This window comes from Protopterus annectens, chromosome 8.part0, assembly GCF_019279795.1.
Source record: "Protopterus annectens isolate FY-2018-M chromosome 8.part0, PAN1.0, whole genome shotgun sequence".
NCBI lineage: Eukaryota > Metazoa > Chordata > Ceratodontiformes > Protopteridae > Protopterus > Protopterus annectens.
The window spans coordinates 1613231770-1613303858 of record NC_056741.1 but is presented as its reverse complement, the minus strand read 5'-3'; positions in this window follow the sequence as shown (position 1 = coordinate 1613303858).

Here is a 72089-nt window from a genome sequence, read left to right as displayed (position 1 = left end):
GAAATAACATATGAAGAACATCAAGTCACAGAGAGAAGTGCTAATGAGTGAAAAGTTATTTTGAGAAGCAGAATAAATAAAGTGATTGCATGCCAGTTAATGGTTAGAAGAACTTGACCAATAAATGTGAGTGTACAACCAACTACACTCTGATCTGAGATGATTAATGATTTTTTTTATGGAAGTGAATTCTTTCTTGCTATAATAAGAGATTACATATTACCTAATAGTGAGATCCGGTTCCAGAACTTCAATGAATGCATTGCTGCCTACCTTGGATAATGTTTTTTTTTAATGTCTGATGATCCTGCAGTACAAAGAAAAGGAAATAGATCTAAGTTTAATAGACAACACATTAATAGCTTCACAAAATATACAAAAAAATTGAATATAGACATTTTTCCACTGTGGTCACAATCTAGTGGAGATGCAGAGGCATTTATGAAGACAAAGAGTCAATGATGCTAACTGTATACCCTGGAAACAACACCTTTCATTTTCCTAGGGAAACACAGAGCTCCATGAAATACTTGAATCTGACTTTCACCTGCTGAACAAATGCTGTGCTGTATATTCAACACTAAGATGAAAGTACTCCTAGTGAGGGGGAAAAACATGGTTTACTGACAGTATGGTTAAGTCTAAGATGAAGAGGTATACAAATAGTCACAGACAGCCATACACAATATAGTGACATTAGTTAAGTATACTACTAGTCACAGACAGGCATATGCTTTATAACAACATTAAAACGAAAACATTCAACACTAAGATGCAAGCACTCCTACTGAGGGAGGAAAACATGGTTTAGTGACACTGGTTAAGTCTAAGATGAAGAGGTATACAAATATTGATAGAGAGGCATCTTCCATATAGTAACATTAGTTAAACATACTAATAATCACAGACGGGCATATGCCACATAGCGACAGTAGTTAAACATATTAATACTCACAGACAGGCATACGCCACATAGCAACATTAATTAAACATACTAATACTTACAGACATGCATATGGCACATAACAACATTAGTTAAACATACTAATACTCACAAACACAAACCATAACATACTCCAATGTATAATGTATAATGTATAAAAAAAAACTCAGCAGAAACTAGGATTACTATACCGAAACAAAAAATTCCTAAACCCCAATGCCAGACTATCATTGGCACAAGCTCTTCTCTTCCCTCCCTTCTATACACTGCCCCAGTTCTAACTAACATTCAATCCACAACCATGCTCAAACTTCAACAAACATATCACAAAATAGCTAGATTCATCACAAACTCTCCCTACAACTCACACCACTGCCTATCACTAAACACTCACCAATGCCTTGAACTTTCCCAACAACTCCTTTTATCACAATTTCAGATACTACACAATATTCTATACAAACCATCTTCCCGCCCTGCTCTATCCTCTCCTATATCTACCTACTCCCCATCTCGGATCCTATGCACCTCTAACCAGCAATTTCTGGAAATATACCATCCAAAATAAAAATGTGGGAAAATGTCTGTATAAATGCTCCCTAACCAAAGCTTGGAAAAAACTTCCTGTCCACATTCGCTCCATTACCCACCTTCTACAGTTCAAAAAAGAACTTAAACTGCACCTTCTCAGCTCCAAGACCTGCCCCTGCCATGGCCCCACCTACCCTTTTCTTCTCCCTTGTTTCATATCCCCAACAAATGCAAATATATAATATTCTCTACCTATCTCTTAACTAGTAACCTATGGGGTGTTAACCTTGTCAGCTCATCCTCTCAAAAGTGAACACTTGAATATGGCAATGTATTTTCTTTTTATATCTCTTCTCATAAATGCTACATGCTGATGTACTATGTTTTTTTTCAAACTGTTTACTCTATCACTGTTGTACTTCTAATTTTTGTACTAACTTGAAGTGTGAATTTGTTATAAATACTGTAAATTGCTGAGTGGGAATTTTAATCTGTAATGTCTTTGCAATCTAAAATGTGTTTGTAATCTGGAGCTTTTCTCCTCGGGTCTCCACTGAAAATGGGCTTCAGGCAGAGTTGGACCAACCCAGTTAACAAATGGTCAATAAATAATAAAATAAATAAATAAATAAAACAGGCATACACCACAAAGCAACATTAGTTAAACATACTAATACTCGCACACATGTATATGACACATAATGTCATTAATTAAACAGTTGAGGCATAGAAAATGCTCTTCCTTATATGAGCCAATACCTTACCAAATGCCAAATAAGAAAGGGACATTGAAAACTGTCATAAAGGGTGAACACAGTTTTGCAAACAATGTATCAAATAAATAAAAGATCCCTAATACTTACTTAATTGAGAATTAATTTGATTATGATGTTGTCAATGTCATATGTTGTCTTCAGACTGACTGTTCCTCAGACATCTCAGTAGCCTCCTACCTTTATGGGACTTGCAATAATTTTATATTGACAGTTTTGGATGGGATGGGAGAATCTTGCAGGGTTACTTACTCCTCCCAGTGCCTGTAACTGTTAACTGCACAATCCATTGAAATCATTTGCATCTCAGCTGTAACCTGATTCTGACGCTTTCCTTTTCCTTTACAAGCATGTTGTAGAGGACTGGTAAAGCTCATGAATCAGGCCTGCATTTCTCCTAGTAAGTCTTGGACTGCCTGAAGAGACTACTACACCGCCCACATTCCATTACTACCAGGGGGGGCTTGGTACACACCTCAAGATGCCACTGCTGTTTTCTTGCAGCCTTTCCTTGAAAGACAACTCTGTAGAGAAGTCTGGAATATTCTGATAGTCACCTTTCAACTTTTCTGTCAAAGAAGCTGACTAATACTTAATAACCAATCTTTAAATGAATAAGGGTGCAGTTTTCCCATGACTTGGCTCGGGAACTGAATATTTTGGTTCCCTCCTTCTTTTCTGAGTCTTCTCTGTGTCATATTCATAGAATATAAGGGACTTCATAGCAAGAAGCAACTTATTCTAAAGAAAACTCCTCTGGTGCCCCTCCAGGCTTGGATAGCCAGAATCAAGGAATTATTCACTCAAGACGACCATCGTATTTCATATGAGGAACATCAAGTCACAGAGAGAAGTATACATACTTAGAATACAGAAGTTTGGTGAGGATGGTAAATGATCAAATTCATTTGCCACTGGTAGCGTACATTAAAAATGTAAATTTTTGAAAATGCCTGAAGCTGATGGTTGGGCACTATGATACAGTGGGGAGTGTGATTTTGCACTTTTCTCAATGTAGTGTGATTTTTGAGTAAATATAAATGGATTTCTTCAGGGGCTATAATAGTGCAGGGGGCTTGGCCCTCTACAATTTTTTATTTTTTATTTTGACATTTTGAGTTTCAATCTAATAAAAGTTTGATTATTTGAGGGTGATGCTTTTTGTGCTTTCAACCAGAATGTCATAATTCGAAACATGCATACATATATTTGTAAATATATTTAGGTCATAGACAGGCATTGATATCTATACTTGTAGGTATACATGTGTGTGCATGCATATATACTCATACACAGACATACAGAGGGCGAAAGGAAGAGAGAAAAGAAAGATAATTCTATAAAACTTTCTGGTTCAACCATCTGGAACTGTGTGTAGAAATAGTTAATTATTATGAAACTATTCATAAATCATCAGTACTCTATAAAATATCAGTACAATATCTTTCACCACCGTGTAATAAAATTGTGCTCCTGAATGATTAATTAATTAATTTATGTATTTAACATTTGTTTGCCAGGATAGTCCGACTGAACAACAAGTGTCCGTTTTCAGCGGAGTCCTGGGGAGAAAAACTCCATAAGTTTACAGAGAGAAGAAAAATTTACAAAAGAGACATTACAGGGTAGTAGCATACAGATTGTAGACCTTACAGCAGTTAGTATACAATACAAGGATATTACCCCTTTTGGTTGAAAATACAAATATACAAAATATGCAATGAGAGTATATAAGAACCTGGTAGAGCATTGCAAGATATTTCGCAGCTGAATAAGAGTATATAAATGTTTAAGTTTCCATATATACATTCAAGGAAATATACATGAAAGAGCATATATATATATATATATATATATATATATATATATATATATATATACACACACACAAACACACACACACACACACACACACACACACACACACACACACACACACACACACACACACACATGTACATACTCTCATATATAGGTTATTGCTCACACATGGATAGGTATAGTTAGAGCGTGTTGTTTGTGTTGTCCAGGACAGATGGGGTGAAGAAATAATGAGTGGATGAGGCTTCAGGGGGTCAATTACAGTTGCATAGATGGTTGGTGAAGAGGTATGTTTTAAGTAGGCTTTTGAAGGAGGGTGTGAAGTTTTGCAGTCTGAGGTCAGGGGGAAGGTTGTTCCATATTTTTGCTATTTCATGGGTAAATATTGATTCTCCAGAGTTTGCATGTGATGGTTTCAATTAAGGCTTTGTCGGAGGACTGAAGTTGTCTATTTGAATTGTAGAAGTTCAGTATGCCAGTCAGGTTGGGGGTTTTCTCAGGATAGTACAGAATTAGATGAGCTAGGTTGAGTTGATGGTAGCTTAATAGGTTTGGAAATTCAAGCCTTTGCAAGGCTTGTAGGGAAAGGCAAAGGTGGAATCATGATTTGGCATTGGTACAAATCTAGCAATTTTGTTGTAACAGATGGAAAATTTATTAAGGTCAAGTTTTATAAAGATTATTTAGAATTGGGGATGCATAAAGTAGAGTAGATAGGAAGTGGGTCCTGGCTATTGCAATTCGAGATTCTGCGGTTAGATAACTTTTCCATCATAGAGGGAACCTAGCTTTTTGTGGACTTTAGTGATGGTTGTTGATGTGTGCTTTGTGAATTTGAGTTGCTGGTCAATGGTAACTCCTAGGAGTTTAGCCTCAGTGACGGGGGTGATTTGGGTTTTGTTGGCGGAGAGTATAGAGAAGGTAAGGTTGCTCATTTTAGTAGAGTGGAATAGCATTAGCTGTGTTTTCTTGGGATTTAGTATGAGTTGTGACTTGTTAAGCCAGTTCTCTATTTCAGAGATGGCTTCTTGGGATTTTTGTTGGAGAAGTTGGATGCTGTGTGCAGAGCATTTGAGAGTTGTGTCATCAGCGTATTGGACTATGTCGGCTTTAGAGGTAGTTGAGTGGAGTTTGTTTGTGAAGATATTAAAAAGAAGGGGTCCTAGGACTGATCCTTGCGGCATGCCTAAGGAGGTTGGGAGTGGGGGGATAGAGAGTTATGCCATTTGACCGATTGTTGGTGATTATCTAAATAGCTTTTAAACAAGAGTAGGGTGAGGTTGTTAAGGTTGATTTCAGAGAGACAAGACAACAGTTTATTATGGGAGACTGTGTCAGATGCTTGGATAAATATAGGAAGGTAGCTGAGACTAATTTACCTAGATTCCTGTGGGAGTTTATAGTATTTGTGAATTTGAGTAGGGCAGTGGTGGTGCTGTGAGATGGGCAAAATCCATGTTGGGTTGAGGAGAGAAGGTTGTTAGTGAGGAGATAGGAGAGGAGCTGGTGATGAATACATCTTTCTAGGATCTTAGAGAGGGGTGAGAGAATTGCAACTGGTCGATAGTTTGAAACGTCTAGGCAGGGGCCACCTTTATGCAGTGGTATGATATATGAGGTTTTCCACAGGGATGGAACAGTGTGTTTGGTGATGGATCTATTTATTAGAAGTGAAATGGGATAGGCTATAGCTGTGGATGCAATTTGGAGGTATTCGGCAGGAAGGTTATCAGCTGCAAGGGTGGTTGGTTTGAGTTTGGCTAGGAGTTTTTGGATAGTAGAGGTTGGAACAGACTTAAGTGTGAAAGGTATGGTATTGATTTGGGCCTAAGGTGGTTGTGGGGTGTTGGAGGAAGTGATTTTTTTTTTTTATGTAATTAAATTTTATAAATGAAGAGAGGTACTGAAGATTAAACAAGCACTTAAACAGTCCTTTTTCCATAAACACTCTAAACTTAGGTTTACTGCTATTACTAAACATTCACTGTTGCATTTATCTTCTCTATAATATGTTGAGCTGTTAATCTATTGCACTGACTCTAGTATATAATTTGCTGGTATCATTGCAGTTTTGTATTTATATACCTCTGTATGTAAAGTTCTGCACCTTTTGTAAGTTTATTTTTTCTTTTTTTTCCAGCCAGTGGCTAAAACTGTTCCTTTGAGGATTAGATCATTGCCTATCTAAATAAGCAAAAAATATAAGGAACGATGTAATTAATTAATGCAAGTAAAATAAAATAATTTTATTGGGTTCCCATAAACTGTTAAGAGGAGGATTACTAAGCCATTACCTAAGTGGTACAATAAGCAGACACTGACAAGGTAAACAGAATTTGTGCAAGATATGGAGAACACAAAGTGGGTTGTAAAAGAAGTCAAAACGGTTGATCCAGACATGCAATCATACACTTCTTCTGAAAAAAGTAAAGGGATTATTTTGCAAGAAAGTTAGAACAAAACGTTAAAAAGTTTGAAGAATTGCTTGTCCTCATATTACAAGATTGCTCCTCACTCTTGTATTAAAGGATAGATTATTAATCTGTGCGAGCAGTCATGGTTCATGGACATGTCCATGCTGGGGCAGCACACCACTTGAAGATACTCACAGTGTGGAAGGGTGAAATGATCTCTATAAAAATACAGAGAGAGAAAATTTCCTGGTTGAGCTAATTAAACATGTGGATTCAAAATGAAAGTAAAGAAAGTATGAGAGACTAAACCTGCAGAATATGGACTGTGCTGAGAACTGGACAGAAGCAATGTTTTAGATCTAGTCAGTTTGCTAAATTACTTGAAGGCAAGTGAACATCTAACCCATGGATTTCTGTAAGAATACAGACAAATTGCAGACAGTGAAAGAGTTGCAACAGGAGCAAACAAATCAGTACAGGAAATACAAGGAAACTTGCAAAAATCAGACTAAAAGATCCCATGAATTAATTAACAAGGGAAGATTCCTAACTAGCTATCTGAATCTGAAGTACTGGAATGCTGTGGATGGCATGAAGTTTCATTTATTTATCATGTGTTAACCAGGTTAGCCCCAGAAGGCCTGTGGCATCATTTTCAAGGGAGACAGATAGTGATATTTCCACTACTAACTAAAATTTGGCAAAGGAATCAAGGAACGTCCCCTACTCTTCTTAGTTGTGGGATGTCTTTGTGTGTTACCCATCCTGACTTCCCATTTCCTGCCCAGGTGTGGAAACAGTCAGGAGAAACAGGGAGAAAACATGTCTGATTCAGCTTTTGCTGAAACTGGAGTGAAAGTTGCTGAAAATGTAGTTGAAATGGTAGAATTGCTACCAGATTTTTTTTCTGATGATGTGGGTGTAAAAAAAACAGTGACACTGGAGGAAAAAAAGATTGTATCTATAAGAGAGATGGATCCAAAAGAAATCTTTCAGAGGAGATTGTTTGAAGGAGAGACAGTTATCTCTAAAAAAATGTATAATTACAACCCTCCAATCAGGGGGAGTTGCAGGATGATTATTTGGAAAAAATGGTAAACCAAAGTGAGCCAGAAAGTGGAGCAGCAATTTCATGGAATGACATCATGGAAAAAATATAGAAGAACAAAAAGGAGAAAAAGAGACTGCACCAGAAAAAGTTCCAGAGACAAAACTAGTTGTACAAACTGTTAGAGAAGGAAGAAAGAAGAAAGAAGAAATAAAAGAAACAAAAAAGAATCATACAGTACATGTGAGGAGTAAAAACAAAGAAAGTCTGGACAGGTATGATGTTTGGGACTCTGTCATAGTGCCTCTGGGTGTCAAAACAAAAGAGATAAGAGCATTTATTTTAATTAATAAAGAGACTTTTTGTGAGTTGATATTTGAGACTGGGCAGGCCATGGAAATTTTTTTGGGTGAATGGTGCAGTAGTTTGGAACATGGGGATACTTGGGCATATGTATATTATAAATAAAATATTAGATGCAACCATAGTAGAACTAGGACGAATTATGGTAATAGATGTCAGATAGAAAAATTATGTATATAGAATTATAGCTTTATATGCATATGTTAAAAAAGAGAGAGAAATGATGTTTAAAAATATTCTTGAATATGTTTGTGTATATATAGACATTATAGTGGTGGGTGATTTTAATTGTAATTTAAGGAAAAATAAGAGAAATTGTGATGGTAATGGTTAAAGAAATTATGAGAAGTGGAAAGTTATGGGAGAATAACCACTGGACCTATAAAAAGGAATGACATTAGGACAGGAATTGATTATTTTTTTAATATCTGATCGTTTAAAAGTTATAAAAAAGGAATTAAGTATGCTGGATTTTCAGATCATGTGGCTATATGGGTTAAATTACAGGAAAATGAAGAAATTAAAGGAATAGGAAAAAGAATAAAGAGAATTAATGAAAATGAATTAGATTTAGAAGAGAAAAAGAACTTATGGAATTGTGGAAAAAAGCATATGAATATGAGAGAGTTTTATGAGACCTGGACTGTTTGGTGGCATAATTTTAAAACGAAATATAAAAAGTGTTTTTACAATGTAAAAGGAAGAAAAGAAGAAAAGAAAAAGTGAGATATAAGATATTAAGTCAAGAAAAAGTATTTAGAGATTAATTAGAGAAGAAAAAATCCTTTTATGAAAAAGAAAGAGAAATATATAAAATGAATTAACAACTTCTTATATAAGCAAAGATATTGCTTACAATGAAAGAAAGAAGAGGTAGCACCATATTTGAGTAAAATAATAAAAGAAGGAAAAATAAAAAGATAATTAAAAAAACAAGGAAGGTAAGCAAATAAGACAGCAAGAAGGAATGTATGAAATAATTAAAGAATATGTATTGGAATTATTTGTTAAAAAATAAGAAAACATTGAACAAATGTGTAAAGGTAAATAATTAAATAAGGAAGATAGTGAGTATTAAGAACAAAATATAGCTACGAAAGAACTGAATGAAATTCTAAAAGATCTAACATGAATATATATAGAGAAATGAAAGGGTGGCAAAAATAATTTTATAGAAGTTATGAAAGAATGGTTAAAACTGGAATTAAACAGTAAATATGTACAGGAGTTATAAAATGTATATTTAAAAAAGGAAATAAAGAAGAGATAAAAAATGGAGATCTGTAGCATTGCATAATACTGATTATATTTTTTTAAGAGACTAATAACAAGAAGGTTAAAAAAATTGGATAGAATATATGACCAAAATGTATTCGGAAAAAAGGAAAAGGAAGTCAAGAGTTATTATGGATAATCAGAGAAATAACTGATGATGTCATAAATAAAAATGTAGAAGCAAAGGTTATGATAGGGGATATAAGTAAAGAAAAACAAATATAAGGTATCCAGACAACCACTCAGCAGGTACTTGTGATGACAAATTGTTGGGTTCTCAATAAAACCACACTCAAAACATGATTGTCCACAGATTAAGTGCTTTCGTCGGAATAACCAACTTCTTCAGAATACACATAATACAACTCAGAAAATTTAAATACCTTCCCAAAAGGCTTTAAAGCTATAATCTTTCTTGTAGACAATCACTGGTTTATCCCCTATGATTTTAGAGACCTCCTGGTCCAGTAACATCCTTGGCCAAAAATTAACCGATGAGTTTTTGATTTCATAAATATTCAATGTGAAGGTTAGGGTGCACAATCTTGAAAAAATATTGTTGTTGGAATGTAATCTATCTCTAACCTTTCCATCATCAATACCACAACCACTGAATAAATTTTTTACTATTAACTCATTCCGTCTTTTGACAGTAACCCCATTTTCAATTTCTTTTAAAAAAGTCAAAGGGTAACCCCTTCTTCTAAACATATCAATAAGTTTATCACATTCAGTTTGGAAGTCCCCTTCATCTGACACCATTATAGCGATTCTGATAAATTGTCCCTTAACTAGGGATTTTTTCTAATGAATCGGGTGCTAGCTCTCAAAATGTAAAAATATATTAGAATACGTAGGTTTCCTGTTCAGCTTAGATATAAAAGACTTACTCATATAATCCTTCAGAATAGGGAAATCTAAAAAATTCAAGCTCTCAATGTCAGAGTTCAGGGTAAATTCTAAAAAATCAGTTGTACTATTAAGGTATTCAAAAAACTCACCTAATTTGTCCTCACCCCGTTTCCATAAAAGGACTATGTCATCCAAATAATGACCATATAGGACCCAATGGTCTTTGTAACATGAATTCATAATGTATTCCTCCTCCCATTGTGTCAAAATCACATTGGCAAAAACAGGGGCACAGCATGCTCCCATGGCCACACCTAAAGTTTGCTTAAAGAGGTGGCCATCAAAGCTTAAAAAGTTATTTTCCAAAACAAGTTCCATACAGGTCCTAATGGTATGTTTGGTGTCAAAACTTAAATCAGAATGCCCACATAGATATTCATAAAACCAGTCAAGCCCCTCCTCATGTGGGATTACTGAAAATAGATCCTTGATGTCTAATGTGGCCATAATAAGGCCATCATCATACATATCTGGATGTATTCTATCTAAAAAAATCCCAAGAATATTTAATAATCCAAGGCATCTTTTCCACTAGACCTTTCAATTGATGGTCCACAAATTTGGCCAACCCATATGTTTTCAAAGCCTTGGCATCCATAATCGGACGTAGAGGGTGTTTCTAGATGGATTTATGCATCTTCAGGATGCCAAAGATGGTAGGTGTTCTGGGGGTTTTGCACTCTAAGAAAGTATGTGTGTCAATACTTATCTGTCGATTAAGTAACAATTCCTCACTGCTCAAATCGATGTTCCTATAGGCTAGATTCAACTCATCGACTGACACTTCTCGATAAGTGTCAGTATACAATAGATCAAACATTTTACTATTGTAATCCAAATAATTCATAATGACCAGCCCTCCACCTTATCAGGTTTCATAAGTCTGATGTTATTGTTACTAATGATGTCTTGAAGTAACATCCATTCTTTTTTGTCCAAATTGTTAACATAACCCCTGTGGTTATTATTCAAAATGATTTTCCTAAGTTCATTTTCACAAAGTGTCTCATAAATCACAAGAAGAGGGTGGGTAGGTGGAATAAAGGTGCTGGGTCAATGCAACTGGTGGGCATTTTGAGTAATAATAGTATTACCAAAATGCACCCCTAAATTTACTTTCCTCATGTACATTTTAAGGTTTAAAATACTGTCAACAACATTTGCTGATCTCCCTGGGACAAAATTCAACCCTTTTGTGAACAAATTAGCCCAATCAACATCAACACAAACTTGATTAAAATTATAAATAGTAAAATCAGCATCATCATTTTGAATGACCTGAATAACTTGTTCACAGGGTTCAACTATCTCCGGTAGGCCCCCCTGCCTTCCCTCCATGATGGATAATGGTTGAAGTTGTTGTTCTGATAATACATTTGTCCCTTCCTCTGCCCCTCTCTGCTCCCTGATCCTTTCGGATCTTCTCAGGGGAGGGGGGTCCATGGGGACATCCCCGTTTAAATACTCCTTGTCAGCAGGGTTATCATTGACCACATCATTCACATCATTGTTTTGTTCATTAAAATAAACAGAGTCCTTCCCTCCAGGGGGGGGGGTCAGGTTAAGCTTTACCAGTTTTATAATCAATCTTTTCCCTATTTAGTTTACGTTGTTTCCTAGCCCTAAGTTCAACCAACCCATTGTCCACATCTTTAAGTACATTTAAAAAAACATTCTTTTTACTAGCAAACAATAAATCATTCTTAATACTCAGTTCTACTTTTTCAATGTCTCTAATAAGTAAGGACATTTTCCTGTTGTTATTGCTGAAGAGAATTCTTAAAAACTCACATCCCTGTATGTTGATAAATGCAATTAAGTCTTGATACAACTGGGAGTTCTTAGTCAGCCTAGAGGGATATTTCCACAGTCTCAGTCCTTTTGTAATTTGCTCTCATTCTATGCATTGTCGCAGGTACAAGTTTTCAGACTGTAGTTTCTTATACTTAAAAGTTAGTTCCTGAAAATGACCCAATTATTGCTCCATACCCATATAAGATTCATTGAGCCGTTCCTGATTGTCCTCCAGTATCGTCTCACTTCTGAGCCAATCTTCCGTAGAAAAAGATGCTGTACTCACGTCAGCAACTCCAGAAGCTGAACGCAAAACACAAGTAACAGAACCAGATAAAATGCTTGATCCAACAGCACCATCAAGTGTACAACCGGGGTTATTGCATGGTCATTGTGCTGGAGTGATAAAAGACTCACACAATGCAGTATTCTGTGAAACAGGAACCCCATTTACATTACTATTAATTTCAGTTGTCTGCCGATGAAATAAGATGTCAACTTTGCTATTGAGTTCCTTAACTGAAGCGGCTAATGCAGCTAACGCCTCAGCAACAGAAGATACATCCATATCGCTGGGAGTGTTGTCACCTGTACCTTCCTCCATAAACCAACTGTTCTGTCCAAAGGAAACACAAACCAAGAAAACAAATATAAGGTATCCAGACAACCACTCAATAGGTACTCATAATGACAGTTTATTGGGTTATCAATAAAACCACACTTAAAACACGATAGTCCACAGATTAAGCGCTTTCGTCGAAATAACCAACTTCATCAGAATACACATGATACAACTCAAAGAATTTAAATACCTTCCCAAAAGGCAAAAGCTCTGACATCACATCCTACTATTAGATCACTTCCTGTCAACTAATGCACATATTTAAAGGAAATAATACCTGACTTAAATTGCCAAGACATATAAAAAAGTATACTCCCATATTGCAAATAAATATAAAAATTTAAACACACATACATATCACCAATGAATATAAATGTATATAAATATATATAAATATATAACAAACAACTGTAAATACTGTGATACAAAATATGGGGTAATACACCCATGAAGTAACAATAAAAAACTTTTAAATATTTTTAAATACTTTTTAAGTATTTTTTAAATATAAAACAAAGCTCTTAGATTCAACAAGGGCATAATACTTATACACTCGTTGATGCCAGGATATGAGCCTGCATTCAACTTAATTTGCCATTTTAACTCTAATAATTCTAAATAATCATCCACTGGGCCACCCCGGGGTCCCAGGTCTGCATGATGAATGACAAAACACCTAAAAAAATGCTTTGGATATTTGTCCACATGACGGAAAAGTGCATTGTTTTTATTTTTGCATTTAATATCATAGCAGTGCTCATATACTCTCTGCTTAAAGGCCCTTTTTGTTTTGCTCACATAAAATATGTTGCATAACACGCACTTAGCAATGTATACCACCCTTTTCTGAAAACAAAAAAGTTTTTTACTGGGGTAGAATTGTCTAAAATTCTTGATAAATATATATTCACCCACCATAACATATGGGCACTGCCCACACCTATCACATTTAAGGCATCCATTAGTTTTGTTCCCTTTCTTCTGTCTTTCCAAGAGTGCTTTAAAGCTATAATCTTTTTTGTAGACAATCACTGGTTTATCCTCTGCAATTTTAGAGACATCTTGGTCCAGTAACATCACTGGCCAAAAATTAACCAATGTGTTTTTGATTTCATAAATACCCAAGGTGAAGGTTAGGGTGCACAATCTTGAAAAAATATTGTTGTTGGAATGTAATCTATCTCTAACCTTTCCATCATCAATACCACAACCACTGAATACAATTTTTACTATTAACCCATTCCGTCTTTAGACAGTAACCTCATTTTCAATTTCTTTTAAAAAATTCAAAGGGTGACCCCTTCTTCTAAACATATCAATAAGTTTATCACATTCTGTTTGGAAGTCCCCTTCAACTAACACCATTCTAGCGATTCTGATAAATTGTCCCTTAACTAAGGACTTTTTCTGATGAATCGGGTGCCAGCTCTCAAAATGTAAAAATGTATTTGAATATGTAGGCTTCCTGTACAGCTTAGATATAAAAGATTTACTCATATAATCCTTCACAATAGTGACATCTAAAAAATTCAAGCTCTCTATGTCAGAGTTCAGGGTAAATTCTAAAAAATCAGTGGTACTATTAAGGTATTCAAAAAACTTACCTAATTTGTCCTCACCCCTTTCCATAAAAGGACTATGTCATCCAAATAATGACCATATAGGACCCAATGGCCTTTGTAGCATGAATTCATAATGTATTCCTCCTCCAATTGTGCCAAAACCATGTTGGCAAACACAGGGGCACAGCATGCTCCCATGGCCACTCCTAAAGTTTGGTTAAAGAGGTGGCCATCAAAGCTTAACAATTTATTTTCCAAAACAAGTCCCATACAGGTCCTAATGGCATGTTTGGTGTCAAAACTTAAATCAGAATGCCTACATAGATATTCATAAAAACAGTCAAGCCCCTCCTTATGTGGGATTTCTGAAAATAGATCCCTGATGTCCAGGGTGGCCATATTAAGGCCATCATCATACATATCTGGATGTATTCTACCTAAAAAAAATCCCATGAATCTTTAATAATCCAAGGCGTCTTTTCCACTAGACCTTTCAATTGATGGTCCACACATTTGGCCAACCCATATGTTTTTGAAGCATTGGTGTCCACAAATGGATGTAGAGGGGGATTCTGGATTGATTTATGTATCTTCGGGATGCTGAAGATGGTAGGTGTTCTGTGGGTTTTACATTCTAAGAACGTATGTGTGTCAATACTTATCTGTCGATTAAGTAACAATTCCTCAATGGTCAAATCAATGTTCCTATTGGCTAGATTCATCTCATTGACTGACACTTCTCGATAAGTTTAAGTATACAATAGATCAAACATTTTACTATTGTAATCCAAATAATTCATAATGACCAGCCCTCCCCCGTTATCAGGTTTCATAAGCCTGATGTTATTGTTACTAATGATGTCTTGAAGGAACATCCATTCTTTTTCATACAAATTGTTAACATAACCCCTGTGGTTATTATTCAAAATGATTTTCCTAAGTTCATTTTCACAAAGTGTCTCATAAATCACAAGAGGAGGGTGGGTAGGTGGAATAAAGGTACTGGGTCTATGCAACTGGTGGGCATTTTGAGCAATAATAGTATTACTAAAATGTACCCCTAAATTTAATTTCCTCACGTACATTTTAAGGTTTATTATTACTCAAAATGCCCACCAGTTGCATAGACCCAGCACCTTTATTCCACCTACCCACCCTCTTCTTGTGATTTATGAGACACTTTGTGAAAATGAACTTAGGAAAATCATTTTGAATAATAACCACAGGGGTTATGTTAACAATTTGGACGAAAAATAATGGATGTTAGTTCAAGACATCATTAGTGACAATAACATCAGTCTTATGAAACCTGATAATGGGGGAGGGTTGGTCATTATGAATTATTTGGATTACAATAGTAAAATGTTTGATCTGTTGTTTACTGACACTTAACGAGAAGGGTCAGTCAATGAGATGAATCTAGCCTTTAGGAACATTGAGTTGACCATTGAGGAATTGTTACTTAATCGACAGATAAATATTGACACACATACGTTCTTAGAGTGTAAAACCCTGAGAACACATACCTTCTTCGGCATCCCGAAGATACATAAATCCATCCAGAACCCCCCTCTACTTCCAATTGTGGATGCCAAGGCTTAAAAAACATATGTGTTGGCCAAATTTGTGGACAATTAATTGAAAGGTCTAGTGGAAAAGACGCCTTGGATTATTAAAGAGTCATGGGATTTTTTAGGTAGAATACATCCAGATATGTATGATGATGGCCTTATTATGGCCACCTTGGACATCAAGGATCTATTTTCAGTAATCCCACAGGAGGAGGGGCTTGACTGGTTTTATGAATATCTATGTAGGCATTCTGATTTAAGTTTTGACACCACACATGCCATTAGGCCTGTATGGAACTTATTTTGGAAAATAACTTTTTAAGCTTTGATGGCCACCTCTTTAAGCAAACTTTAGGATTGGCCATGGGAGCATGCTGTGCCCCTGTGTTTGCCAACGTGGTTTTGGCATACTTGGAGGAGGAATACATTATGAATTCATGCTACAAAGATCATTGGGTCCTATATGGTTGTTATTTGGATGACATAGTCCTTTTATGGAAAGGGGGTGAGGACAAATTAGGTAAGGTTTTTGAATACCTTAATAGTACCACTGATTTTTTAGAATTTACCCTGTACTCTGACATAGAGAGCTTGAATTTTTTAGATGCCACTATTGTGAAGGATTATATGAGTAAATATTTTATATCTATGCTGTACAGGAAACCTATGTATTCAAATACATTTTTACATTTTGAGAGCTGGCACCCAATTCATCAGAAAAAGTCCATAGCTAAGGGACAATTTATCAGAATTGCTAGACTGGTGTGAGATGAAAGGGACTTCCAAACAGAATGTGATAAACTTATTGATATGTTTAGAAGAAGGGGTTACCCTTTGAATTTTTTAAAAGAAATTAAAAATGAGGTTACTGTCAAAAGACGGAATGGGTTAATAGTAAAAAATGTATTCAGTGGTTGTGGTATTGATGATGGAAGGGTTAGAGATAGATTACATTCCAACAACAATATTTTTTCAAGATCGTGCACCCTAATCTTCTCCTTGGAATTTTATGAAATCAAAAACACATTGGTTAATTTTGGCCAGTGATGTTATGGACAAGGATGTCTCTAAAATTGTAGGGGATAAACCAGTGATTGTCTACAAAAAAGATTATAGCTTTAAAGCACTCTTGGAAAGACAGAAGAAAGAGAACAAAACTAGTGGATGCCTTAAATGTGGTAGGTGTGGGCAGTGCCCATATGTTATGGAGGGTGAATATATATTTATCAAGAATTTTGGACGAATCTACCCCAATAAAAAATTTTTTGTTTTTCGAAAAGGGTGGTATATATTGCTAAGTGCAGGTTATGCAATGTATTTTATGTGGGCAAAACAAAAAGTGCCTTTAAGCAGCGAGTATATGAGCACAGCTATGATATTAAATGCAAAAATAAAAACAATGCACTTTTCAATGACGTGGACAAATATCCGACACATTTTTTTAGTTTTTTTGGCATTGATCATGTGGACCTGGGACTCTGGGGTGGCCCAGTGGATGATTATTTAGAATTATTAGAGTTAAAATGGCAAATTAAGTTGAATGCAGGCTCATATCCTGGCATCAATGAGCGTATACGTATTATGCCCTTGTTGAAGTTAAGAGCTTTGTTTTATATATAAAAAATATTTTAAAAGTATTTAAAAAATATTTTAAAGTTTTTTATTGTTACGTCATGGGTTTATTACCCATTTTTTTGTATCACAGTATTTACAGTTGTTTGTCATATATTTATATATTATTATATACATTTATATTCATTGGTGATATGTATGTGTGTTTAAATTTTTATATTTATTTGCAATATGGGAGTATACTTTTTCATATGTCTTAGCAATTTATGGCAGGTATTATTTCCTTTAAATATGTGCATTAGTTGACAGGAAGTGATGTAATAGTAGGATGTGATGTCAGGGCTTTTGCCTTTTGGGAGGGTATTTAAATTCTTTTAGTTGTATTATGTTTATTCTGATGAAGTTGGTTATTCCGACAAAAGCGTTTAATCTGTGGACTATTGTGTTTTGAGTGTGGTTTTATTGAGAACCCAATAAACTGTCATTACGAGTACCTGCTGAGTGGTTGTCTGGATACCTTATATTTGTTTTTCTTGGTTTGTGTTTCCTTTGGACAGAACAGTTGGTTTATGGAGGAAGGTACAGGTGACAACACTCCTAGCGGTATGGATGTATCTTCTGTTGCTGAGGCATTAGCTGCATTAGCCGCTTCAGTTAAGGAACTCAATAGCAAAGTTGACATCTTATTACATCGGCAGACAACTGAAATTAACAGTATTGACAATGGGGGTTCCTGTTTCACAGAATACTGCATTGTGTGAGTCTTTCATCTCTCCAGCACAAAGACCATGCAATAACCCTAGTTGCACACTTGATGGTGTTGTTGGATCGAGTATTTTATCTGGTTCTGTTACTGGTGTTTTGCGTTCAGCTTCTGAAGTTGCTGACTTGAGTACAGCGTCTTTTTCTACGGAAGATTGGCTCAGAAGTGAGATAATACTGGAGGACAATCAGGAACGGCTCAATGAATCTTATTTGAGTATGGAGCAACAACTGGGTCATTTTCAGGAACTAACTTTTAAGTATAAGAAACTACAGTTGGAAAACTCGTACCTGCAACAATGCATAGAATGAGAGCAAATTCCAAAAGGACTGAGACTGTGGAAATATCCCTCTGGGCTGACTAAGAACTCCCAGTTGTATCAAGACTTAATTGCATTTTTCAACAGACAGGGATGTGAGTTTTTAAGAATTATCATCAGCAACAACAAAAGGAAAATGTCCTTACGTATTAGAGACATTGAAAAAGTAGAACTGAGTATTAAGAATGATTTATTGTTTGCTAGGAAAATAATGATTTTTTAAATGTATTTAAACATGTGGACAATGGGTTGGTAGAACTTAGGGCTAGGAAACAACGTAAACTAAATAGGGAAAAGATTGATTATGAAACTGGTAAAGCTTAACCTGACCCCCCCTAGAGGGCAGGACTGTTTATTTTAATGAACAAAACAATGATGTGAATGATGTGGTCAATGATAATCCTGTTGACAATGAGTATTTAAACGGGGATGTTCCCATTGACCCCCCTCCCCTGAAAAGATCTGAGAGGATCAGGGAGCAGAGGGGGCAGAGGAAGGGACAAATGTATTATCAGAACAGCAATTACAGCCATTATCCATCATGGAGGGGAGGGAGGGGGGCCTACCGGAGATAGCTGAACCCTGTGAACCCTGTGAACAAGTTATTCAGGTCATTCAAAATGACAATGCTGATTTTACTATTTATAATTTTAATCAAGTTTGTGTTGATGTTGATTGGGCTAATTTGTTCACAAAAGGGTTGAATTTTGTCCCGGGGAGATCAGCAAATGTTGTTGACAATATTTTAAACCTTAAAATCTACGTGAGGAAATTAAATTTAGGGGTACATTTTGGTAATACTAGTATTACTCAAAATGCCCACCAGTTGCATAGACCCAGCACTTTTATTCCACCTACCCACCCTCTTCTTGTGATTTATGAGACACTTTGTGAAAATGAACTTAGGAAAATCATTTTGAATAATAACCACAGGGGTTATGTTAACAATTTGGACGAAAAAGAATGGATGTTACTTCAAGACATCATTAGTAACAATAACATCAGACTTATGAAGCCTGATAAGGGGGGAGGGCTGGTCATTATGAATTATATGGATTACAATAGTAAAATGTTTGACCTATTGTATACTGACACTTATCAAGAAGTGTCAGTCAATGAGATGAATCTAGCCTATAGGAACATTGATTTGACCATTCAGGAATTGTTTCTTAATCGAAAGATAAGTATTGACACACATACGTTCTTAGAGTGTAAATCCCCAAGAACACCTACCATCTTTGGCATCCCGAAGATACATAAATCCATCCAGAACCCCCCTCTATGTCCGATTATGGATGCCAAGGCTTCAAAAACATATGGGTTGCCAAATTTGTGGACCATCAATTGAAAGGTCTAGTGGAAAAGACGCCTTGGATTATTAAAGATTCATCGGATTTTCTAGGTAGAATACATCCAGATATGTATGATGATGGCCTTATTATGGCCACCTTGGACATCAAGGATCTATTTTCAGTAATTCCACATGAGGAGGGGCTTGACTGGTTTTATAAATATCTATGTAGGCATTCTGATTTAAGTTTTGACACCAAACATGCCATTAGGACCTGTATGGAACTTGTTTTGGAAAATAACTTTTTAAGCTTTGATGGCCACCTCTTTAAGCAAACTTTAGGAGTGGCCATGGGAGCATGCTGTGCCTGTGTGTTTGCCAACGTTGTTTTGTCACACTGGGAGGAGGAATACATTATGAATTCATGCTACAAAGACCATTGGGTCCTATATGGTCGTTATTTAGATGACATAGTCCTTTTATGGAAAGGGGGTGAGGACAAATTAGGTGAGTTTTTTGAATACCTTAATAGCACCACTGATTTTTTAGAATTTACCCAGAACTCTGACATAGAAAGCTTGAATTTTTTAGATGTCCCTGTTGTGAAGGATTATATGAGTAAATATTTTACATCTAAGCTGTACAGGAAACCTACGTATTCAAATACATTTTTACATTTTGAGAGCTGGCACCCGATTCATCAGAAAAAGTCCCTAGTTAAGGGACAATTTATCAGAATTGCTAGAATGGTGTCAGATGAAGGGGTCTTCCAAACATAATGTGATAAACTTATTGATATGTTTAGAAGAAGGGATTACCCTTTGAAGTTTTTAAAAGAAATCAAAAATAAGGTTTCTGTCAAAAGACGGAATGGGTTAATAGTAAAAAATGTATTCATTGGTTGTGGTATTGATGATGGAAAGGTTAGAGATAGATTACATTCCAACAACAATATTTTTTCAAGATCGTGCTCCCTAACGTTCACCTTGGATTTTTATGAAATCAAAAACACATTGGTTAATTTTTGGCCAGTGATGTTACTGAACCAGGATGCCTCTAAAATCGTAGGGGATAAACCAGTGATTGTCTACAAAAAAGATTATAGCTTTAAAGCACTCTTGGGAAGACAGAAGAAAGAGAACAAAACTAGTGGATGCCTTAAATGTGGTAGGTGTGGGCAGTGCCCATATGTTATGGAGGGTGAATATATATTTATCAAGAATTTTGGATGAATCTACCCCAGTAAAAAACGTTTTTGTTTTTTGAAAAGGGTGGTATATATTGCTAAGTGCAGGTTATGCAACATATTTTATGTTGGCAAAACAAAAAGGGCCTTTAAGCAGAGAGTATATGAGCACTGCTATGATATTAAATGCAAAAATAAAAACAATGCACTTTTCAATCATGTGGACAAATATCCAACACATTTTTTTAGGTTTTTCCCATTGGTCATGCAGGCCTGGGACCCCGGAGTGGCCCAGTGGATGATTATTTAGAATTAATAGAGGTGAAATGACAAATTAAGTGGAATGCAGGCTCATATCCTGGCATCAATGAGCGCATAAGTATTATGCCCTTGTTGAAGCTAACAGCTTTGTTTTATAGTTAAAAAATATTTAAAAGTGTTTTATTGTTACTTCATGGGTTTATTACCCCATTTTTTGTGTCACAGTATTTACAGTTGTTTGTTATATATTTATATATATTTATATACATTTATATTCATTGGTGATAAGTATGTGTGTTTAAATTTTTATATTTATTTGCAATATGGGAGTATACTTTTTCATATGTCTTGGCAATTTAAGTCAGGTATTATTTCCTTTAAATATGTGCATTAGTTGACAGGAAGTGATCTAATAGTAGGATGGGATGTCAGGGTTTTTGCCTTTTGGGAGGGTATTTAAATTATTTGAGTTGTATTATGTGCATTCTGATGAAGTTGGTTATTCCGACGAAAGCACTTATTCTATGGACTATCATGTTTTGACTGTGGTTTTATTGACAACCTAATAGACTGTCATTACGAGTACCTGCTGAGTGGTTGCCTGGATATCTTATATTTGTTTTTCTTGGTTTGTGTTTCCTTTGTACAGAACAGTTGATATAAGTAAAGTCCATGATACTATTCAATATAAATCATTATGGGGAATTTTGCAGGCATATAATGTAATCAAAAAATATTAGAAGTAATAAAATCTATTTATGAAAGGAACTATCTGAAACTAAATGTAAATGGCTGGATTGGGGGAAGAAATAAAAATAGAATGTGGAATAAAGCATGACTGCTTAGCTAGTAGTGTGATTTTCTCATTAGTTATGAATGTAATAGTGAAGGAAATTAATAAAATGTCATGTAGAGGTGGATACAAAATGATGAAGGAAGTACCATTGCAAATAATGTATAATTATGTGTAAGCAGGAGGAGCAGCAGACATGAAAAGGGTGTGTGTCATTCATGGTGTAAGCACATTGGAGATTCCATGGCCCCCAGATAAGCTTAGCTAACCAGAGATAAGCAAGGGTGTGTGTCTAAGGCTGTATTGACTTATTCCATGAAATGAAGAGCATGTTGCCATCCAGGGAGGCCCATTACTCAATGTTTACATTAGCTAAATGGGTTTGCGTGGCAAGCACTGGGACCAAAACAAACAAACAAACAAACAAAAAAAACAGAAATAGCGGGATTGTATACATTTGGGCACCGGGTTTGAACGGCGTGCCTCGGGCCTTAAAAGGGGAGGAAATAGGAATGGGAAAAAGGTAGAAAAAAGAGAAATAGTAGAATAAAGACAATCAAGTACAAATTATATAGCTAGCAGGTGGAATGCATCATAGTCAGCCAATCATACAGGCAGCATCTGCAGCACAATAGTATAAACTATGGAAACACTTTACAGTCTGTTTCTTCCCACAAACTCTGCACCATTGGTGTACATGTGTGGGGGAATTTTAACCAGAAATAATGTTAGGGGCTACCATTGCTTTGATCCTTCAGTATGTGCTACAGGCTGAGGGCGGTGAGGAAGATAATGCTGACAACCGACACAGACTGAGGAGGAGGAGAAGAGTGTTTAGACCCAGAGTAAGTTACAAGGGGCTACATGATCTGGAGATAGTAAAGCACTACAGGGTGGACAGAGACATACTGCAGCAAATCATCGAACTGTGCAGGCCTCAACTCATTCCCAGAGCCAACAGAGAGGAACCCATCCCAGTGGATACCCAGGTATGTTTAGCCTTAAGAGTACTAGCTACATGTACTTTCCAAAGACCTACTGGGGACATCATGGGAGTCTCACATGCATTGGCATCCAGGGTACTCTACCAGTTCCTAGATGCCATGCTACTACATGCCGGTGAGCACATTTACTTCCCCAACACCCGTGAGGAGAGGACCAGCAATATTTATTTATTTATTTATTTATTTATTTATTTATTTTTATTATTTTATTTTATTTTATTTTACATTTGTTGACCAGGAGAATCCGACTGGATAAATGTCCATTTTCAGCAGTGGACCGGGGAGAAAAGCTCCAGACTTTGTAAATATACAAAGGCAAGTAAACATATAAAAAGTCATTTCACAGATACAGAGACCAAGTACAAAACATAACATTTTAAAAGTACATAGAGAAAAAATATTTTAGCTGCAAATTGTAGTAGCAGGACAGGTTAGTTGTATGTCCAGTAATTTCTACTTGAATTAATGAGAGCATGTCTAATTTGCCCATAGGTATGTGTTAATTTGCTATATTGTGTTTGAGTATGATGGTGTAAGAAAGAGGTGGGAAGTACAGTGAGTAGTATAGAGCTTTCAGGAGCATAGTAGAACTCCTGGCAGATGAGGTTTGTGTATTGAGAATACTAGTACGAGACTTCCAGATGTTGGTGTAATGGTTAAGATGCTTACCTTTGAAACACAAGATTCATGGTTTGATTCTGACATGGGGTAACTGGCTAGGCTTAAAAGTGCCCATAAGGGCTGTAAGCCTAGTACTAACCTATGAACTTATTTGATTTTTTAGGTTGGGAGGATAGCCTAATGGTTAAGGTGTTTGCGTTGCAAGCACAAGGTGCAGGGTTTGAGTCTCACAAGGGATAATTGGCTAGGCTTAAAATGGCTCACAAGGGCAGTTAGCTTAGTACTCATCTATGAACCTATGCGCCTAAAGTAAGTTAGTGTGCAGCGGTAGAATGAGAAAGACCTGAGGGAAAAACAGGTGCAGAGGGTCAGCCTGGGGGAAGGCATGGGCATTGTTTATTGATAAATAGGTGTTCCTTTAGTATTTGTTTAAACTTAGTGAATATAATTTGCTGAGGTAATATCAGGGGCAGTGAGTTACAAATTTTCCTATGTAGTTAGTCCTGCTGAGTTGCTGGTTCTGGTGATCTTGATTAAGGTCCTGTCACTAGAATGTAGTTGCCTTGGGTTTTCCTGTATTTTAAGTAAATTTGATAGCGTTGGTATTTTGTCTGGATATAGTAGGAGTTTTTTAGCAAAAACTAGTTGGTGCAAGATAACGAGATTTTGAAGTTCAAGCCACTTTAGTTGGTATAGTGAGTGGCAATGATGTGAATGGTAGAGAGCATTTGTTGCAAATCTAGCAATTTGATTGTAACATGTTTCTAGTTTTGTAATTTCTGTTTTGGATAGGTTGGTGAAGACGGGGGCAGCATATAGAAGTGTGGATAGTGGCAGAGTTTGAGCCATAGTCATTTTAGTCTGTTGATTTAGGTATGTTTTGTTTTTGTACAGACTGCCTAGTCTTCTGTGTATGTTTTTGATGGTTTGATTTATGTGTAGGTCAAACTTCAGTTTGTTTTCAATTGTAACAGCCAGTAGTTTTGTGTGGAAGTCTGAGGAGATAATGGTACCATCATTAGCTATAATACTGAGAGAATCAGCATCTAAGTTGGATTTATTTGGTTTGAAAATTAGTAATTTTGTCTTTTTGGAGTTCAGTAACAGTTTTTTTGCTGAGAAACCAAGCTTCAGTGGTTTTGAAGACTTCTTGGGTAGTGGAAAGGAGTTTGAGGGGGTTAGTGGCTGAGGAAACTAGTGTTGAGTCGTCAGCATATTGTATGTCAGTTGCATCTTGGGTGATCTTGTTGAGATTGTTAATGAATATGGAAAATAATAGAGGGCCTAATATTGATCCTTGTGGGACTCCAGTTGCAATAGGGAGCAGTGTGGATAGTTTGTTATCCCACCTGACTGCTTGCTGTCTACCTATTAGGTAGTTTTGAAACCAGGCTAGTGAGTCAGTGGCTAGTCCAAGGTCAGTGAGGGAGTCAAGACGTTTGGGATGGTTGACCATGTCAAAAGCTTTTGATAGGTCTAAAAATATGGCTGATGTTAGTTTGCCTAGATTCCGGTTCTGGTTGATAGAGTTGGTGAAGGAGAGGATGGCAGTTGTTGTACTATGGGCTGGTCTAAACCCATGTTGGGTAGGAATGAGAAGTTGGTTTTTCAGTAGGTATTACATAAATTGCTGGTGAATAAATTTTTCTAATATTTTAGCAAGTGGGGATAATATGGGAATGGGGCGATAGTTGGTAAGGTCTGTACAGGTCCCACCTTTGTGTAGTGGGGTGACATATGCTATTTTCCAGATTGCTGGAATGTTTATTTCTGTTACTGATCAGTTAAGGAGAATTGATATTGGATATGCTTTCTCATTAGCAGCTATTTGAAGGTATTTGGCTGGAATGTTGTCGGCAGCTAGGCTAGTTGGTTTGAATTTACTTAATAGTCTTTTTATATAATCTGTGGGAATAGGTTTGAATTGGAAGGTGGTATTGATATTGGTAGCAAGCTTGGGGTTGTTAGTAGTAGATGTTGTGGGTTGTTGAACTAATTTTGAAATGGTTTCTATGAAAAGTCTATTAAAGGCTTCTGGAATGTCAGTGCTAAAATTTACAGTGGCTGGTGTTGGAGTACTTGGTTTGCCAGGGTGGAGTAATGTATTTAGTCCTGCCCAGAGTTTTTGGGGGTTATTTTGGTGTCTATTTTGCAAATTGAGATAATAGTTCTTTTTCTCTAGTAGAATTTTTTTTTTGTTTCGTTCCTAAGTTTTTTGAAGTCTTGTTTGGTTGCTATGGTTTTAATGGCTCTCCACTGATGCCAGGCTCTATTTCTTTGGGCTATCACAATTTTAGTTGTGCTTATGATCCAGGGGGCTATTTTAATTTTTTGTTTGCTTGTACGAGGAGAGGCATGGGTGTTTAAGATGTTTAGTAAGGTAATGTTAAATAGCTCATCTGCTTTGTCTAGTGGGAGGGTCTTTAGAAGATTCCAATTTTGGTATTGCAGTTCAAGTTTGAATTTTGTTAAAGTTTCTTTTGTTTCTAATAGTCCGAATTGGTGGTTTGGAGTTGGTGTGGGATTGGAGTTTTAGTAGGAAGTTGGGCTGGTGGTCACTGAGGTTGTCTGGTAGGACACCTGCTTGATAGAATGTATTGAAATTGCTTATTAGGGTCCAGTCTAGGAGGCCTTATTTGCTTTTATTATTACCTAGCCTTGTACTAGAGTTAATGATTTGGGAGCAATTATATAGATTTATAAAGTTGGAGGAGTTTGAACTGGAGCATGTATGCCAGTCTATATTAAAGTCACCTAGGATGATGGTTTCTTGGGGTAGGTATTCATTGGTCCAATGTAAAAGGGCTTCTAGGGTGGGGATGTTATTACCTGGTGGTATGTACTCTGTTATAATATTCATAGATTTCTTGTCAGTTAGTTCAAGTTTGGCTAGTAGTAGTTCTGAGGTTGTTAGGGGGAGTATAGGAGGGTCAATAATGGTAACTTTTAGGTTGTTTTTATAAAGTAATGCTACACCACCCCCTTTTCTGAAAAGTCTATTAGTACATATTACATTATACCCTGCTCTCTTCCACTGTGTAGCAGAATACATAGAGGTACTGGGTGCAATAGACTGCACACACATCCATATTAAAGCACCACCTGGTGAACAGGGTATGGTCTACATAAACTCCAAGGACTTCCCCTCTATCAACTGCCAGGTCGTGTGCAATACCCAGGGTGTTATCATGAATGTGTGTGCTGGCAGCCCTGGAAGCTATCACAACTCCCACATCTGGCATTCATCACAACTGTACCAGGCATTTACCACTGGGGGCATAATGTATGGCCATCTGTTGGGGGATGCTGGCTATGCACTGGAGCTGTGGTTGATGACACCCATCAGAATTGCACCCACACCCACACAAGACTGCCGTAATGAGGCACACACACAAAACAGGATCACTATAGAGCATGTTTTTGGGATGTTCAAGTCATGGTTCCACTGCCTTAACATATCTGGTGGAGCCTTGCAGTACTCTCCAGCCACATGTGCATACATGTTCATAGTATGTGCCATGCTACACAATATGATACTGCGGAAATAGCTGCAGCAGGAACAGCATGGGGAAGAGCCACACAGCCCACCACCATTGCCAAGATCCTCACATGCACAGAGGGACTCAGAGGAGGAAGCCCCAGAGCCTGCTCCTGTAGGCAGATGGAGGCGTGCCCTGTATGCTCAGGCCTTTGCAAAGAGGCAATGCATAACACACACACTGACACTGTAGGGACCCCAGGGACTGACAACTCTCTCTGACTAGCATACACAGTAAAATGGATGACACATACATCACATTACCTGTAACTTACTATGTATAGGTAGTGTACTGTGTGCATCCAACATAGGCAGCACTCAAGCACCGTCTTCACAACTGCTGCAGGCACAAGGTAAATCAGTCTTCTTAACAATAAATGAATGGATTGGTATGTTTTGGTAGCATATCTATGGTAAGGCTGCATACATGCAAGAGAATGGGGAGGCCTACTGGGATAGCAGCAGACAACTAACAGCTATGTGGGACACCAGGAAATGCCTGTCCAATACTGGTCTTTCCAGACTATGCAATAGTACCAAAGGTGGCAAATCCCACTGCAGTTTATGTGTGGGGCCAACTCACTGGGGGGATCATAGGTCACAGGCATGGATGCCTGTGTGGGGGACCCATACCCACCCCTCAGACCCACACAGCAAGTCAGCTGTAGAAAACCAGAGAGAAATGTCTGGCAAAGGCCCAGAAATGGCAGCAATGTTGAATTACCCCCCTACAGACTCACACAATGATAGCACAGCAGGTCTTGCAGTTACAGTGAGGCTAAGAAGTCTGAAACTCAAATGTATGCCATTACAATCTGACATGTGGTCTTTACTGATATGCCTCTAGTCCCCAGGACAGGGCACAATAGTATGGTAAATGGAACCAAAATGTAAAGCAAATATCACCACAGTCTGTGCAAATGTGTACAGTTGACAAGTGCGGCCCCCCATATACCCACAGAAATGCAGTAACATGTATGTTTGCAGGGAAATAGCAGCATAGCATACATTGTCAGGGCTGTCCCAATACAAGTGAAAACATGTTGCATGTCCACAATATGCAGGGGTCAATGAGCTATGTGTATGTGTTGTTAATACTGTCAGGATCTGGCCAGCATGTTCTCCTGGCAGTCTTGAAGTGCCCTAGGTAGAGTGCTGTCTTTGACAGGGCCATGTGCAGATAACTGCAGTGCCAACTAGTATGCATGTCAGTGACACCTACTGCTCTGCCATTGACATACCTGGAAATCACAGTGCTATGTGGAATGTACTACACATATAATGGACCTCTTGAAGACTGTGTAGCCAAGCTGCTAAGGCTTTTGTGAATATAAGTACTTTTTGGTAATGTTGCCGGTGGTTATTTTCAATACTTCTTTCTTTTATGTTTGCCTTTACACATGGTAGACAGGCCTGCACAGTTGAATGCACTCTGTACCCACACCCATAACTACCAACCTCTGACAGCAAGATGTTTGGACAAGGGCAGAAATATAAGTAGAACGAAGGCACAATGATAGGCATGTGTTGTAATTATCTCGCTTACATACTGAGAAACTTTCCACCACAAACCAAGAAAGTGAAATACGCCACAAATACTCAAAGTTGCTGCTGCAGAGCCAGAATAAAGCTCTATAAAGGTAGACAAAACTATTTATTATAAAGCACTTTTTGTCTCACTTAATAGTGGGATTTCTTGAAGAAGTCCCACTATTAAGTGAGACAAAAAGCGCTTTATAATAAATAGTTTTGTCTACCTTTATCGAGTTTGATTTTGGCTCTGCAGCAGCAACTTTGAGTATTTATACTGAGAAAGTTGGCAGGGTGAGGGGTTTGCAGTAGTGTCTGAAGGTTATGTAGTCTGAAACAGTAATGTCTGTCATTATTTTGTAATATCACTCTTCAATTATACATAACAAACTTGCCATAAAAAACACAAATTTATGTAGACTGTGGCTGAAACCTCTAGCCAAACATCTGGATAATCTGCCAAAAACTGCACAGGTGAGAGGTATGGCCACACAAGGATATGGCATCTCAAGTTAGAAAGATACCACACAAGCAGGAGATCCACAGCTAGTATATCACCAAATTGCTGGACTGTTTAGACAGCATGTAATCACTCAACTGGCTGTACCCACACCTCACAACTGGCCTTGTTGAGCAAGAATGTACATAGCTGCCCTCATAATATTTGCCCATGCATCATACAACTTGGATTCCTCTGGTAAATGACTGTGATGACCTGAGGATGTCTGCCACTAGGTAATGACATAATATATTGCAGTGTCAGACTGCAGATATGTCAGAAAAAAATGTCTGCTAAACAAACCCAGTACCCCGAGGAAAGTCCTGAGTACTCCTGTAAGTTATGGCTGTTGCACACAAAACCCTGGACCAGAGTACATGTATCTCTGGAATGGAGTCCCACTCTAACTATAGAAGGTCACACTGGGCATGCTCCTACACTTAGAGAATCACATGGCATGTTGGAAACCACATTGGACTATATGACTGCATTGTGTATATATGTCTGTGCATACAGACAGCTATGTACACCTTAACTCTCCATACACACACACACACACACACACACACACACACACACACACACACACACACACACACACACACACACACACACACACACACACATACACACACACACACCAGACAGGATTACCCCCAGCTAGCTGTAGGTGGCACATATGTGCTATATCTGCATCTGCTGCATGTGATACACAGACATATATATGGGCAACAGATAACATATGTCAAGCATACACACACATAGATGTGGGGAAGTGAGAGACAAACAGTGATAGAGAGAGAGGCACAGGGGGACAAAGACAGAGTGAGTCACACACACAAATACCCTGAATGGCATACAATAATGTCCTGCTGTGGACAGTGGCATACCAGTTGTAAACAGTTGCACATGCCAGCATAAAAGGTGAGCCCCATTGTGTAATAGTACTGAGGTTGGATTTATAATATCACATCACTTGCCAGTGTGTGTGTGTCTGTAGGTCTAAGTATTAGTAGACTGTTCCCACTCAGTACATTTCACATTGCCCTACTTCATAAGTTCTGCTGCTGCCACTCATCTTAGAAGTACCATTGGACACCTATCATCCTTATAAGCCCTGTAGTGCATGCAATAACTGTGTAACAATACAGTACAAATAACTAGATAGGTAGGGGTTCTAATCTCAATACTGGCAAGTGTGTGTGTGTGTGTGTGTGTGTGTGTGTGTGTGTGTGTGTGTGTGTGTGTGTGTGTGTGTGTGTGTGTGTGTGTGTGTGTGTTTGGGTTGAGAATCATATCCTGTGTGGGTTATACCATTTTGAGGTGTGTACCAACCTGTACACTTCCCACCACCCTACTTTATAAGGCCTGCTGATGTAATTCACCTTAGAAGCACCTTGGGACAAGATGAATTCATATCAGCTATGTGGCATGTGTAATAACTGCATAACACTATAGTAGAAATAACTAGGTAGGAGTTCTAATCTCAATACTGGCAAGATTGTGTGTGTGGATGTGTGTGTGTGTGTGTGTGTGTGTGTGTGCGTGTGTGTGTGTGTGTGTGTGTGTGTGTGTGTGTGTGTGTGTGTGTGTGTGTGTGCATGTGTGTGTGTGTGTGTGTGTTTCTGTGTGTGTGTGTGTGTGTGTGTGTGTATGTGTGTGTGTGTGTGTGTGTGTGTGTGTGTGTGTGTGTGTGTGTGTGTGTGTGTGTGTGTGTGTGTGTATGAGTGTGTGTGTGTTAAGGTAAGAAACATATCCTGTGTGGGTTATACCACTTTGATGTGTGTACCATCCATACCTGTTTACCACCTTCTGATGGCATTACTTTATATAGCATGTTAATGGCATCTGCCTCACATGCAGCATGTTAAACCATTTTACAGGCCATACCAGTCATCAGTACAGATGTCTATGGAATATCCAGATGTTTGCAACCTATATGTGGTCTGTGTCCCCTAACAATGGCCATGTATGTGATACTGTTGCCAAATAGGTCATAGTTAATGTAGTGACACACATGGCAGCATCAGATATCATACCTGACTGAAACATCATGCTGATACAATGTCTGTTGCCCTATCACTTGTCCAGGCTTGTAGGAACAATAGATGACTCCAGTTGCTATTTCTGTTGGGTTATCTTACCATCCATGAAGGCATTCACAACATTATATGTTGTAAGAGGTAGTCGGTTATGTCCCACGCATATAATCTATGTGGGGCATGTCATGTGTATGCAGCACTATACCACATTAAAGTGGATATGTATGTTTACTAATCTGCCTATTGCCAACTGTGTTTGTGTGACTGTATGCACATCCCCTGTTTCAGTATTTACTGTGTGTATTGCAAAGGATATACCATTTTGTCTCCCTGTTCCACCCTGTGAACTCAGGAATACATACCAAAACCCTGTCATACACAGTACCATGCATGCCCTCACCAACTGCATCAGGGTTGAGTGTATGGAAAGGAATACCAGGAGCATCAGCTGCTGACAGGTGAATCTGTTGCAGTAAATCTAAAGGCTGAGCTCATGATGAACCTACTGACAGTACTCTAGTAACATGTGCTGTATGTATGAGCCTGTGGTACAATACAACACTGAGGTGACATCTCTGAATGCTACCTGTCTGTAACATGGGATATGTATACAAAGTCACATTGTCTGACAACAGTTTCCCTCACACACTGTTGCATGCTTACACACCTGGTAAACATACATATAAAGCTGTACCTTGGCTATGAAATGGTCAGTGTATTTTCACTCTGTTATACTCCATGTTGGTAATGTCTGCAATGCCATAGCCTGCAGACACACAGACACCTAGAACACAAACAGAATACAGCATGTCAGACTATATTAAGTCAGTGGTACTAACAGCAATAATGCATTGTGACTAATAAGGTACATACACCCTTATGTTTACCCATAACAAATGCAAGTAGAAAGCAACTTAGATAGTATTACATAGCTAGTCTGTACTATATTCACCCTGTGCATCAGACCCATATTAGCATGTCCCTGCATCGATGGTGTGGATGATAGGGAAGTGGCACAGGTATCATCATATGCACAGGGTGTGGTTTGGATTTGCCAGAGGCCTAGGCTGGGCCATACAGTTGACATTGTGTGTGTGTGTGTGTGTGTGTGTGTGTGTGTGTGTGTGTGTGTGTGTGTGTGTGTGTGTGTTTGGAGTGGTATTCTATAGATGTGCTGTGAAGAGGTGCTGTGTGTGTCTGGAGGTGACCTACCTGTGATACAGATGTGTGAGTGTGTATGTATGCACACAGTCATGCCATGTGGCTGCCCTACAAAGGGGTATGTTGGACAGCTATGGACTGTACATGGCAGGGTGTCCAGTTCACCATCTCCAGCCATGGAAATGGAAGCTGGTCTTGCAAATGGTCTCACTGGCACCACCAGGCCCAAGGCCAGATGCAGTGCACCTTCCTGATGGTGACTGCTGTCTGCTAGATCCATGTTCCTGATGGGACCATCCAGGACAATATACCCATGGCCTGCTCCATTGTGATGTGGACAGCAACCCCCCCCCTTCGGTAGTGCTGGTGTCACTGCCACTACGGGAGTGTGAAGGTGAACGGCCCCGTAGACTCTCATCTGATGTTGGTGCTGGCTTATGTCCTCACAGCTGATGCCCATCTCCCACCAGATGCTGTAGCACAGACATGCCATGGTTGAGGATTGAAAAGGTCTTAACCCATTGTCTATACATGACCTCAGTATTTTGGCATGTGGCCTCAATAAGGTCATGTATGTTGCTACATAAATCTGAAAGAGTTGCATCCAACACCCTGAGTATTTGTCTGGTGTTGCATTCACTATGTGTCTATGCATCCATGACAGCCAGAAACATGCATCTGGTGACACCTGCTGTGGCACTTGTGACAGAGGCTTGATGAGCAGCAGTCCTCCTGTAAGCACCCCTGTCCATCTGCCTGTGTGGGACTGACCTGCACTCTGGCTATGGCCATTGTGTACACTCACTCCTACCATAGTCACCACACTAGCCTGTTCCATGCCACCACCTGCCAACTGTCCATCATCTGTGGCTGCTGGGGATGGGGCATGTGTGGGCATTGTGACTGTGTGTGGGGACATTGTGGATGACTGTGGGATGCCAACAGATGGCACAGATTCAGCCTCTGATGACCTCACCCATGCCTGACTATGACCATCATCACTGTCAGAGTCTGCAGAGACACTGACATCAGATTCTGAGTGGGAGGGACTACAACCACCATGTTCACCTGTGGGGGGATGACAACATATGTAAATTAATACCTCCACTATAACATTTGCTGCTACACACACACACACACACACACACACACACACACACACACACACACACACACACACACACACACACAAACACATACAGGTTACGTGGCAGACAGGCATTACAAAGACCTCACAATAGCCAACTGGTGACATTCACAACACAAAACTTCCAAAAGGTCGCCAAAAAGTCCAAAGTGCACTATTAAATGAATAAATGGACCCTCAAGGTGCACAATTAAGCTCTTGGACAGCAGAGGTTTCTGCTGTCTGAGAGCGAGCTTAATTGTGTGCCGTGAGGGTTCATTTATTCGTTTAACATTCACAACACAGTCAAACCACTACATACACACCCTGGACAGGCCCTCAACATCATGCAGTGCAGCCCTTTCCATCTAATGTTACTACTTATATACACCTATGTAATATCTGAGTATTGTTAGTAGGTAATGGGTCTTCAAGTAGCACACATTGCACCCATGTACACACAATTGCTGTTGACCTATATAGCACAGTGGGATCTCCTACAGAACATATCTCTCAACTGTGCCGAGTGTCACTTAATGTCTACATGTGTGTCTCATATCTCTGGTTTGTTCATTATAAATCCTGTGTTTGACACATTACTAGGATAATTGGAGGACTAGTGTCACTAATTAATTACATATTTTGAGTTTCACACTTCAAAACCTGTAGTACATGTATGTTACAACAGAACCGGTCAAACTAACAACCTTCTAAGCTTTCAGTGGACATTATAAGTGCAGACACCCCTGTTAACATGCCAGGTTTGTCTGACATATAACATGAGACCACAGAAATCATGTGATAACATTTCCCACCTTTAATGACCTATAACCTGTGCAGTCCAATTGAAGAACAAACACATCGGTTAGAGGTAACATGTAGAAGTTGAAATATGTACAATAGGCTGGTTGCATGACTGCGCATACCCTTAAACTAATACTTTGTTAAAGCACCTATTGATTTCATAACAGCAGTCAGTCCTCTTAGGAAGATGTGTATCAGCATGGCACATCTCGACTTAGCAATATTTGTACACTCTCCCTTGCAGAAGCCCTCCAACTCTATCAAATTGCAAGGGCATCTCCTGCACAACCCTCTTCAGGGTACCCCACAGATTGTCTATTGGATGTAGGTGTGGACAGTGGCTGAGCCATTCTAAAACATTGATTGTCTTCTGGTGAAGACATTCTTTTTGGGATTTTGATGTATGGTTTGGGTCATTGTTGTGTGAAAATGTGTAATTCCTCTCCATCCACAACTTTCTAGCAGACACATGAAGACTTTGGGCCAAAAGGGACTGGTATTTGGCACTGTTACTAATCCCATCCACCTTGCCACCTTGGCTTAAGGTCAACATCCAGCTTATAAACAGCAACCCCAAAGCAGGTCACTGACATCACCATGTTTCACCATGGGGATGGTGTTCTTTTGGTGATGCACAGTGTTGTTATTGTGCCAAACAAACCCTTTGGTATTGTGGCCAGAAATTGCAACCTTGGTCTCATTACTCCATAACACATTTCCCCACATGCTTTTGGGAGACCTGATGTATTTTTCTTGAGAAATTCACCAGACCTGGATGTTGTTCTCTGTGAGAAAAGTCTTTCATCTTCCAACCTTACCCCATAGGCCAGACATGTGGAGAATACGCAAAAATGTTGTCACGTGGTACACAACCAGTACTTGCCAGAGATTCCTACAACTCCTATAATGTTGCTGTAGGTCTTCTGGCAGCCTCCGTGACCAGTTTGAATCTTGTATTTTCCACTCATTTGGAGGAATGTCCAGTTCTTTTTAATGTCACTGTTGCCTCATATTTCACCACCATTTGATGACTGTCTTCACTGTGTTCCATGGTATATGTAGTGCTGTGGAAATGTGTGTGTACCCTTCATTGGGCTGATACCTTTCACAAATGAAATCCCTTTACTGCTTCATAAGCTGTCTGTGAACTATGGCTGTTGCTGTAACAGGCAACTGAGTAAATGTTAGGATAATCCTGGTAGGATAGCTGACCATTATCTACTGTTAATCAAAGAGTCTCCATACTTGATGGCATGTGTGTACCCAAGAAGATTTAATGCTGCAATTATATCGAAAGCTGCTTCAACACAGTATTAGCTTCAGCCAGTGCACACATGCATCTAGCTTCTTGTACATTTTTTATGTGTCATAATTGTTCCCCTAACAGATTTGTTTGTTTTAGAATTAGATTGTACAGGTTATAGGTCACATGAAAGGTTGGAGGGGTTTGGAAATGTTTTATTGTGCTCTCATTTTTGTATATCACAAATACCTGGCATTCTAACATGTGTGTGTGTACACCATTTATACGCACTGTATAACACTAATTTATAAAATATGTCCCTAGTTTTGGGCCTTTGTCCCCACCATTTTGTCAGTCTTTGTCCAGATTTCTTGCAATGAAAGGTTGTGAGGTATGCTACAGATATTTGACATCTCCTGCAAATAGACCCCTGTGATGACCACTGTGATGCAATGCAGTTAACCCCACCACAAGTGAATATGCAGATATAGCAAAATGGCTGATAGTGACAGTTGTGTGCATGGTCACATGCATGACCTTAACATGCCTGGGGTACTGGTGAGCCACAACAGGAAAATCCCATACTCACCGGCTTCAGACTACTGTGCCACATCCAGACCAGAGGTACCTATGTAGTTGTGAGGGAGAGGTATATTCAGCAAACTCACATTTGGCATTGGGACAAGATTAATGCTACTTTTCTGCACATGTACAGTACAGGCTCTGATAGTACATAATTTGCTGTCCTTCACCATAGATGTGCACTTGTGTGCATTACTAAACCCCACCCAGAAATGCAGTTTGAACTGACATATGCATCTAGATAGTCTATAGAAAACAGTATGACTGCTACATGATTAAATAGATGTGCACTGTGGCCTTACCTGGACACTCACCGCCTGTTGCCTGGGTGCCACCCACCTCCACAACTTCTGTTTCTTGTGTTGACTGTTGTGTGGGGGCCGTCCCAAGGTTGGCAAGAAGCTCTTCTGTTGCTGTAAGTGGGGCCTGTGTGGCTGGACCCCCACATGTAGCAGTATGGTCTCTGGCCATGGCAACAGCCCTTTGCTGGGCATGATGTATTAGGTCAGTTGCTTGATGCCTGACCTGATCATATGTGCGGCCATAGTGGCCCAAGGTGTTACTTCTGTGGGCAAGGTCATGCTACAGGTCAATCCGCTCCCACAGATTTTGTCGGCTTTGGCTGAACATCACCCCATGTTGCTGGATTATGGCATCGGTGATGGCTGCATTTTCATCTGCAGTATATGCTGGCTGACGTCGCATGCCACCTGGAAGACATAAACAGGGAAACACATCACAGGCCCTCAGACTTTGCCCAGAGTTATTTACAGAGACAGCACATAAACATTGCCTATCAGTAGCCACCACTTACAACTACATCATACCCCTGCCATCTATCAGCACAGTATGAACCTGCATTGCACTCCTGGCCCTGATGTGTCATGTTCCCCCCAGTGAGGGCCCGTAGATTGCATAAACCACCAGTCATCATTCACGTTTGTGTAGAGGGATGACACTGGCCGTCTTCCTTGCAGAGAGGATGTCAATGGTGCTCAGACTTTGTTTGCATACCTGTGTAATGGAGCTGTAAGCATATGCTGAGTTCATGTAGGATGCAGACAGGAATGTTATCAGGTTTCATGGAGACTTGCTTTTGTTGACTTTTATTAGGCAGTATGCACCTGCTCCCTGATGATGAGGGGAGGGTGTATGTGCTGTGCATATCCACCTATACTGATGGTGAGCCAGGGGGGTGATGTTTGCCCTAAACCTGTCTGCAGCAGGTTGACTATCGCTATGGTATGTGTGTATGTGGTGTGACTGACCACCATTACAGTGTTGGTTGGCTTGTTGCCTGTGAGATTGCAGACATATGTGAAGATGGCCTTGTGATTGCCCTTGGTGGATGTGTCCAATTTGTACTCATAGTTAGCCTTACAGTAGTCCACCTGTGACCTTATATGCTCACTCAGACAATGGCTGACTTGCTGCCAAGTTGGTGCCTGCTCCTGCTTTGTCATGTACAGCCAATATAGCAACCGATTATGTGGTTTGTGTATTGCTGCTGTCCAGCAAAGGGGATTACTCTACCTTGGTGGAGGCAGGTTTTACAAGTAAGGTATTGCTGAGTCCATACAGCTATGTAGGAGGTCATATAGCTGTTTATCATAGGCATGGACACAAGGTCATAAAACAGTTGGACACCTCTCCAATTTCAACCTGATAATCATGCATATTCTAATACCCATGTCTGTGTCAGGGCAATGCAACAACCAGTAGCTGTAGAAATCTAACTCTGTTGCATGCACAGAAACTAAGATTACACACGTGTACAACATATACAGCTTATTTACCTGATGTTTTGCATCTCATGTCTGTTGTTATGAGGCAGCCAGGTACACCTGCTCATACATACATGTGCACAGGTAATACCTGATATACATGTATGTTCTATGTCATTATGACACACTGTATTTACACTCTTGCTGCACAGTCATTCCTCTCATCCTGTTAGAGCAGGACATCTGGAGGACGCCATGCATACATGGGAGGGGGGGGCAATGGGCCAGAATTAGGGACACTTTCTTAATATTGCTGTAACAAACTTAAGTCATTTGATAGCACAGTAGTCTTTGCATTCAAAGATATACCCTGGAGGATGTCTAACACTCATATGGCAGGAAGAGAAGAGAAAGGCTAGGAGTGTGGCAGTGAGGGTAGAAACTTTTAATGTTGGCAGTAAGACTGGTATGGGGACAGAGTTAGCTGATATGATGGACAGAAGGAAGGTTGATATATTGTGTATGCAAGAGACCAGATGGAAGAGGGGCAAGACTAGGTGCATCATAGGTGGGTCCAAATTGTTATATCATGGTGTGGATGGGAGGAGAAATGGTGTAGGGGTTATCCTGAAGGAACAATATGCCAAGTGTTTTTGGAGGTAAAAACAGTGATGGATAGAGTGATGTTTATGAAGCTGGAAATTGATGATGTAGTGATGAATGTTGTAAGTGTATATGCTCCACAAGTTGGGTGTGTGATGGATGAGAAAGAAATCTTTAAACTAAGTTGGATGAAGTGGTGATGACTGTACCCAAAGGTGAGAGAGTGATGATTGGAGCAGATTTCAATGGGCATGTTGGTGAAATAAACAGAGGGGACGCAGAAGTGGTGAGTAGGTATGATGTTAAGCAAAGGAATGCAGAAATTGAGTTGGTAGTGGATTTTGCAAAAAGAATGGACATTGCTGTGGTGAATACGCATGTTAACAAGATGAAGGAGCATATGGTGACATACAAGAATGGGGGAAGAGGCACACAGGTGGATTATATCATGCAGGAGGGCCTATTTGAAGGAGACTGGAGACTTTAAAGTGGTGACAGGGGAAAGTGTAGTTAGGCAGCATAGAATGTTGGTCTGTGGGATGACGTTGGTGATCAAGAAGAGGAGGAGGAGTGTGAAGGCAGCAGCAAGGATCAAATGGTGGAAACTGAAAAAGGGTGATTGTGAGGTTGAGTTCAGGGAAGAGTTAAGACTGGCACTGAGTGGCAGTGAAGAGTTACTGAATATCTGGGTAACTACAGCAGAGCTAGTAAGGGAGATGACTAGAAATGTGCTTGGTGTGACACCTTGACAGAGGAAGGAGGACAAGGAGATCTGGTGGTGGAATGAGGAAGTACAGGAGAGTACACAAAGAGGTTGGCGAAGAAGAAGTGGGATTGTCAGAGAGATGAAGAAAGTAGACAGGAGTATAAGGAAATGAGGTGCATGGCAAAGAGAGAGGTGGTGAAGGCTAAAGATGAGACATATGAAGAGTTGTATGAAAGGTTGGACACTAAGGATGGAGAAAAGAACCTGTACTGATTGACTAGACAGAGGGACCGAGCTAGGAAAGATGTGCAGCAGATAAGGGTGATAAAGGATAATGAGGGAAACATACTCAAAAGTGAGGAGATTCTGTTGAGCAGATGGAAAGAGTACTTTGAGGGGCTGATGAATGAAGAGAATGAGACAGAGTGAAGGTTGGATGATGCGGGTATGGTGAATCAGGAAGTACAATGGATTAGCTTGGAGGAAGTAAGGATAGCTATGAAGAGGATAAAGACTGGAAAGACTGTTGGTCCAGATAACATACCTGTGGAAGCATGGAGATGTTTGGGAAAAATGGCAATGGAGTTTGTAACCAGATTGTTTATTGAAATCTTGGAAAGTGAGAGGATGCATGAGGAGTGGAGAAAAAGTGTTTAAGTACCGATTATAAGAATAACGGTGATGTGCAGAGGGATTACATTGATCAGTCACAGCATGAAGTTATGGGAAAGAGTAGTGAAGGCTAGGTTAAGAAGAGAGGTGATGATTAGTGATCAGCAGTATGGTTTCATGCCAGGAAAGAGCACTACAGATACAACATTTGCTCTGAGAGTGTTGATGGAAAAAGTACAGAGAAGGTCAGAAGGAGTTGCATTGTATCTTTGTGGACTTAGAGAAAGTATATGACAGGGTGCCTAGAGAGGAGTTGTGGTATTGTATGAGGAAGTCAGGAGTGACAAAGAAATATGTAAGAACGGTGCAGGAAATGTACAAGGGTAGTGTGACAGCAGTAAGTCCTGTGGAGGGAGTGACAGATGCATTTAAGGTGCAGGTGGGATTTCATCAGAGATCAGCCTTTTCTTATTTGCAGTGGTGATGGACAGGTTGACAGACAAGATCAGACAGGAGTCCCCATTGACTGAGATGCTTGTAGATGACATGGTTATCTGTAGTTAGTGAGAGTAGGGAACAGGTTGAGGAGACCCTGGCAAGGTGGAGATATGTTCTGGGGGGGGGGGATGAAGGTCAACAGGACTAAGACAGAATATATTTGAGTGAATGAGAGGGAGGATAGAGGAATGGTGAGAATGCAAGGAGTAGAGTTTGCAAAGGTGGATGAGTTTAAATACTTGGGATCAACAGTTTAGAGTAATGATGAGTGTGGGGGAGAGTTGAAGAAGATAGTACAGGTAGGATGGAGAGGGTGGAAAAGAGTGTCAGGAATGATTTGTGACAGACGAGTACCATTAAGAGTAAAAGGGAAGGTCTACAAAAGGGTAGTGAGGTCAGCTATGTTATATGGGTTGGAGACAGTGGCATTGACAAAAAAGGCAGGAGTCAGAGCTGGACTTGGCAGAGTTAAATATGTTAAGATTTGCACTAGGTGTGACAATGGTGGACAGGATTAGGAATATTTATATTAAAGAGTCAGCCCAGGTTGGACAGTTTGGGGACAAAGCCAGAGAGCCGAGATTACATTGGTTTGGGCATGTGCTGAGGAGGGATGCTGAATATATTGGGAAAGGGATGCTAAGGATGACGCTGCCAGGTAAGAGGAAAAGAGGAAGGCCTAAGATAAGGTTTCTAGATGTGGTAAGAGAGGACATGCAGGTGGTTGGTGTGACAGAGCAAGATGCAGAGGACAGGAAAAATGGAGACAGATGATCCGCTGTGGCGACACCTAACGGGAACAGCCAAGAGAAAAAGAAGGAGATGCTGTAATGTCAGTCTTCACAGATTTGCCAATGATTTGCCAGACATCACTCAACTCTATGAGTAAATGACTAAAAATATGAGGCACACATATGGTCAGTGTGCATAACACTGCACAGTTGAATGGTATGAGCTCAGTATATCACATGCAGTTCAACACAAACATCTGCAACAGTAGTTTACTAGGCAAATACCCTGTATAGGTCTCTCACATTTCTGAGAAAAACATGTATATCATAGTTGCATTCACATTTAACATGTGGATATGTATGACATCTCAGTAGCTGTCCTAGCAGTGTCACAGTCAGTATTGTTCAACACACACTCCAGTAGTAGTCATATGTCAGCCATCCTTTCCTGGGGTGACTCAGGGGCCTGAGCTGTGATCTATGTCACTGCAGGCAGACCCAGATGCTATGGTCATAGGTTCTGATCAGCAATATATCACTACAGCAAGTCTTGTTGAAACATATTTGTTGAACTTCCTATTTCCCATTATTACATACCCCCTACTGCATTCCATTACATGCTTACTTGTTTGACATACCTTTTTTTCCAAGTAGAGTTGGTTTGATTCCAATTTCTGTTGGTTTGTTTGTCTGTCTGTCTGTCTATCTGTCTGTCCGTATGTCTGTTTGTCTGTTTGTCTGTCTCTCTGTCTGTCTCTGTCTGTCTCTGTCTCTGTCTCTGTCTCTCTCTCTCTCTCTCCAAGATGTAGGGTATAAATCTGTTTTGCATAAGCAGCAGCTTGCCTTTTGTAGGTAATGCTAATGAGCAGCTGATGACCTGTGCACCAATTAGTGTCCCCCACTTGCTAATTGCATGCAGAACAGCTGTGTTGTCATTCCTATAGCCAATGGCATTGCAACACACTCCTATAATTGAGTTCTACATGTGGGCGTTGCCCCTTTTCCTTGCCTGTGAGGAGGACCTTCATGGAGGTGTGTGAACAACAGCATCACAGAGGGTATTTAGAAATACCTCTTACAACAAAAACTGTGTAAACAGGCCAACAAAATGGGAAATAATGTCCCAGATATAGGGACAGGATGTAGGCATTGCTGTTATACAGTTGGATTCATGCTAGTTTAACAAGGTTTGTGTGGACATGGCTTTTCTGTGTGATTTTAAGTCTGACAGTGTTATGTGGTTGACAAAACACTCAACTGTAGGGCTCTCTGCAGAATGGCCAGAGTTTGGACTCTTATGTTTGGTGTGTTCCTCAGAAATTTTTTGTCTTTGGAAAATCAGTAGCATACTACTGGGATTGCAGTCAGTAAATGGTAACATTTGTGTTTCTGACTTTATATCCCCAAGAAAAGATATGTTACAACAAACCCTGTTACACCAGCAACTTTCTCAGTTTATACCAGCAATATTTCAAATATGCTCCTGTTTTTGGGGCTCTGTCCCCCAAGTATGTCAGGCTTTGTCCAGATGTCATGCAGTAAGAAGTTGATAGGTATGGTATATCATTATTTAGTGCTTTCATTCCTGATATCATTCCAGTAATGTATCAGAATGCCAGACATGTTATGTGGAAGAGGCCTTATATATGAGGACAAAGCCTGGACATTCTGTGGGACTCTGTACAGTTGAGAGGTCTATGTATTTCTGGTGATTGTTGACAGCCTCTCAGGATTGTATAGCAGTGTAGTGTGTAAATGTTATTTGGCCTGTGTAGGAAGGGGGGTAGATGTAAGTGTTATGGCTCCTTTTCTATCAGACTGTGCATGCTGCTCCCATTTCTGGTGGTCTATTGGCTGTATAAGTTTGCAGGGGCAGATTGTGACATGTCCCATACCATGGTCAGAATTCATACTACACTGTGAATTGGGCCAGTATATGTAGAGGTAGTGTGTGAGTGGCAAACATGATGTTTTTATTCACACAGTCCTTATACTCTACTGTTCATTTAGCTTACCGGTATGTCACTGTGACTGTGATGAAATTGGTTGTGGGTATGCACTTTACACTGGTGTCTGTTTTTCAATACTGTTACATCCATGTAGTGCCTGATATATTTGCAAATATATATGTAATTCCCCATAGTGGATTTCAGTTAGTGTTGTGTCATTCTGACTGTAGTTTGGACAGTGCTTGGTGAAATGCTTGGCAGCTCAGTGTAGTTTCCCTAATGTGATGTTATGTCCAAATAATTCTAGGATGTACTGTTGTATGGGCCCCATAAGTGTGTGTATTTCTGATACATCAGTGGGATACTGTGAGGATTTAAGTCACAACTAGTGAGAAGTAATTGAGTGTTGGACTTGTGCTATTTCAGTCAATATATGTTAGAACAGACAGGAAGGTGTTACTGTGGCAACTGTGGCAGCTTATCTACTCCAGTATTTCAGATATGTCCCTATTTTCATGGCATTCTCCCCCCACTGTGTCAGGCTTGGTCCAGATTCATTGCACTAAGGGATTCTGATCATACCTCTTGGCTGGCTGGATTATTTCAGAATGTCCAGGTTTATTGCTCGTATTTCTGGTCTGTTCCACAGATTCATATTTTTTATTTCTCTAGTAAATCACTGTGATGATCTGAAGATTTCTGTCAGTAAACGATGACATACATTTCAGTTTCAGACCTCACATCCTTCAGAACATGTATGCTGAAACAAATCCTGTTACTCTAGCAACTTTCTTACATTTATAAGAGCAGTATTTAAAATAGTTCCCTAGTACTGGTCCATTGTCACCCCATTTTGACAGCCGTTGGCCAGATTCCTTGCACTAAGAGGCTGAGAGGTATGGTTCTGAGGTATGACTCCACTGCATGTTTTGAACATATATTTATTTATTTATATATATATATATATATATATATATATATATATATATATATGTGTGTGTGTGTGTGTGTGTGTATATATATGTATATATTTTATATGTATATCTCTATATGTATTATATATATATTTTTTCCACATATATTCATTTCCATACATATATACATGTGTATATGTATACATACAAAACCTGACTGATTCTACAGAATATTTTCCCTACTGTTGAATGACTCTACTGCATAATATGTTTGAAAAATCATCCAACATTTTTACAGCTTAATGGTGTTGTGGTACATTGCTCTGACTATGGTGTGCAGGGCCCTGGGTTTGAGACTTGATAGTGCTGATTATTTTGTTGCTAGTCAGAACAGTGGCTGATGGAGACAGAATGATTTAAGTGGATTTAATTGGGTTTGCGTGGGCTTACATGATGTTAAGCAATGGCAACACACTGTTTACCGTACGGATGCTTAATCTGTGTTAGCTTCGCATAGCATCTCGCAAACTCGCTTACTCCCGATTGCTCTCACTTACACTCACACTAATTTCTTTAAAAGAAAATAAAAAAAGTGACAGGAAAGTGGTGAAAAAGGGGCACGCAGATGGAAAAGCAATATGAAAGATAGCTAGGGCTGTGCAGGACGGGTGTTGGGAAGGTCCATAGCTGTCCATTTCTTATACAGCAACAGCTCTGCATTTGTATAGAATTTGAAGGTAAAATTGGACACTCAAATCCCAGAGACAGGGGCGAGGACAACAGCAATGTGTTGTCAAGCCAATTGAACCGGATTACATGTTTCCAGTGGACATGTGTGCGAAATGGACAGATATGTATGGGGCGATATTTTTTTGGGATAGATGCACTTTTCTTTTTTTTTAAGGTGAGAGTGGGATGATGGTGAAGGATTGTAGGTACTTCTGGGGAGGTAGGTTGGGTAGGGAAACAGACAAGACAGACAAGACAGCAGACAGAGGTGGTATATGACACATGAGGGGAAAACACATTTGACGGGGAGGCGGTTGGGTATCCAAAGCCCCTAGGCCCCCAAATGGTTATAGTGGGACTGAGGTCCCCACTCCTGGTTAATCACCACTGTACCTTCACAGCCCCAAAGGTGGCATAGCTGGAGGCTGGACAGGAGGGGCAGCCTGCCCCTTGAGGTGCACCAGGTGACTCTCAATCTGGCACGGCTTCTCTCCAAACTCATATCGAAGGGTACTGCTCACCAAACCCTGGACCTGACTGTGGGTGACAGGCTCCTGTCTGCACCCACTCCCGGGGGGGGTCAGACCCCATCCCCTGCAGCGGTTCCACCCAAAGTTGGTGCAGGACCAGCAGTCAAGGGAGATCCGGGTTAGGTCCCAGACGTGCTGGTGCCCAGTGCCACTGCCAGATGAGGAGGGACAGGTGGATCCGCTGGGATCTGAATTCCCAAATGTGCTATGGTGTTGAGGTTTTACAAAATATGTTGGTTAGTCATGAACAACACATGTCAAGATTAGTTATAACAGCATGCATGAGTGTTCCAATTAACCCCATAAAACAGATTTGAAACAGTTGCATAGTAAACAGAACACATGCATAAATGGAACAACAGTATGCATCGTAACAGCATGCCAGTAACATTGACAGCAACAGGCCACCAACAATGGTATTTGAACAAGGTATGTTAACATGCAAGCAATCAAACATATTAACAGTAATATAACACAAGTCCCAACATTAGGGTTGGACCACAACATACTCGTAGCATATAAGTAATAATTATTGATGCAGATGAGGGGTGGGGGGAAAGACAAAAAGTCCATTAACAACTGTTATTGCTTCTATTTTCCACAACAGTACTGCTCAATACTCTATGGGTCTGTCCTCACTTTACATCTACCTATGGCCCATAGCTTCTGTAGTACAAGCATACCTATTAAACTGTCAATCTGGAATGGTATGAGGCAAGCTGTGACAACTGTGGGTACATGACTAGAGGAAACTCGTACATGTCAGGGTTACATATCTGGCACAGCAGGGGTACCCCGAACTGTGGTTATGTCAGCATGCTACTGGCATGCATCAACTGTTTTCCTATCTGTGTCCAGGATTATTTGCAGCAGTGACCACTAGCTGTGACAGCATGACACTTAAGAGACATGTATCGGGAACTGTTCCCCTTTATAATCTCGAGATACTGAAAGCTCGAATTTCAGTATCTTGAAACTATAAATTCAAACAGCCCACAATCTTGAAACACACAAACACGAAAAACTGAAATCCCGAACATTCACAAACCATACACCACACAACATGCACACCATTCAACCCACAACACACAAACTACACAATCCTACACTAAATCTATGCAGGGGGGCAAGCCTCCTGCACCCCCCTACTTATATATACTAACTCCGAGATCACACTAACAGTTAAGAAATCCACCACTCACATGCAGACATTCCACATTCCCTCACACACACACACACACACACACACACACACACACACACACACACACACACACACACACACAGACACACACACACACACACACACACACACACACACACACACACACACACACACACACACACATACACAAACACAACCTCCCTACCCTAACCCACACGCACAACTTACAATAAAACTCACATACACTCACTTACCTTCACTTCCGTAAAGCATCCCGGCCATCACTTCCCGTCCCATTGCTACACTGCATAAGCATGGATTTGAGCTATTAAAATTTGCACTTATGCACTTTTGAGATTTTACAGTTTCGCCTTTACAGTCCAGAGATACTGAAATTTGAGCTTTCAGTATTTTGGGATTGTAAAGGGGAACCATCGGGAACATACCTCTCAACCTCTTAGAGCATGACATCTGGACAAAGCCATATATAAGAGTGGGACAAAGACCCATAAATATGGACAATTTTTAGATATTGCCCTTACAAACATAGAAAGTTGATAAAATAATGGGTTTTGCATTTGCATTGCTTTTCTGAAGGATATGACATCTGACACTTATATGTCTATCATTATTTTCTAACTTCAGTCTATAATGATTTGCCACTGATTTGCCATGACACCACTACTTTATGTAAAGCAGACCAAAAATCTGAGACAAATATCTGGGCATTCAGTGAATATCTGTACAGTTGAGAGGTATGATCGAGAAAAGTGCATATTGTATGTAACTACCTCGCTGTCATTTGCAGGCATGTGGTGGGACAATTGAACAGTTGTACACAGTTTATTAATATACCCTTCATACAGCTACTGCCAACATTTCTTTACCTGTAAAACCTGTGGAGAAAATATCTGTTAACACTACCTGACTGTTTTTACATTTATTCATGATTCCTTGTGTGTAGATATGCACACATCTTAGTAACACTACCTAGATTCGAACCATGTCTGTGTGTGCAAAATTAACAACTATGCTATTGCTCATCACAATGAACTACTTGGGAACTGCTGTTTCTTATTTCACTGGTTTCTGCCTAATAGTCTCTTGGTTAGACAGTCTGAACTTGTAATCCTGTGATGCATGCATGACAGATAGTCTCTTGGTTAGACAGTCTGAACTTGTAATCCAGTGATGCATGCATGACAGATAGTTATTGTACTGTGCATTACTCCTTTGGATTACTACAGTCTGGAAAGCAAAGGTTAACACAAGGCAATGCTGCATGGAACACACTTTGATACTTTACGTATTACTATTCAGGGTTCAGAGCTTAGTGCAGTATATATTTCACATTTAATTTATATCTCATTTCACAGCTACACCATCTACACTTTCTCTTAACAGCTTGTTCACAGATGAACCTCAGTTAATGTATGCTGTCACAGCCATATTTGCTGTGAAGAACCTATATACATTTTATACATGTCTACGACAATATACCAGAATAAACACAACAGTTCTTTTGTAAAGGGCTTTATTGTACACCAATATTAGTCAGTCAAACTTTTTTATTTATTCAGTTCACACAGTAACAGTACACCTACTAGCAGTAAGCAATGTACTCCTTAGCTATTTGTACAATATATTGCAAAATAGATTTGTACTCACCAGCCTGTCAGTGCAGCATGAGTAGTCTGTCACCATGGGCTTTGACATTTACAGCCCTCTCTGCTCTAGCTGTAGGGAGAAAAACACACATTATGCATATCTGTCTGTCACATTCTCAGGCTGGTATTTGCTGCAAACTACTTGATAGTGATACTTACACACTACTGGAGCATTCCGGCCCCATCCATCTTGAATCCACTGGTCCATGAGTGCCTCCTTCCTATGATTTAGGTCAGCATAGTGGTGCTGTACCTGCTCACCAGTCTGGATAATGCCAGTAGCACTGGTGAGGTCATGTGAGAGACAGTCCCAGGCCTCTGCTTTGTATTAGGAGCCCTGGTACTGGCCCTGCAGCAGTCGCTCCTCATCATTTTTTACTAGGAGTCTAGCCACAACCTTGGACTCCTGAATGCTCCAACGCTGTGCCCAGAAGCACACTCCCTCTCCTATGCCAGCCATTGTATCTGCACAGATGAACTATAACAGATTATGGCTGCATTGCTGCCTGTGCCATTTAAATAGTGCGATATTCCCATCCTTTGCTATCCTTGGACCATTTTGAAAAGGTTACGCTCCACTAAGCAGTGTGCAAATCTGCTTAGCTGAGCTACCTGCTGCTTAGCATTCACATCTTAGCAATGGTTGCACCTGCTAAGCATAGCTGAGCATTGCTAACCATTGCTGACTTTTCATTTGTTAAATATATCAGAATACTGACTTCATATATTAAGTGTATATGATTTACTTTACATGACTTACCTCTATGTGCTTTCCTTACATCGGCAAGGTGTGTGAATATACTGTATGGGACACTTGTGTATACATGGATGGTTTTAGGTGTTATATGCACTCACACTTCCATTTTATACCAGCTACACTACCCTGGTTGACAAAAATGAGTTACTACATAATTTAAGTTTAAAAAAATAATTTTATCACTGCTTTCCCATATAAAAGCAACTCACCTGTCTTTGTCCTTGAAGTGTGAACACCTGCATGCAAAGCCAAGACTCTAACCACTACACTATCTTGGCTTGGGAATTTCAGCTGTATATTTGTATGTATCTCCTATGGAATGTTTAAGCTGTGTAAGTGGAGGACCATAATGTGCACACCCACTTAGCTACACTTAAACATTACTTAGCCTAGAAAAAATATATATAATATTATTATATTATATAGTGAGTATTGTCATGTTCTGACAGGTCATTAAGGACAGCAGTCAGGAAATAATGGCATATATTTGGCTTTCAGGCTTCTGTCCTTCATAGATTCATGCTAATACATATCCTGTTTTCTATCAACTTTATAAGTTGGTGAGGACAATATTTCAGATGTGTCCCTTTTTAGAGCTTTTCCCCAGTTCTTTGTGCCTTTGTCCACATTTTCTGCTTTAGTAGGTTGTGAGGTGTACAGAACTTTTAGAATTCAGGTGGTGTGTCACAGAAACTGGCACACACTCCCTGCATTGGTTTCCTGCTCCCGTATGTATTTTAGTGTCCATGGACACTGAAATTCATTTATTTCATTTCAGTGTTCACGGAAACTGAAATACTGGTATAATATTAGAGACATTCTCTAATATTATGCCAAGATCGGGTTTGGAAGGTGGCATACTTTCTGAGTGCAGGGGGCATGTTCATTGTCCATGCACTACTTAGACATGCCCCTGCACTCATTCATGGTTTGTGTCCCTGTAGCTTAAACAGCAGCACACCTTCATGAATATGCAAGATGTGCGGTTGTGGTTACATGGACACAAACTTTTCCTGCAAGGCGTTTATTGATTCCCAGAGATAGATTTTCGTATAGAAAATGCACACTTGTTGAACACCATGGTAATAGGAAAAATGCTTATGTTGCTAACATATATCCGATTCCTATTAAGTATGAAAAGGAACTAATGATAATTATATTTTCTTTAATATGGGGCTCTAGACTGAATCCAGTCAAGAGAGGGAGTCTATATATGAAGGAAGAGCAAGAAGGGTTGGGTTTAATAAACCCAATAGTACATTCAGCATCTTTAATTTTATATAATGTATTAAATGGAATTATAAACGAAAATAAAAACTTGATAGAACTGATACTATATTATAAATACAAAGAATTGTGGGAAGGAATAAGTTACCAAATGAAGTAAAAGCATTGTCAATGAAAAAATGAAAGAGTACCAAAACAAAATTGTGTTATGGAAAATAAAAAAAGAATATATGTGAGAAAAATAGAAAGGAATGGTACATACATATTATGAAAGCATTTTATTGCATTGATCCATGGAAAGATTGAGAAATAGATAAGAAAAAAAATCATAATGATGAGATATAATAACTATAGAAAGATTAAAGAATGTAATGATTTTTTATGGTGATTGTCTATTAGAAAATTATGGGTTAAGGCAAATATGTATACAAAAAAAGCAAGATATAAGATGTAATAAATGAGAGTTTGAGACTACTGAACACGTGTTTTTGAAATGTGAAAGAGTTAATTTCTGTAATGAAATGTGTAAAGATAATAGGGTGAAAAGTTTGTTAAATTTGAACAAATAAATATGGAAACAATAGAATTTGGTTATTATGATGCATGAAAACAGGAAGAAGTGAAAAAAAAACAGAGTATTATTATGTGCTTTATGGACTATATGGAATGAGAGACTAAATGAAAGTAAATACAATGGAAAATGGACTTTTACAAAGATTTTGGAAACAATAATGGTTTGGTTGTGGATAAAAGAGTGGGGGTGAAATGCTTAAATTGAAGTTTATAATGTATGGAGATTTGTAATTAGATTGAAATATGTAAATAATATGTAATGTACATATCAATAAAAAAATACTCATCATTCTTTTGATGGGAACCATTTTGAAGGAGCACTTCCTGTTTCTGTTCCAGGCAGAGAGGTGGCCCAGAAAAACAGGGAGTTAGATGGAGAGAGAAGGACATGATAGAGTAGTGGAAGAAATGAAGGTGAAAGCAAATGTCGAGATTAAAACCTATGTGATGGAGATGAGTCAGCATATGATGGATGCATAATTACAATCCTCCAGTTGGGATGGCTGGGGGACAATTTACTTAAAGAAAGGGTGGTAAAGACTGAGCCAGAAGATGAAAGAGATGTTTCCTGGGGTGTCATAATGGAGAAAATACAAATGGAGGATGCAGAGACAATCCTGAGTAATAGTGGTGAAATGGAAAAGAAAACATATGGAGAGAAATTAAAAAAAGCAAAAGTACAGTAGCAGGAAATATAGAAGAAGAAAATGAAAAACTGAAGTACATGGTAAGGATGCAAAGTAAAGACAAAGAAATGGACAGGTATGAAGTGTGGGACAATTTAATAGCTCCTTTGGATGAAAAATCACATGAGGTATGAGCATTTATTATTTTAACAAAGAGATATTTTGTAACATTACCATTTTTTCAATGGAAATTTTATTGGAGAATATGAAAAAAAGGAAGAGTGTAAACCATGAAATCGTTATATGATAAAAGCATTTAACAGGCAAACAAAAAAGAAAAGCAGTGTATAATTTCAAACAGAATTAGAAAGAGAGACTTTGAAAGTGCATTTGAAAGCTTTATATAAAGAAGTACTGAACAGTGCAAATGTTTATGACAAAGTTGTTTATGGATTTGTGGCTGGGATTGTAATGTTGTGTTAAAAATAGAAAGAGAAAAAATTATTTGTATAGCAAGCACCATAAATGTGGAGGGGAATAGGGGTGTTGTAAAATACTGGTGACAACCCAAAACTTTTTTTATGAAAATGAAGGATGTTTGATAAGTAACTTGACAAAAAAATAGTATATTTGTGAGGAAATGGGGCATGATGCAAAAAATGTGAATTGAAATTTAATAAATGTAACAAAATTGGACATTTATGGATGGATTACAAACATGAAAATAAGAGTAAAGTAAAGGAAAAGAACACAGAAGAAAATGAAGAAAGATAAGACATTTTAGTAGTAGTAGAAATAGAAGAAAAATTATATGAGAAAAAGATAATAAAGAGTTTATAGAAAAATGTTCTGAAATAAGTGATGAAGATATAAATTAGGAAGTAGTAAAAAAAGTATTCTATCGGTAAAAGGATAAAAGACAGAAAAGGAAAACTTAAAGGGATACGTACAAAAGAAAAAAAGGAAATGTATGAAGAATATATATAGATAATGATTGGGGCTTGGTATAATGGTTAAGTTTGACTCACAGACAGAAGGTACAGTGCTTGATTCTCACCTTTGGAAAGGAAATTGACTAGGCTTAGAATGGGCTTTTAAGAAAGATAGCCTAGTAATTAGTTATGAACATATGAATCCATGATTGTAAGGAAGGGGGAAATGAACATTTTAGAGTATTTTCTGTAAATGGAATAATATTAAAGATATAGTATGAAGTGATTTAATACATGTAACATAGATGTAATTATATTAGAAGGCCCAATTTGTATAACAAATGAAAGCTTACAAACAGAGAAATTATGAGGAGGAAAGATAATCTGGAATTTGGGAGATGAGAGATGTTCTGGAATAGCTGCATTCTGTAGAAATACAGTAAAGATATTAGATGTAACTTTAGCAAAAATGGAAAGATTAACCATTATAGATTTAAAGTTGAAAGAACAAGTGTATAGAATTTTAATATTATATGCCTATAGTAATTGTAAAGAAAGGAAAAGCTTACATCATCAGAGTTTAGACTATGTAGTGATAAATATGAATGTTATAATAACAGAAGACTTTAATTGTGATTTAAGAGGCAAGCACAAAAAGAAATGAAGTGATAAGAAAAATGTGAGAAGCCATAAGATGTGCTAAGTTAAAACTTTGGGACATAAATTCATGGACTTACCAAAGGGGTATGTATAGAACTTAAACAGATTATTTTATAGTATCAGAACTTTTAGTTATAAGAGAAGGGGGCATTTGAAGCAGGATGTTCTGATCATCTTGCAGTATGGCTAGAGATAAAAGACAACAAGGAATATATAAATATAGGCAAAGGAATAAAAAAGAATAAATGAGAAAGGATGGAATGAAGAAAGAAAGGGATTAATAATACAGTTATGGAAGGATCATATTACTATGAAACCCTTTTATAGAAACTGGTCTGAACTGTGGATGATACTTAAGGAAACTATAAAAAATATTTTATAGTAGCAATATGATATGTGAGAAAAGTAGAGGAAGAAAAATATAAAAGAACATATAATGATGCATTGGCAGATTTAGAACATATTAATAGAAAGCACTTTGACAAAGACAAATAATTATATGAAAGAAATCAAGAAAAAATACTGTCATATAAGCAAATAAATACTGAGTTACTTAAGCAGATTGATAAAGGAAAATGGTAGTGCAATGAGAGATAAAAAATGTAAAAGGAGAAACAAAAAAGGACTCCATAAAAGATTATGAATAATGCAGTATAATATGTATAAGAAATGTTTAAAGAAAAAAGAAGGTAGTGAAAAACATGGGAAGTAAAAACAGCTAACAGAAAAAGAGAATAAAGAGTTGGAAAAGTAGTTTTATTTAAATGAGCTGGATAAATTGTTAAGAGAAGTAAATACAGATTTTGATGCAGAACCAGATGTAATATGGTATGAAATTTATAAAAAAATATAGGATTGGCAAAAAATATTTTTAAAAGATTTTGAATGAATGGTTAAATGTATAAAGAATTATGTAGTAGAATACTTAAATTTATATGAAAGAAGGAAGAAAGAAAACAATTAAAAAACTGGAGACCGATAGTACTGAATAATAATTATAAGTTCTTTATGAAAATAATACAAAGTGATTTAAAACTAAAACAGAAGTATCATGGAAAGTAGAATATATAGTATAAAGAGGAAGGGCTGTCAAGAATAATAGACACATTTTTGATGATATTATGAACAGATAAGAAGAAACTAGAATCATGATAGCCGACATTAATAAGGCATTTGACATAATTAGACATGAAATCTTATGGGGAATAATGAAAGGATATAATATGTGAGAAAGGCAGAACATTATGTATGTTAGTGTATATTAAAATAAAGTGAAAATACTTGTAAATGGCACCCAGTCTCCAGCACAGCCAGTCTCGGGTCAGTGAAGGGGCAGTGTCAACAGTCCCATGGGTGGGGACATGCGTCACTTTGCTGCTATCTGGAGGCACATGGGACTTGGATTCCATAACACCCTCTCTATCTAAGGTGTTCAACCCCCCTCATGTGTCACACACTACCCCTGTCTGCTGTCTTGTCTGTCTGCAAATGCATCCTCACCTACCCAACTTACCTCCCTCACACATACCTATGTCCCTTCCCCAATATTCCACTCACACCTTAAAAAAAAAATGGGCACCTGTCCCACAAAAAAATATATATATTGTCCCATACATAGCTCTCCATTTCACACGTGTTTACTGGACACACATAATTTGTTCCAATCGGCTTGACAATGCAGTTATGTTGTCCTCACCCCTCTCTTTGGAGTTGAGAGTTCAAAGTCATGTACAAATTCTGTCAAAGTGCACAGTTGTTGCTGTACAAGAAATGGATAGCTATGGTTCTTTCTTACACCCTTCCTGCACATCTCTACCTGCCTTTCAGTATGTTTTCCCCTGCTTGCCCCCATTTCACCACTTTCCTAGCTCCCCTTTTGCCTTTTCTTTATATTTTTTGTAGTGCTGAGCTGTGCTGTGCACCCCGTTGCCCAGCTTTATTTAGCTTAGCTAAACAGAGCTCTACTGAGTAGATGTGTTTATAACATTGTAAGTCACATGTACAAAATAAGTACCTCTGCCATGTTTTGGACCCAAGCCCATCACACCTGCAGCACACTGCATTAACCTGCCAAGCCACACAGGTCTTAATTAAAACTGCTGTTTGCAACAAAACATATGATTGCCACTTACAGTCATTAGATGTGTCTCAGTGGAGCTGTGAGCTGTGTTGCAACACACAAACTGGAACTGAAAATTAATGGGAAAAATCAGAGTGTTAATTGAACTCTGTTGCAATAATATACCACTAGGCAGCCAAAGACATAAAAGTGAATATAAGCGAGGCCTGTGATAGCAGATAAATGTGCCCTTGTATCAGCAACATGTAGAAAGACACCTGATAAGGCATCTATAACAAAGATGTTCAACTTGGACCCTCATGCAGAAATACAGCCATAGAAAGCCATGCACATACTGATGGATGCAGACAATGTGTGTCACCACCTGTATGTCTGCACATACACCTTGAAAATGCACCTGCTGTAGCAGTGACTCAGTAGTTCAGTCTGTTATATGCCTTGCATGCGGTACATTTTGCCACACACACTCCTGGGTTCAAATCCAGTCTTGTGTTCCAGTTAAATTACATTATTGTGAAGACAGCAATTAATGACTGAGTCATGCAGTCTTTACCTGCACAGGTTACTGCTAATTAATAAACTACTATCCCGTTTTGCAAGTCAAAGGCCTGCAGTTGGGGACATACTGCACATATCTGTATAGCATAACTATATGTCCCCTACTACTCTATTATTGGCAGTGTTGCATAACAGATGTACCTTAATCACATGCCTCGACTGGACTGTAAAGTTTACCCTTACCCTGGCTCTTCTGTAATGAGAAAGCTGGCACAGCTGTCATAGTTACATGTACAGCTTGATTTCCTCCAAAGTGTTGACACTCCCCTGTAGCACACACATCTGTATGTAATGGTAACTACTACAGACCTACCATACCTCCCAACCCTCTAGCACAAGGAATCTGGACACAGCTATACTTAATGGGGGTTAAAGGTATAGAGATCAGGACATGTTTTACAGTTTGATCCTACATTGATAGTAAGTTGATACAATAATATCTATTGCATTAGCATGCATATTCAGAGGGGTATGAAGTCTGACACTCAAATGTGTGTCTTCCATTACTGACCTCAACCCATAATGTTTGCCAGTGAATTGCCAGATGACCACAATGTCATGGGACATTGACCACACATATGAGGTGAAACTGTGGACATACTGCATAAATCTCTACAGTTAACAGTTATGGTACTTACCCTTTGCATTGTAGTCTCCACACCTGGGTAATGTCCATCGTAACAGCTAAGAAAGGAGCCCCAGTCCACATGAAGGCCTTATACATTGCACTGTGGTGGCATGTCATTGGCTAATGATATTGCACTTCAGCTGTTTTGGCTGCAATTACCATATCAGAACCACAGAATGATGCAGAGGCAATTACCTGCTAATGAACAGTACCTTAAAAAGGCAAGCAGCTGCTTATGGGGAACAAGTCTGTATAAGACTTATCTCATACAGAGAGCATATTTTCAAAAGACTACCGGAAGCAAAGTTCAACAAAAGCATACTTCACTCAACCAGGTATGTAATTGATTTCTCCATATAACAGCAAGATGTAGATGGGAGGATGGAGGGGAATAGGGATCACAGCAGTAAGCATGTCTTAGATCTATGGTAATTACATGTCATTGACACTCTGCTGTCCTACACCTACAGGCATGCCTCTCAAATGTCCATGATTTCCACTCACATCTTAGCTCTGTCCCTTTTATTCCCTCCTACAATGGTTGGCTGTTGTGGCGAAGCTAGTGAATTACATGTAAAACATAGTGGCAAGCAGGAGGGGTGTATACTCCTGTAATGGCAGACGATATACACTAATTCACCTCCTCTCATTCTGTTACTGTCTCACATAAATAGTTCTAACATTTTAAATGTGTCCCTTATTGTCCCAGATGTACTCTGGCTAAGTCCATGATCCTGTTAGCATTGTTCCTGTCTGGCAGAATGCCTAACATAGCTGTCACCCTGTTACAGCAAGATATCTGAACAAAGCCATAATTAATGGAGAGATAAAGGCCCAAAATTTGGGACATTGTAACTACTGCTCATGCAAAGTAAGAAAGTGAATAGAGTAACAGATATTACAGTAGCATAACTATGTTCTGAAGGGTATGACATCTTAAACTCAAATGTCTGTCTTTATTTTATGACATCAACCATCAATGATTTGCCACGCATTTGTCAGAAATCCACAATGTTGTGTGAAAATGACCAAAACTATGAGGCAAACATCTTGACATTTTAGAAACTTCCGTGTAGTTGAGAAGTATGATGCCTACAGGTAATATATATTACAGCATGTTTGCATTGCTTTCTGTCATTGTGGCCACTGGTGTTGTTGGACTGTCCCCATATACTGGTTGTAATAGCACAATGTTATTTGCCTGGCAGTGGCTGTATGACATATTAGTGGGAGTTTGCCCATAGGGGGTACACCATAGTAGACTGCAGTGCTGGGTTTAGGAACATACAGCAGAATCTGTCATGGCACACGGGGACATACCCCAGTATTGTTACTATCTTGGTGGTATCCACAAACATCCACACATGTAGTGTGTTGCCAGACTCTGGGGTATGACGTATAAGGGAGCAGTGGATAATGCAGGACATTATGGGTGTGCTGGATCTGTACATAGAGGATGTCAACATATCTGGTCCTGTAATGTGGTCCCCTTTTGTTGTCTTTCATGAAGCATGCACCACAGAAAACATGCCCCCTTCTTAGATGCAGAGAATGACATAATAGTGGATGGACTGAGACAGCACCTCTAGATCTTGTTGTCCAGGGGGAGGCATAATCCAGAACAGCGGGCGGCATTGTGGGCAGATTTTATGTTGGATGTCAATCAGATTGGCCAACAGGACAGGACCTATGAGCAGGTCCGATACAGGCCACAGACATGCTGAATGCTGTATGATGAAGGGCAGCCGATGTTGTCAGGGATTGTGCCACCACTGGTGGAGGGCCTGTGATGGAACTACCACTCTTAGTCACAGAGGAATTCCTGGTGAACCTAGGAACACACAATACCTCCTAGGTGTCCATCACACCATACATCATGGAGGTGGGTGCCACAGTGTCCACAGCAGAGGAGTCTTCAGGAAAGCATACTGTGTTCACCAGTGTAATACTGTATCAGGTATTGTGGCAGGCTGTATATACCTGTACATGGGTGGCAGATCTATCTGCACTGGGGGGGAGTTAAGGTTTAACTCAGTTGTGCACACATACTCAGAATGTCAGCAATACAGCCAGTATTACAGTAGCTACTGTGCATGTGGATATATGCACATATTACCTTGTAGTGCTGCAACATTTGGTGGTGCTGACAATAACTCTCCCTCACCTTTTCATAGGTCCATCAGGTGTGGTCCAAGTCCGTGGTCTTGTACCTGGTAAATGTGATACTTTTTTTTATGGATCATATATATCCTATGAAAGTTAAGGGCTGCCATATTGCCCTATGTACAAATGTTGTGTTTAGCCAGAGTAGAATATTTGTATGTTCCATTATGGAACAGTTAACTATGGTTGATAGACTTGGTAATCACAGGTGTGTATTTAAATGATCATCGTCACATTTGCACTTATAATTATGAGTGCTACATAGCCTGGTATACCTGAGGCAAGTACTCCCAGATGCCTGTTCAAACACAAAAGGGAGATGGTACATACCTGAGGCAGTGACACTAGTACAGGCATATCATTCTTAAGATAGGTGTATTGGTTTTTATTTGTAGTTCTATCACATATAGTGTCATACTGCATACCGTACAGGCAGATTGTACTGACAACTTTAACTGGATGTGGCTAAAGTGCATGTTATAAAGGGCTTAACTTGTCTGTGTATGTTGGTGTGAGGTTGTCTGTTGTGCATGGAAGTGGAAAAGAGAAGATGTGAGACTGGTAATACAGTTGTGGATCCACATTTGTATGAGTCTGTGAGGTTTACCATACATAAAACTGCAGGTAGTAATGTACTACTTTTTTCTTGGTTTTCACAGCTTACCAGTGGGGGTTGGAGTCTGTTCCCATCACAACTTGATGTCAGTGTCTCATTGGACTCTGATGATGATGGTAGCTGTAATGAGGCACATGTGGGATTGTCAGAGGCTGCATGCCCCAGAGGTTGACATCCCTCTTCTGCTCCCAATTGTCACCATACACAGTCAGTATGCCCACGCATACCCATCTCCAGAGGAAACAGATATTGGACAGAGGGTGGCAACAATGAACAGGGTAGTGTAACAACAATGGTGTTAGTGAGTGTAGACTGTCCATAGCCAGAGAGCTGGTGAGGTCCCACACAGGTGGATTGACGGGGTGCTCATAGGAAGACTGCTGTCCATCCACCACCTGTTGTAGATGTCACATCATGGGTCATTCAGCCTATGTTTCGGGCCAGCATGGAGGCATAGGCATGTTCTGAACACAACACCAGATGAATGCTTAGGGTTATGGATGCAGCAGAGTCTGACATCCATAACTGCCTCCACCACATTGGGGACACCCTGGATCAATTCAATGATGCAGTGGACAGATGGTGGGCTGAGACAGTGTCTGTCTTGGACCACGCATTGTCTGTGCTGGAACATCTGGTTGGAGTTGGGCATTGAACACATGGTCATAGGTCAGCAACACCATCTGCTGAGTGTCCACATGGCCATGCACAGTCACGCTCCTGTAGTGGCAGTACCTCCAGTGCTGCAAAGGGAAGTGTGCTGTCCACACCACAACATGGCAGGCCATAGGCATGTGGTCCGGGTGTGGGGGACACAGACCCAGCAGGCAGCAGTCACCTTCAGGTACTAGCAATGCATCTGACCTTGGGCATGGTGGTGTCAGTGCTACTCCTGACAGAGCAACTTCCTGTGTTCGTGGCCAGAGATGGTGAACTGTCCACTGTACCGTGAACAGTCCATAGCTGTCCAGGATACACATGTGTAGGGCTAGCACTGGGCTTGACTGTATGCATGCACACACACTCAGACACCACTGTCACATGCAGGTCACCAGCAGACACACACGGCAATTCTCCATGGCCCGTCTAACCCGCACCCCTTCCTGGCTCACACAAATGCTATCAACTGTTTGGCACACCATAGGCCTCTATAACCCCACCACCACACCCTGTGCCTGTGATGATACCTGTGCCACATCCCTGCCATCCATGCCATCGATGCAGGGAAATGCTACTATGTGTTTGATGCACAGTGTGTCTATATTACTTGACATATACTTGTGTAGTGCAGTATTGTTTTGCCATGCCACTTGTTGTGGGCCACACCAGGTACTGTATGCTGGTATGTATCATGAATACACATCACAATTTGTGTATCTTTATTGCATGATGTTGGACTGGCACTAGTGTTATAGAATGACAGGTGTGTCTTGAACCTGTGTATGTTTTTGTTATAGGAGTCTGAGGGGGATAAACAATGAACATATGGCAGCAATACAATGGTACACGATGGCATGCAGCACAGCAGATATATGGCGTCAGCAAGGTATGGCAGTATAAGTGCATGGCTCAAAAGGTGCATATGTGTATAACAGTCTATCAGGGACAATGGGGGGCAGTCTGCATAATCATGCATGCATACTTCCTAATAAGATCTGCTACCCTTGCTATGTGTCACCTGGGTTTTCTAAACTTACAAATCTAGAGGTGTAGTGATGGAGTTGACACATATATAAATATCCTTTGTCTGGGTCAGACATATGGTGGACATCAGTTATGATTATGTAGAGGAGGGCAAATTAGGGCCTGCAGCTAGTCACAGAACTATAAAATGCACCATTACATGGAGATGGCCCATATATGCATGTCCGTAGTACTGCAAGGGAATATATTTACACATACGCAGACTTGACTGATGTGAGATTAGAGCCTCTACCTCTCTACTATTGCACAGTAAGGCTCACAGTACTTATCGCATATGCCACAGAGTTTATCTGATATTAGACTCTCTACCTGTGCTTCTAAGGTGGATGACATCAGCAGGTCTTGTAGAGGAGGGCAATGTAGAGGCCAGAAAACAGGGCCATAAAATGCATAAATATTTCACAGAGATGGCCCATATGGGCATGTTCATAGTGCTGTAAGGGGATATATTTGCACACGCACACACACACACACACACACACACACACACACAGTTGGCTGATGTGAGATCAGAACCACTACCTATCTATATTACATGCTATAGCATGCAGTACTTATCGCATGTGCCACAGGTTACATCTGTTGTATATGTAATTGCTGGCACAGTACTTGTAGAGTATGCAAAGTAGCCTTGTGTTAGAGAGCATGTGTGGCCTGCAGAGTGATATTGTTTGGTATTGTTATTGCATCTAGTGTGCTAGGAGTGGGATACCTGTTAATATCCCTGTTATATGTGTACAGTTACCAGTATGGCCATATATGGTTGGTTGCAGTTAGGCAAACATGTGGTGAGGGACAATATGGCCAATCCAAGATAAGCGTTGAAACCATTGTACATTACAAACCCTGCTCACCTATGTCTGTCTACAAGGTGACATTCTGCAGGCACAGGGCTGTGTGGATGAGTGGATTATGTACTGTTGTGACCTTGGTCTGGTTCCTTCAGACAACTGTTGTGATGTGTAAGTGTAGATAACCTCAGCATTCCAAGGGTATATGAAGACATTCTAACATCCTTATATATATATATATATATATATATATATATATACACACACACACACACACATGCATATATATATATATATATATATATATATATATGTATATATATATATATATCGCTATATATAGAGAGAGAGAGCGAGAGAGAGTATACATATGTATAACAGGGATGTCTCTGTAAATGTTGTTGTGTGTGTTTGTTATGTAAATATGTTAGGTAGATATATGTGGAGAGTCTATGTAGCATTGTAATTTATATAGCTATATATGTATCGGTATAATATATATATGTGATACATACTGATAGATACACTAATCATGGTTGAGGGGGATAGAGACAGACAGATATGTATATGTAGCTCTCTGTATGTACAGATGTATTTCCACACAGCAGGTTTTTGTGAGGAAAAGCAACAGACTTGCACTCAAGTTAGATAAGTGTAGAAGCATGTCACATTTGACTATCAGTACTTACAAAGTTGGTCCAGGCCACAGCTATCTGTACTCCGGTCCAGGATTTTGTGTGCTACATACATTGGCTGCTGCACCTGTTTCTGCAGTACAGCACTTCCCTGAAATTGCCTAAGGCATTCCCTGGCTGTTTGCTGTACTTAATATGTGACTGGGGTACATAATGTAACACCACACACAGGGTGACAGTCTGCATACCTCTCACTGTTCGTGTTTTGGCAGAATGTCCAGTATTTTACCCCATATGTCTGATCTGTTCCTCATACATTTGTAGTGTTCTGGTATAATATTGTATAATACAGTCACTAAATTGTACTAACTACTGACACATTTATGTAATGACCTTTACACCCTGCAGCTGTTCTATTCTGTGCTGTTATACTAGTCACCTTCTTGGTTCATCAGAGCATGTGTAATGTCTGTCTGTAGTTTTGGCCCTTTGTCCCCCCATTCACTCTGACTTTGTCCAGCTTTCTTATTTATTTATTTATTGCATTTGTTAACCGGGAAAGTCCACTGGGCCTATAAAGAGCTTTTTTTTCAGTGGAGGCCCGGGGAGAAAAGCTTCACATTAATTACATACCAAAGTAAATAATAATACATATAACAGCGTGATATGAGCAGTGCATTCACATTTTAAGAAGAAAAAAAATAGCAAAAATAGTAACAGATTGAGGGGTATGACAGTCTGTGGGAATACCACCATACAATTACCTGACATGCAAAATATGTGGATACTGCCACATTCAAACCATCAACACCATCACCCATGCTAACATCCCTTGCCCAGTGAGCCACACTAGCCACCAGACAGAGAGGTGTCATTCCTCACACAATCAACAGCATACAGACATGCATTGTCACCCCTGCATTATGTAAGATATACAGCATGTGGCTAAGTTCTATGTCACAACCTTAGAATTGACTGGTCTGCTGATATATCATTGCAGACTTACTGTTACAGCAGTTGTATGGGAACACTGATGTGTTGGGGGAAAAACAACACATGATCTGCTGGCATAGACAGTAGTGCAAATATCATGTGACCCCACTGTTTAACATCTCCCATGATTGCTGTAGTGAATATTCCAACCATGAGGCCTAGTGAATATTACAGAACACATAATATTGGACTGAGTATCTGTAGTCCCATGTGGATGTTACATCTCTCCAAATAGCCCACTATATTCCCTTGCATACATGCATCAGGTCCATATATACAATAGCATGTTATAGTATTCCTCACAAGTGGTGGGTAGGTGAGTGATTTACCTAGTGAATGCAGTTGACAGAACTGTAGTTCATGGCTGACTCTGTCTGATGCACACAGTACACAGGCAATACATGGTTAGGTATAGGTTCTGTGGGTTGCCTGGCATCATTCATTACTATACAGAAAGATACTATTAATAATAAATTTATTTCTACTATTTATAGAAACAACACATTTTCAAACTTGTATCTTTATTTTACCAATGGCCACCCACATAAGCAAAAAATAGCTATTGTAAAAGGTCAGTTTGTTCTTATTTCTAGAATGGTTTCTGAAGATAATTTTACAGAAGAATGTGAAGTTTTTATGTAATATGTTCTTGGATAGACAATATCAACATACATTAACTGATGAAGTAATTTTGATGGTTCATTTATTTTGAATTTTAATAGTGAGACAGCCCTGATTAAAAAAGTTATTACAAAACATTGGAATACTTTTTCAGAGTTGTCTGACCTGGAGAATATTTTAAGCAACCATTGATTTTTACATACAAGAAGAGCACGAATATGAAAAATATTCTAGAACAACATTACCAGACAAATAGGGGAATTATAAATAGAAAAACATGCACATACAAATGTGGTAGGAGTCCACAATGTGTATATACTAAAAAAGGAGAGAAAACCTATCTAAGGAGTAGAGATAGATTTTTCTATGGAAAAAAGTTTTTCCAGTTGTGAAAGTAAGGGGGTTATATAACTGGTTGAATATAATTGTCCATCTTTCTATGTTGGGAAGATGGAAAGGATGTTTAAAAAATGAATATATGAGTATATATATATATATATATATATATATATATATATATATATATATATATATATCTGTAGAAAAGATTTGTGGAATGCTCTATATAAACATCCTACCACTTGTAAGAATGCCAGTTTTATTTTCTTTGTCCTAGAGAAAGTGCCATTGGATGTTAAAGGGGGCAATGGGAGACAAAAATAGAATACAGAGCATTATACTGGCAATTAGTGCTGGAAGCATGTACACCACCAGGTCTTCATGACTAAGTTTCCCTTGCCCTGTATTAAAATGAGGGCTACTAGGCTGTAATTTACATTACTTAGAATAAAATTTTAAAATAATTTTATTATAATATATTTGTATGTTTTGTACCATATTATTATTAATATGGGAAAGTTAAAAAAATGTTTATAGAACATGAATATTAGGATTTAATATTGAGCAGTATTTCTTTCTTCTTCCTATTTATTTTTATTTTTATAATATGACAAGCTTGCTTACTGTATTATCTCTGTGTTTTTTTTATATGTACATTCTTTTAAAAATATTGCACATACATCAATACCCTTTGTAAAGTTTTAATTATTACTTTTATGTTCATAATAAAGGTATGGTAGACATGGTTACACAGTTTTACACATGCTTGCTATAATAGGCAGTAATGAGTTAATGGCTCTGAGATAATTAGTTATGGTAACTTCATAGTCTCTGATAGGGTATGTGTTTGTATTTAAAGTAGGTTTATGTATGGAAAAGCTGTTTGTCTGAGGACATTCAAGTGTACGAACGAAAAACACGTTTTGAAATTATTTGCATTTAACTTTGTGGTTTTATCATGGCTGTGTATTGAGCTGGTCTGCTTTTTGTAATAAACGTTTACATTTATGTTCCTCGTGGCCTCTCCTTCTACTGTGAGCTATTATTGGTGACTGTGAAAGTTTGTTTGCTTTGCTCCTTGAATTTGCAACCATTCCATCATTGTACATACACCACACAGGGTCCTGTAATACAATACTGTCACATACTAATAAATTTGGTTTTTACACTCTTATTTATTTATTTTTATTTTTATTTTTCATAACAGCATGTTTGTGCACTGCAGCATGCCATGCAAACACACCCACATCATTAAAAAAATAAAATTATTTTTAATTATTTCCCATATCGTTTTGGACACACTGTGGATAATTTTCAACATATCTGTGTCTGCTATGCTATTTCTGTCCATCGGACTATACTTTTGCAGCCCCTGTTTTCTGTTTAATATCCTGTACATGGAATTTTTCTGGGTACACTACGGACACCAACATGGGGTCTGCAGGACTGCCTAACTGCTTGCTGGGTCACTATACCTCGTTCATTTGCATGCAGCTCACCTGCTTATGAGGTGATCTGCATGCCACAGATACTTCCGTGTTGGCACGTGCATGTGCACTGCCCAGCTCTGCTTACTGGATCGCAAAACTGCTTATTTTCATGTAAGCAGTGCGCCATGATGCCTGCATGGAAAAAAAGTCCGTTTAGGCTTTATTAAATTCCCTCTATGTTAAAAGAATAGATAAAAAAAGTTATTTGATGTAATTTGGCTTATATGGAATTAAAAAATAAATGAAATCCTGTTTTATGGTAAATGTATTTTACAACAATATTAAGTAAAATCAGATGGTGGTTATGGAAAAAGGAGTGGAGGTCTAAAAGGGATGAAACTTTAGAATGAGTGTGTAAAGAGATTTGTATATCTATATATTTATACATGTGAATATTTGTAAATTTGTAAGTATTTTGTAAATAAGAGTTATTTTTGTATATAAATAAAGGACCTCTAATCTTTTCAATATGCATCATGAAATCTTTTGCATCCACCTGTTGTATTACCACCTCAAACAAATGGGACAACACACCAAGGAGTGCAGCAACCTCTAATTCTGCACAGTGGTGTTAGCATTCCAGTCATCTTGAGTGGGCATAGAACCCACTGCTTTCTTGTCTTTTAGTACTGAAGGTGAGTGTGCGACCTGTTTTGCCACTGACATCATGGTAAAAGCAGACGTGAAGTGCAAATAAGCAAATAAATCTAAGTAACTCATCAATCCATTCAGTAGACCTGAGTAACTCTGATGAGTAGTGTTTGTCTGGAAAAAGTCTGCAAAAAGTCTAAAGATCCAAATATCCGACCTGGAGTCCTAAGATTGGAGTAATGAAACATTAGAGAAAAAGGAGAAAGTCATTAAAAGTTTGGAACACATAGCTACAAAATGAGCGCATGGAGGCATCAGACAAATGCAGAAGATGGAGGCTATTAATAAATAATATAATCGGCAGGGAAATAAGGAGAATGAGGACATTCTTAGAGCAACTAAGCAAATAGGGTGGGAATAAATGAATGAAAACAGACCTGTGGAGAATACAAATAGGAGGTATTTTGAGGCAGATAGCACTGAAGAATCATTATGGGAAGTTGGAGAGCATGAGAATAATGTTCACTGCTGCGGAAAGGGAGATCAAAATAATGTGGGAAAATCATGGAAACAAAAAGAATCATCTTCAATAATGTAATCATAGGAAAAGGTAAGACTTAGGAGGGGAAGTGAGGAAGTCTAAAGGAGAAGGGGAAATAACTATAGGGTGAGTAGCACTAGCAACAAGCAGTTTCAATTTGAGGATGAAAGGGGGGATTTAGACTGGGAGTATTAGGAGCACAGCACCTCTTTGAAGCAGATATGTAAACCTTTAATAATCATCAGAAGGGCACATCCATAATAAGATGACATAACAGTTTACTATGATAATGTTGAAATCCAAAATTTTGAAAATTGAAATCCACAGACAATAATATTGTATGACCACAATTCTGAAGACCTCAGACTTTCCCAATGCAGGACCCATAATAAAACTCATTTTTGGCTCTGCACCTGGTAGGGAGATTTGATATTTGAGATGTTTAATTGTTATAGTATTCAGTAATACGGCTGTACAATGTTGTGGTCTCTGGATTTTGATTTTAAAGATTTTGTGTTTCAACATTTCCCTGGAGTCACTATGTCCTGCATGGTGTGCAGGATCAGTGCAGGAGCTCTAGCAGGCAATATGTCTGCCATGCGATCCAGGAACAGCCTGCAGGGACATGCACAAGAGCTCCTGCACGGATGAAGCCCTTGTATGCAAATCACCCCATTTGCAGGAGAAATCCATGCAAATGAGGTGATTTTGCGATCCAGAAAGTTTGCGACCGTCCGTGCAGGACTAGTGCAATCAGCAGAAATGTACTCGGTTAGTAACCGAGTACATTTCTGCAAAATCAAAAACGGAGCTGTGACAGCCCCAAATAAAGGCTGCATATCATTGTGGAAGCATGCCACTGGCCAAGTATAAGGCCATTGGCATTGCAAATAAATCAAAAAATTAAAAAATCAACTTTTATTTTTTTATCACCAATCTTGGCTGTTTAAGCATAGGGCAGCAGTGCGCAAACCGGATTGGGGGGAAATAATAAAATAAACCTAAAATAAGCATTCTAACTAAAATCAGTATTTTGCCATGCAAGTCAATGGCAGGCAGAAGGCAATCCAGCTGATGAGTAGTGATTGCTAAGGGGGGAGGCTCAGTGTGAGACATGTAACTATGCATTAGCAGGCAATCCTATGCAAATGAGGGGAAGGATAGTGAATCTCAGTTTTCCTCAACATGTGAGTCAGATCCCAAAAGTGTAAGAGTAGGAATAGCCTGGTGCAAGCCTAGGAGTTAGGTGATATCATGGTGGTGTGTGTCAGGAATACTGTAAGTGGATTGGAGCCCTGTGGCTTGGGTCTGCGTCTAGCTTAGCAGAGCTTAGCTAGGGGGTGTGTCTAAACCTGCATAGCACTTTTCACAAAGCCTAAGCGGGTGTGCTTGCCATGCACTGGGATTTACAGGAAGAAAAAGAGTTGAAATCTGGAAATAGCAGCAGTGTGCACATTTGAGCACTCTGTTTGCGCAGCGTGCACATGGGCGTAAACAGGAAGGCAATGGAAAGGGAAAACAGCAGTAGGAAGGTAATCAAGAAAAACTAGCTTAGCTGACAGGTGAAATGTATCAGAATCAGCCAATTACACAGGCAGCAGACCAGCCCTGCTCAGAACACTACTATAAACTAAGCAAACACCTTCCCCACTGGTTTTCCCACACCCTACACCACCAGTGTAAACAAGTGGGGAACTTTTAACACTCACAACAGCAAAATGATAAGGGCTGCAATAGCAATCATACAACTTGTGGAAGAGGCTGAGGGTGGTGAGGATGTGAATGCTGCTGACGAACCCACAGTGAGGAGATGGAGAAGAATGTACAGACCCAGGGTAACCTTTCAGGGGCTACATAAGCTGGATATAGTGGAGTGCTGTAGGGTGGACAGGGACTTCCTACAGCAAATTGTTAAGCTGTGCCGGCCACGCCTGACACACAGAACTAACAGAGGGGAACCCATCCCACTGGATACCAAGGTATGTGTAGGCCTAAGAATACTAGCTACAGGTGCCTTCCAAAGCCCAACTGAGGATATGATGGGGATTTCACAGGCATCAGCATCCAGGGTACTCCACCAGTTCTTGGATGCCATGTCAGCACATGTCGGTGAGCACGTATATTTCCCCAACACCCGTGAGGCATTGGCCAGCAATATGAGTCTCTTGTACCAAATAGCTGATTACCCTGAGGTAGTCGGTGCAATAGACTGCACATACATACACATCAAAGCACCACCCGGTGAGAGGGGTAGGGTCTACATCAACCGCAAGGTCTTCCCCTCCATCAACTGCCAGGTCATGTGTGATGCCCAGGGCATAATAATGAATGTGTGTGCTGGGTGCCTTGGAAGCTATCATGATTCCCACATCTGGCATCTGATGCAGCTGTACCAGAGATTTGCCAATGAGGACATCCCACATGGTCACCTAGTTGGGGATGCTGGATACGCACTGGAGCATTGACTGATGACCCCCATCAGAAATGTGCACTCACCCGAACAAGTACTCCATAATGTGGCACATGCACAACAAGAATCATAATAGAGCATGTGTTTGGGACGCTCAAGTCACGGTTCTGGTGCCTGGACATATCCAGTGGAGCCTTGCAGTACTCACCAGCTACATGTACCCAAATTGTCCTTGTATGTGCCATGCTACACAATATGATCCTGCAGAAACAGTTGCAGCAGCAACAGCACAGGGCAGAGCCTCACAGCCCCCCACCAATGCCAAGGCCTGCACAGGCACAGTGCACAGGCACAGAATGTCTCAGAGGAGGAACAACCTGAGCCTGACCCAGTAGGCGGAAGGAGGTGTGCCCAGTATGCCCTGGCCTTGGCAAAGAGGCAACTCATAGCACACACACTGACATGGGAGGGACCCAGGTAATAACACCTCTCTCCGACTCTCACATACAGTAAAAGGGATGCCAAATATTACACTATCTGTGCTTAACCATGAGTAGGGATTGTACTATGTGCATCTGACATAGGCAGCCCTGCAGCACCACCCTCAATACTGGGACACCCACAAGGTAAGTGACTCACACATGCCAGTCGGGGGGGGGGGGTCACATACCCAACAGCAGTCACAGCCAGCAGGACAGGTGTAGACAAACACAAACAAAGGCTGTGCTATGGCCTCTGAATGAGGCCTATGGGTAACCTCCCCACAGGCCTACACAGACAGACTACAGCAGGTCAGGCAGTGGGATGTCAGTTCTGAAGGCTAGGAAGTCAGTAACTAATATGTAGGTAAGTAAAAGCTAAGATCTGTAGTACACTGGTATGCCTCTAGCCAGCATGACAGGTAAGACTACAGACTTAAATGGAGTACCCGATATACCAGTACAGTCCTAGCAAATGTGTATAAGTGTCAGGCTTGCTCCCCCCATCCCACGTAGGAATATAGTAACAGTCAGGTGTGCCCCCCAATGCTGTGTAGAAACGTAGAAATAGTCAGGTGTGTCCCTCCATCCTACATAGAAATATAGTAACAGTCTGGTGTGCTGCCCCAATCCTGTATAGAAATGTAGAAATAGTCAGTTGTGCTCCCCCAACCTATGTAGATGTATATTAACAGTAAGGTGTGCCCCCCACCCTGTGTAGAAACATAGAAATAGTCAGGTGTGCCCCCCTTCCTACATAGAAATATAGTAACAGTCAGGCGTGCCCTCAGTCCTGTGTAGAAATGTAGAAATAGTCAGGTGTGCCCCTCCCCATGCTACGTAGACATATAGTAACAGTCAGGTGTGCCCCCCAATCCTGTGTAGAAATGTTGAAATAGTCAGGTGTGGCCCCCCCATCCTATGCAGAAATGTAGTAACAGTCCATGTCAAATGATCAACTGACACCCTGCAGAGACAGCATGCTACCTGTAGGTGTACAACACAAAGGTCAGCAATGCAGTACAAACTACCTGGACCCGATCCACACATGCAATACTGATGGCCATACTGGGCATGCCCACATACTTAGAGTAATGAAGGTAATGTCAGTCAACAACATACTGAAAGGTCATACTGGGCATGTGGAATATGACTTAGGTTGTGCCTGCATGTGGAGTGTCAACCCCAAGATGAATGGGGTTATGTCCCATACACACACACTGCCCTCCCCATAGCCCCACTATGACAAGCCTGCTGAGGTCATCTACTGTGAAATACACCTTAGGTGCATTGTACACTAGTGATCTCTGTGGTGCATCCCATAACTTCACACTGCTGTAGATTAGGTTCATAGGTAGGTACTAGGCTATCGGCCCAAGGGCCTATGTAAGCCTAGCCAACAAGGTTCCCTGGCTTACGCCACCCAAGAAAGTTATTTTCCTGTGCCACTGTTGAGCAGAGGCACAGAAGTGATCCCCGGGGTGTATTTCCTATTTCCCATCCACTCATCAAGATTTTTCTTGAAGAGTGCTAATGAAGAACTTTGCTTGACATAGATGGGTAGCCTGTTCCAGAGTATGGGAAGTCTCTGGGATAGGAATCTACCCCTCCAGCATGTCCTGCTTATTGTGGTGACAAGGTTTAGGTCCCTAGAGCGTATAGCTCGGAGGGATTGGGATTTCTTTAGGAGTAGCATGTCCAACAGCTCTGGGTTTGACATAGCTTTATATGTTAGGCAGAGATCACCTCTGAGTAGGTGATATGCTACGGAGTAAAGCTGGAGTTTTTTGAGGCGGTCAGTGTAGGGCATTTGTTTGAGTCCAGTAATCCTCTTTGTGAGGTACTTCTGTGGCCTTTCCAGCTGCTGCAGATGTCTTGTGAGGTACATTCCAAAATGGGCGTTGTACTCTATAGTGGGTCTAATGAGTGTCGAGTAGAGGGGAACGATGACCTCTTTTTTCCTGGATGAGAACCCTTTTATGATGAGGTGTGCCACGTAGAAGGACTTCCTGACTACTGTGGCGATGTTACTATCAAAGGAGAAACTACTGTCCACCTGGGTCACAAGGTCTCTTATCACGCATTCAGTGTTTAGTACATTGCTGCCTATGTGGTAGTTCATGGGTACAGAGCTTTTACCAAAGGGGATGACACTGCACTTTTTGGCATTGAGCTTGAGGCCATGGCTCTGACACGAGGCATCTGTCTCAGAGAGGCCCTTCTGTAGGATGTTCACATCATTTGGGGACTTGACTATGGCTCCTAGTTTGCAGTCATCTGCGAACTTCATTAGCCAGAGGCCTTCTGTGTTAGCCTGTACTTCAGAGAAGTAGATTCCAAACAGGAGCGGTCCCAGGAAGGAACCCTGTGGTACTCCACTTGTCACTGGTTTGAGGTCAGATTTGGAGTCTGCAACTTTTACAGTGTGGGTTCTGTCAGTGAGCCAGTTGGCAACCCATCTTGTGACGTAGGGATTTATGCCTAGTTTATTGAGTTTAGCTATAATTCCAGAATGGGGGATGGTGTCGAAAGCCTTGGTGAGGTCAAGAAAGGCTGTGTGAACCACCTCACCCTCATCTATGGCTTTGGTGACTGCCTCAAAGAAGTCGATCAGGTTCAGGAGGTATGATCTGCCTTTCACAAACCCGAACTGGGTAGGATCCAGAGTTTGGAGGTTACCAATGTCTTTGTTTATGAGATCCATGATGATACGTTCCATGGCTTTGCAGACCAGGCTCATCAGACTAATAGGTCTATAGTTCCCAGGATCAGTGGTGGCTCCCCTTTTGTGGAGTGGAATAACTGTTGCTGTGCACCATTCAGTGGGCACAAAGCCTGATGTGAGGCTATTATCGAACATGGTGCTTAAGTGGGGAGCCAGTT